Source organism: Schistocerca americana, chromosome 1, assembly GCF_021461395.2.
Source record: "Schistocerca americana isolate TAMUIC-IGC-003095 chromosome 1, iqSchAmer2.1, whole genome shotgun sequence".
NCBI classification, from domain to species: domain Eukaryota; kingdom Metazoa; phylum Arthropoda; class Insecta; order Orthoptera; family Acrididae; genus Schistocerca; species Schistocerca americana.
In genome coordinates this window covers 88,109,335-88,181,423 of record NC_060119.1, presented here as the reverse complement: position 1 = coordinate 88,181,423, position 72,089 = coordinate 88,109,335, and the positions used below count along the sequence as shown (strand labels likewise).

At 40.7% G+C, this 72,089-nt stretch overlaps 1 protein-coding gene across 2 annotated transcripts; it reads right to left on the bottom strand.

The window, feature by feature from the left end:
- Positions 1-34,050: 34,050 nt before the first annotated feature.
- Positions 34,051-71,716, bottom strand: LOC124620434 (cytoplasmic tRNA 2-thiolation protein 1). 2 transcript variants are annotated; one of them, XM_047147068.1, is made up of 6 exons: positions 71,403-71,716; positions 65,279-65,510; positions 63,739-63,857; positions 62,198-62,386; positions 61,893-62,097; positions 34,051-34,782 (listed from the first exon to the last, which is right to left on the bottom strand). In XM_047147068.1, the coding sequence occupies exons 1-6, from the start codon at positions 71,448-71,450 to the stop codon at positions 34,571-34,573; spliced, it is 1,005 nt and encodes a 334-aa protein (XP_047003024.1). In that variant the 5' UTR covers positions 71,451-71,716; the 3' UTR covers positions 34,051-34,570. The 2 variants fall into 2 exon arrangements, with proteins under 2 accessions (XP_047003024.1, XP_047003025.1); XM_047147069.1 differs by lacking the exon at positions 34,051-34,782 and adding an exon at positions 36,557-36,823.
- Between the last annotated feature and the right edge of the window lie 373 nt (positions 71,717-72,089).

Below are 72,089 nucleotides of genomic sequence, written 5' to 3'. Positions count from 1 at the left end.
AAAAGGCTATTTACAATTTGTACAGAAACCAGATGGCAGTTACGAGAGCCGAGGGGCACGATAGGGAAGCAGTGGTTGGGAAGTGAGTGAGACAAGGTTGTAGCCTATCCCTGATGTTATTCAATCTGTATATTGAGAAAGCAGTAACGGAAACAAAAGAAAAATTTGGAGTAGGAATTAAAATCCATGGAGAAGAAATAAAATCTTTGAGGTTTGTCGATGACATTGTAATTCTGTCAAAGACAGCAAAGGACCTGGAAGAGCAGTTGAAATGACTGGACAGTGTCTTGAAAGGAGGATATAAGATGAACATCAACAAAAGCAAAATGAGGATAATGGAATGTAGTCTAATTAAATCAGGTGATGCTGAGGGAATTATATTAGGAAATAAGACACTTAAAGTAGTAGATGAGTTCTGGTATTTGGGGAGCAAAATAACAGATGATTGTTGAAGTAGAGAGGGTAGAAAATGTAGTCTAGCAATGGAAAGAAAAGCGTTTCTGAAGGAGAGAAATTTGTTAACTTCAAGTATAGATTTATTTGTCATGAAGCCTTTTCTAAAAGTATGTGTATGGAGTGTAGGCATGTATGGATGTGAAACATGGATGATAAATAGTTTAGACAAGAAGAGAATAGAAACTTTTGAATTGTGGTGCTACAGAAGAATGCTAAAGATTAGATGGGTAGATCACGTAACTAATGAGGAGGCACTGAATATAATTGGGGAGAAGAGGAATTTGTGGCATAACATGACTAGAAGGAGGGATTGGTGGGTAGGACATGTTCTGAGACATCAAGGGATCACCAGTACAGTGTTGGAGGGAAGAGTGGAGGGTAAAAATTGTAGAGGGAGACCAAGAGATGAATACCTTAAGCAGATTCAGAAGGATGTAGGGTGCAGTAGTTACTTGGAGATGATGAAACTTGCACAGGATACAGTAGCATGGAGATCTGCATCAAACTAGTCTCTGGACTGAAGATCACAACAACAACAGTGAAAAATTGCTGACTAGTGACCAGCATAGTAGCACTCATGCCAGTTTACCATATGCTGCAGATTGAGATGTTATCTCTGTTCTTCTGTTAAAGTTGATTGTCTTTTTTAATCAAGTATTCACTACAGCATTGTTCTATCAATATAGGTAATACCAATGCTATAGCAAGAACAAATGCAATTTATGAACCATAGCACTGTGTAGAGAAACACATAAGATACAATGAAGTACAGGTTGTGTGTAGCACTCAACACATTGACTGGACAACAGTAATATAGGTTACAGAATAGGCCAAGCACTTATTAGCGATCATTTAAATAATACTGTTTCTTTGTTGGCTCACCAGAGCACGCCAGGGGCAGACCAGGTGGCCCCTATAAGCAGGGCCATGAACTGTATGGATACGTGATCACTGAAACTGCGTGCGTCATGAGTTCAGATACATCACTCCTCTCTCCCAGGGGTGGGATAACCACATACATACATAAAAACACTAGGCACAGAAAAGTACATGATACAGAAAAAAAGCACTGATATCCTGAGCAGTGAGATTATGAGTTACAGAAAACATCGATGATTACGTTGATGCCCATGGCAGCGTTGATGCCCATTTCGTTGCGCCATGATGGCAGCTGCTGCAGTGTGTGACGGGCAGACACAGGACCATCTGTTGTTGAACACAGGGAGTGCAAGTGGCGATAAGCCATGTAATGTGCCCATCTATGCCCGGCCAGAACACATGGTGGCGGGCCAAAGCTTTGGTATGAGACATCCTCGAATGACTGACAGCAGAAGTCACAGTACATTACAGCATAAGGAAGCAGGAATCACAACCCAGAGAGCAGCATTCTCGTAGCTAACAAAAGAGTTCTGTCAAACACAGAAAGGCAGTGATGGAGGGAAAAGTAAATACACAAGGGATCTGAGGCACATCTGGGGGCTTTTCCTGTTAACAGTGCTGCACAAAAGAGGACCCAACTAAGTATAGGATCTACAGTGGCGTCTGGTACTTTCATGGGACTAGTGATGGGAAACCCATCAATCGCATTCTGGTTCTCAGTGTGTAAATTGAAACAAAACAACTCTTCTGATTGAACGCCAGGTCCGGCCCGATCGGAAGGCAAGATAAGGCATTGGTGTTGACGTATAGCACCATGGGGCAGTAATGGATCTGGCAGTAGTAATGAGAGAGGAAGAGTGTCCACCACTGCAAACAGTGTGCTGGCTTGTCTGGCATAGAAGCCAAAGGGCTAAAAGGAGCAACCAACAGTTTGTGATCCGCGATTAAATGGAACTTAGAACCATACAAGAAGATGTGAAATTTCTTGAGGGCAAACACAATCGCTAAAGCCTCCTTTTCAATCTGAGAATACCACTGCTGAATGAGTATGCAACTTCACTCAGAAATGGCTGCAGATCCTTAACGGAGGTCAGCCATAGTAAAGCCACAAATGCATCAACATGGTGGTGCAACGGCTTGACCACTGTGTGAGAAACTTCAAAACCTAGGTACTCAATTGAAGGCTGAAAAAAATTGAGATTTGGCGAGATTGTGCTCGTGGCCCACAGACTGCAAGACAGAAAACAGTCGGAGATTTCTAAGGTGGTCTTTGGTGGAAGAACCTGAAACAGTGGTATCGCCAAGGTAATTGATGCAGCTGGGTACAGAGGCTGTCAGCTGTTCTAAATATGCTGGAAAAACTGTGGGTCTGAAAATCTGCAGCACAACTGAACCCCAGGGAAAACAGAAAAACTCAGAGCAGAGGGACTCTAGTTGCTGTTACGGAATTTGATCTGACACTAAGTTTATCTCATGGACAATGGAGAAACTGAAAGGGTTTAACACATCTAACCCGAACAGGTCTGTGATATGGGCATGATCCACAACAAGGCAGGTGAGATGGCGAACAGATGTAAAGGAGACAGCAGTGGAGAACTGACCTAGGATCGGAATCTGCTGTTTATTGTAGCCAACCAACTTCCATGAAACCTGCGTGAGGGGAGGGAAGCCAAGACCACATACATTTGTGCATTTACTTAAGTCACTGCGGCTCATGTGTCTGCTTGCATTTTTAGAGATTTATTAAACACACGCAAGCCAATAAGCAATTTGTTCAGGAGAACCGTCATTTTAGAGATACAGTTTATGTCCATTGGTATTACTGTGCCCACCATGTTCGAAGAGTATGACACACCAATGCAATGTGGCCTTCCTTTCAACACTTGTTACAAGCTGCCCAGCTCTTAGGGCAAGCAGCAAGCTCGTGTTGGACGAAACAGTACAGTCGAGGCGAAAGAGGGGCACACGGCTGCTGCTGTAGCGTGACCTGTTGTTTCTCTGGCTGTAACAGACACTGTCCCATGTGATGCTGAGTCGTAGACTATCCTTCCTCCGCTTCAACATTTGAGGTTCCTCTTTTTCTTCTTCCTCCCTGTGCACTCCCTAAGCTGCCCCTCTTGTCTGACATGTAGAAGGGGACTGGGTAACGCATAATTCCCAGCCATGGGTCGACAGGTAGAGTTCACACGTACCCCTAGTATAAGCCTGGCCTGCTTGAGCTGTTGCAGTCCCAAATTGCCAATTGGTCCTTCTGTCAGGAGTTTGAGAGGTGTGACCTGATGTGTGAACAGTCACCGAAAGTGGGAGGGGGGGAGCATGCCATCGAAGATGCTAGCAATCTTCGCAGCAAGCCAATCCTCACCTACTGAACCTACGTCTACTTAATGGAAACGAAATGAAGCTAATGATTCGAAGACTCTCTCAGCTGCACCTCAGTTCCTTGTGATTTCGCATAATGGAGACAGCCAGTCTGACTGAGGGAGAAGTCCAAGCTTACCTCCCTGATCATATCGTCACTGCAGTCCATCGGGTGATGATAAAGGTTCATACATCCTCAGTGCCTACACATACTCTTTTTTTTCTCATGTTCGATAGGGTAGCGTTTCCATCAAAGATCAAAGCAGGCTACAAAGTCATCACACTTCGACCATACATTCCGAACCTGACACGCTGCTATCAGTAACAACCACACTAAACATCCCATCGAAACTCAGCCAAATGTGTTACTTGTGGTAGGGATGCTTATGAGCGCGACTACCCACCTCCTCCTCCCCTTTGTATTAATTGTAATAGCGACCATGCAGCCTCATCCTGAGAATGTCCCATGTATCTCGATGAGCGGGCTGGCCAGGAGATCCGGGTGAAGGAAAAAGTGCCTTAACTTGTCACTCGCAAGTTGTTGGCTAGTTGAAAGCCCTGTGTTTTACCATGTGGCACTTACAGTACGTTCTTGCTGCACCTCGCTCCACGAAGGACATGGCCATGCAGGTTTGTAGCCTCAAATTCAGCACCGCAGTTATAAAATTGACAAATGCCACAGTAGCATCCCCATGCCTTCTCCTCCAGCTGTGCAACAGGCCACCAAATTTTTGCTTCCCGTCGGACAGGTCAGAAGGAATACTCCCATGAAGACTTCTACGTCCCTCCAGCCAACAAACATCTTAATCTTCATCTGCCAAAGGCAAAGGCTCCAAGAAAGCAAACAAAGGCAAATGGTCTAGTCCTTTGCTGACTCGAAGATCCTCTTCAATGGTGTCTCTGTGTGATACCCCCATCTGCCCAACCTCTTTGTCGCTGGTGAGCACTGCTATCCATTTTTTCTGCCCTGAGTTTCACAGGCGGACTGAGCAAGAATACAGATGTCTCTCTTTGAAGGCTCGTAACTGTCAGCCGCAGAGATGAGGAATTGCAGTATCTACTTGTTCCCTACCTTCTGGTCCTTTTTGCCTAGAGCAACTCTCGCAATCTACTAACCACTGTGCAATGTTGATTACAATGCACTGTTCTGTAGCTGACCACCTTGTCACTTTGTCAACCCATGGCATGAACAGTTTTCTGTGGAAATGTCAGATTGGCTGTGTTTTTTTCAATTTGGAGAAAGCCTACGACACCTTCTGGAGGACTGGTATCCTCCATACACTGCATATGTGGGGCTTGCATGGCTGCCTGCTCCATTTCCTTCAGGTATTTTTAAAAGACAGAGTTTTCAAGGTACATGTGGGTCTGCCTTGTCGGACACCTTTATCCAGGAAAACAGTGTGGCCCAGGATTCCATCCTGAACATCGTCCTCTTTACTGTCATAATTAATCCTCTTATGACCCATCTCCTGCTGCATATCTCTGGCTCCCTTTTCGTTAACGATTTTGCGATCTATTGTAGTTCTCCGTGGACTTCTCTTCTTGAGATGTCTGTCATCTTTACTCGTGGAGCGACGACAATGGCTTTTGCTTTTCCACTGCCGAAACTGTTTTTATTAATATCTTGTGGTGTAATGGGTTTGTTCCACCGTCTTTACATCGTTGGGCCCGTTGTTCTTCCATTCACTGAACCTATGAAATTCCTGGCGCTCATGTTCAATAAGAAACTTTCTTGGTCCTCCTTGTATCTTACATGGCCACCCACTGTACGCAGTCTGTCAGTGTCCTGTGTGTCCTCAGCAGTACTTCCTGGGGAGCGGATCGGAGTACCATCTTCCGTGTATACCATTCGAAAAAAGACTATGGGTGTTTCATCTATGCATCTGCACATCTGTCCGTCTTATGCCATCTAAATACAATCCACCGTGTGGCCGCTGGTGCCTTTTACATTAGCCTGGTTGAGTGTCGCTATGCAGAAGCTGCCGAGCTACTGCTGCCATACTGACAGGCCACCAAATTTTTGCTTCCCGTCAGACAGGTCAGAAGGAATACTCCCATGAAGACTTCTACGTCCCTCCAGCAAACAAACATCTGAATCTTCCTCTGCCAACCAGAAAGGCTCCAAGAAGTCAAACAAAAGCAAACGGTATTTTCCTTCACTGACTCAGAGATCCTCTTCAATGCTGTCGGCACACAATACCCTCACCTGGCTCACCACCTTGATACCACTGCGCACTGTCAACTGTTTTTCTGCCCAGGACTCCGCAAATCGACAGAGGGAGAGTGCCAACACTTCTCTAGATCTCATGGAGCAGGATCCTTTAGCCTCTGCACGCTGTAGCAGAGTGTCTTTGGAGGCTGGCACTTGGCAGCCACCAAGGTGACACCCCTTCATTTTTTCCCTCCTTCTCGTCCCTTATTATGGCTCTCCTTCAATGGAATGTATGTGGCCTTCAATGAAACAAAGAGGACTTACGGCTGCTCTTAGAATCCCAGTGTCTGCTTGTTCTCTGCCTCCAGGAAACAAAATTGTGTCCTTACAACCACTTTCTTCCCAATCCATTTTGACCTTCCCCCAGAGAACAGCATTTCATCTCGTGGGGGAATCTAGCTGCTTATCTGGGATGATGTTCACAGCCAACCGATCTCCCTGACTACCTGGTTTCAAGGTGTTACAGTCCAAATTTTCCTTCCTCACTTGACTTTTACCCTTTGTACCATTTTTATCCCTTCGTCATTCATTGTCACCAGGGCAGACTTCCTCCAGCTTATTGAGCAACTCCCTCACACATTTCTATTGCTCAATGACTTTAATGTTCACCACCCCCTTTGGGGCTTGCTTGGAACCTGTCGGAGAGATGCCCTTGTGACTGACCTTCTCAATCAACTTAACCTCATCTGCCTTAACATGGGAGCACCCACATTCCTTTCAGACTCCACTCACACCTATTCCCATTTGGATCTCTCCTTATGTAATGCCCAGCTTGCCCATCATCTCGAGTTGTACATTCTCTCTGACATGTACTCGAGCAATCATTTCCCATGTGCTATCCGATTGCTAACTCCAGCACCACCTACATGCACATCCAAATGCCAGCTTTCTAAGATTGACTGGAGGCTTTACTCCTCGTTGGCTACCTTCATCAAACAACATTTCCCCAGTAGCAATGACCAGGTAGAATATCTTACAATAGTTATCCTTGTTGCCACAGGATGTTGCATTCCTTGCACTTCCTCTCTACCGTGCTGTGTCCCAGTCCCGTGGTGGATTGAGGTATGCTGTGATGCAATTCATTTGTGGAGATGTGTTCTCTGCATATTTAACTGCCATCCTTCAGTGGTGAACTGCATTCTTTACAGACAGTTGTGTGCACAGTGTAGTCGTATTCTTTGGGATAGCAGAAAAGCTAGCTAGATTTCCTTTACTAGTTCCTTTAACAGTTCCACTTCCTCTTCCGCCGTGTGGGCCAACATCAGAGGGCTGCCTGGGACCAAGGTCCATTCCCCAACCGAGCGAGGTGGCGCAGTGGTTAGCACACTGGACTCGCATTTGGAAGGACGACGGTTCAATCCCGCGTCCGGCCATCCTGATTTAGGTTTTCCGTGATTTCCCTATATCACTTCAGACAAATGCCGGGATGGTTTCTTTGACAGGGCACGGCCGATTTCCTTCCCCATCCTTCCCTAACCCGAGCTTGTGCTCTGTCTCTAATGACCTCGTTGTCGATGGGACGTTAAACACTAATCTCCTCCTCCTCCTCCTCCTCCTCCTCCTCCTCCTCCATTCCCCAATTCCCGGCCTGACAGTAGCAGATGATATCATAGAGGACCCTACTGCTGTCACCAACACCTTGGATCGCTATTTTGTGGAGCTTTTGTGCTCCACCCACTATTACCCTGCCTTCCTCCATTGGAAACGAGTGGAGGTATCACCCTGCTTTCCTCCATTAGAAACGAGTGGAGTTATCACCCTGCTTTCCTCCATTAGAAACGAGTGGAGGAGGCTCAGGTGATACCCCTCTCTTCCCAGAATCGTGAGTGCTACAAAGCCGCCTTTACTATGAGGGAGCTAGATCATGTTCTCACTTCATCCCGATCCTCCAGCCCAGGGCTGGACAACCTTCATATTCAAATGTTGCAGAACCTTTCTCTTGTAGACAAGCACTTTGTCCTTCATACGTACAATCGCATCTGGGCAGAGGGCACATTTCCCAGGCACTGGCATGAAGCCACTGTCATACCCATACCTAAGCCCAGCAAGGACAAACACCTTCTTACTAGTTATTGCCCCATTTCTCTCACAAGCTGTGTTTGCAAGATGATGGAACGTAAGATTCATGCCCAGTTGGTATGGTGGCTCAAGTCTCGCAATTTAGTAACCACTGCACAGTGTGGATTTTGAGCACGGCGTTCTGCACTTGATCATCTCGACACTTTGTCAACCCATTTTGTGAATGGTTTTCTGCAGAAATACCAGACTGTAGTCATGTTTTTTGATTTGTAGAAAGCCTATGAAACCTGCTGGAGGACCGTTATCCTCTGTACCCTCTACACGTGGGGCTTCTGTGGCCACATGCCCTGTTTCCTTCAGGAATTTTTAAAAGACCGAATTTTCAAGGTACGTGTGGGTTCTGCTTTGTCAGACACCTTAATCCAGGAAAATGGTGTGCCTAAGGGTTCTGTCCTGAGTGTCATTCTCTTTGCTGTTGCCATTAACCCTATAATGGCTTGTCTCCCACTGGGCATCTATAGCTCCCTTTTCATTGACGATTTTTTGATCTATTGCAGTTCTCCACAGACTTCTCTCCTTGAGTGGTGTCTTCAGCAATGTTTCAATTGTCTTTACTTGTGTAGCAGTGACATGGCTTTCTTCTTTTCTGCTGAGAAAACCGTTTGTCTGAATTTCTGACAGTGCAATTGGTTTCTTCCACCATCTTCACATCTTCGGCATATTGCTCTTCCATTCACTGAAACTATGGGTGTTTCGTTTATTCATCTGCATGCCCATCCCTCTTACGCTGTCTCACTACTACCCACCATTGTGGCACCTGTTTGGCCACTGGCACTAGCGCATTTGAGGGTCTGTATGCCGAAGCTGCCGAACTACCCTGCCATACCGCCGTGACTTTCTCCTCAGCAGATACGCATACCATTTGTCTGCCATGCCTGCCAATATGGGGCACATTCCTCCTTTCGGCTCTTGCTCCAGCACACAGCGGAATCCACAGCATCATTCAATACTCAATGACTAGGTGATCTTTTATTTTCGCCACCAAGGGCAGCACATACAACTTGGCTATGCCGCGCGTGTCAACACCTGACGCATGAGCTGTAGGATGCCAGTACATTTTGCATGCGCGTTATTCGGCATAAATACCGCGACTGTACCTGGGCTCTTCAGTAGTTGTGTACTCACCTGATGATGGCCGGACGTCTCTGGGCCAAAATATCATGGCAAAATGTCAACAGGATCCGGAAATTATTAGAAGAAGAAATACGCTGGGAAAATTTCAGAAGTCACAACATTAAAATATATTCATACTTGACTTAAACAAGTACTTTATTTTCGTGTATGTTAATCCCTTCCTTTTTGCAAGCTATAACTATAATTATTTAACTCAATAAATAATACATTACTGTTTCAACAACAAAAAATTTCGTAATGATGTAGTGTTGCTCATGCTAATAAGTTCCTGAACTGTAGACTTTCATATGTGAACTACTTTTGGAACCTTGTACTCTTACCCTCACACACATTACTATTAAAATTCTCTGTCTTTGCACAAATTTTGAAAGCTTCAAGAGGTGTAAGATATACGAAAGAAAAACTTTTTACTTATCTTCCTAATCTTGTCATTGTTGTTGGCTTCAAGTCTTGTTGCGTCTAGGGTACATTCTTGAGGCTGTAATTTTTATAACATTGCGTGTTCTTGTTAAACTGAATAACTGTTGAAGATTTGCCTGTTGTTATGAATATCTTTTTATTTCATCCCATTCTTCTAAATCGCGCCGACTTTACAATTTTCACTTTTATCATTCCAAAAATTACATTATTGTTGACAAGTTTAGCAAAGTATGGGCTTTTCCATCAGAGGCATGCCCACCACTACTAACATTCTGTGGTATTCACAATATTCCAGAGCTTACAAAGCAAAAGTGTTTACAAACTTTCTTGACACAAAAAGAGTCTTTACTAATTTATATCATTATTTTATAAATGAGTCCAGAATTAAATTTAATAATTATCATTAGATTGTGCAATTAATAACATTAATTTTAAGTATACCAGAAATTTCATAATTTCAAATATTTTTAAAAGAAGAGTAATTTTAATTGCATGTACAGAGTACTAACAAATTGATTTCTTTTTACATATTTTAGCCTGAAACACAAGACATTGTATACAAAATCATATGAAGTTCATTCAGCTAGACAGCTGATATAATGTTCACCTATACAAGAATCGATAATATATGTGGAATTGGTTATTTCTATATAAAAAAAAAGGCTATGTTAGAAGAGGATGACCCATTATAATAGCCCTCTTACAAAATTTGGGAACAGAATGTTTACAATTTTTTCTAACAGACTACAAGATTTGCCAAATTGTGTACAAAATTACGCCCAGGATAGCAGATGGATGTATAGAATCATCTGATACCTAAAATATTACAGAGAACATAAGAAAAAAATCTATTTTAAAAATCATAATCTATACATATATCAGGATATGGTATTCAGATTTTCAGATCCGTGGAACCTACTGTCACAAGAAAATACCACAAAATCAAAACTACAACATTACACCACTAAACTATAGAAATAATTACAGAGACAATGTAAATTACTGGAATTATAAATTATACAATCAAAACTTCAAAGTCTTCAAAAGATAAGAGAAAAAATTTCAGAGCCGAAGTGTACGATGAGTGAACCGACTCGAAAAACTCACAACAATGGATACAGACCAGCAAAAGTATACTCAATCATGAGTAGGAATCAATCAACCATATAAAACATTGCATTTATGGATAAGTTGACTCAGGAAAGAATAAAATAATGGAAAAATATTGGGGCCTAAGTTTACGATGTGGGGATCGACCCATGACTCCAAACCACACCAGGCAAAAGCCAGCAAAAAATGTTTAGACACTTCAAAATGAATGAAGTTCATAATCATACCAGTAAGTTCAAACATGTGTAAAAAGTAATTGTGAGAAGCGTCTAGCTTCAATCAATGGTTGTACATTCTCCTTGAGTACACACACAGTCGCAATGACCAGGGGTACCCAAAACACAGTTAAGTATGAGTCTGTCCACGACTCAAGATTGTCAGATACAATATTACAATACTCAGGATAAATTCAGGTAAACATAGTCATAAATTAGCTTTGAATGATGATACAATCCAGTAGCTTTAGAACCAAAATCAGAATATGAAAGCAGACATGCGTACATTCTATTATACTGTCCACACTAGTAAATGTTTCCACGCTATTTGTTAACTGTCCACCCAAACTAGCCTGTGTATATAAAAACCTAGAAGATTAACTTACAACTGACTAATCCCTCTACATGCATTTGTGCTGAATGACACTGTCTATAGCAATCTTGGCTAACAATTCACAAATATCAGTCACAATGCAGATCCAGTCGACAGATGCTTGAGTACATTATCCAGCATCCACGATATCTTGCAAGATGACTGGTCTAGCAGGGTACAGCCATACAGCAGTGTGGGGGAGTGGATCTGCCTACATCTTTTAGCTTCCTCCTTAGAGTTCTCATTACATGCTCCAAAGGGTTGGTAACTTCCTGTCTAGCATTCACATCAAATCCTGAAACATTGTTTTGTGTACTAAATATGCTGTTCAATACCTTCTTCACATCACACAAGATATGTCTCCTTAGTAACTTTTAAAGTCAGTTATATGGGATTTATGTCAGGTAAAATTAAAAAGTGGTCACATATGAAACATTAATAAACAGAGTTAAATGCAATAAAAACAATGGACTAATAAGGTAATGCACATCGATATGCTAAGATGCCATTTCAAATCTTTGCAGTGAAAATTATGAATATTGCCTCATTTTAAAATTCTGAAAATATCTACTCATTTAGTCTCATGGCATGTATGTATCAAATTTTAAAGCACATATCAGTTACAGAATACAACTATATAGTGTATCACAGATTTTTTCACTTCAGTCAATAGATAAGATAGAACTTTAAAAATCACATCATCTTACATACTAAATTCCAGGCAAACAAAACACAGTTATCTAGTGTTATGCATATACAGACAGATTTAAACTCAGTCAATGGATAAGATAGAACTCTAGAAACTACATGATCTTACATACTACATTCGTGGCAAACAAAACACAGTTACATAGTCTTAAAAATCTGCAGACATAGTGAATATTTTCTTCTACACTAGGTATCATTATGCATCCATGTTCATATGTCTTGTTCTCTATACTACATGTTAACACTACTTAACATGTTACATAATTGCTTTGCTTACCAGCAGCTCCTCTTACCTTTACATGTGCAATGGACATTTCCACAAAATTCTTACTATACTGGTTCTCATCCCTAAATTGTTCAGATATGTCACAGATTGGGTTACCTGCATCAATCAAACAGTTCCCTTCCCACTGAACAATCTTAATCTTAATGTAAGGACATCCAAAATCTGAATCATCGTCTCTGTTACTATTAGACACTTCATGCAAGAGATCACTTTCAATTTCATCAAATGCTACATCCACACTGTTTTTGCAGGGTTTCACCAACTTTACTGATATTATAGCATTACTTTGGTTACACATGTTGTCAGATAAAGATTGGACACACTGAATGGGTTCCATAGCACAACTAACATCACTTATTACAGAAGGAACACAAAATATATTACTGTCACATTTTCTGCTTAGATCTTCTTTCACTCCATTCCACCAATTTGGATACAAATTTTGACTAACCACAACTAACTTACTCCCGAATGCACGTTTATCTATGTTATCATCTATTTGGTCCCAAACAAATTTCAAAAAGTTTCCACCTTTATTCATTGGGCTTACAGATAACTCACCTTTACTGTTTGGATCATTACTTTGCATGACATTAATGAAAAACTGTTTCAACTGGACAGGTATCCCATGACTCTCACTTACAACACAAAAACATCACTTACCTTATCTGTATTCACAAACAACTCTCAAACTTCATTATTCTTAAAATCCACAAAAACCTGTTACTCATCATCACGATCATTATTATCATCATATTCTCCCAAAATTAATTAATCAATAACATCATTAACAACACAAGTCTCATCACCATCAAAGTCACACTCCTCACCTAAGCTACTAGTCTGAGATTTACCAACCTCAGTCATTTCACAGCTCTCATTCACATCTACATCTACATCCATACTCTGCAAGTCACCTGACGGTGTGTGGTGGAGGGTACCTTGAGTACCTCTATCGGTTCTCCCTTCTATTCCAGTCTCGTATTGTTCGTGGAATGAAGGATTATCGGTATGCTTCTGTGTGGGCTCTAATCTCTCTGATTTTATCCTCATGGTCTCTTCACGAGATATATGTAGGAGGGAGCAATATACTGCTTGACTCTTCAGTGAAGGTATGTTCTCGAAACTTCAACAAAATCCCCGTACCGAGCTACTGAGCGTCTCTCCTGCAGAGTCTTCCACTGCAGTTTATCTATCATCTCCGTAACACTTTCGCGATTACTAAATGATCCTGTAACGAAACGCGCTGCTCTCCGTTGGATCTTCTCTATCTCTTCTATCAACCCTATGTGGTATGGACCCCACACTGCTGAGCAGTATTCAAGCAGTGGGCGAACAAGCGTACTGTAACATACTTCCTTTGTTTTCAGATTGCATTTCCTTAGGATTCTTCCAATGAATCTCAGTCTGGCATCTGCTTTAGGAACTCTTCAATCCAATCACACAATTGGTCTGATAGTCCATGTGCTCTTACTTTGTTCATTAAACGACTGTGGGGAACTGTATCGAACGCCTTGCAGAAGTCAAGGAACATGGCATCTACCTGTGAACCCGTGTCTATGGCCCTCTGAGTCTCGTGGACGAATAGCGGAGCTGGGTTTCACACGACTGTATTTTTCGAAACCCATGTAGATTCCTACAGAGTAGATTTCTAGCCTCCAGAAAAGTCATTATACTCTAACATAATACGTCTTCCAAAATTCTACAACTGACCGACGTTAGAGATATAGGTCTATAGTTCTGCACATCTGTTCGACGTCCCTTCTTGAAAACGGGGATGACCTTTGCCCTTTTCCAATCCTTTGGAACGCTACGCTCTTCTAGAGACCTACAGTACACCGCTGCAAGAAGGGGGGGCAAGTTCCTTCATGTACTCTGTGTAAAATCGAACTGGTATCGCATCATGTCCAGCAGCCTTTCCTCTTTTGAGCGATTTTAATTGTTTCTCTATCCCTCTGTCGTCTATTTCGATATCTACCATTTTGTCATCTGCGCGAAAATCTAGAGAAGGAACTACAGTGCAGTCTTCCTCTGTGAAACAGCTTTAGAAAAAGACATTTAGTATTTCGGCCTTTAGTCTGTCATCCTCTGTTTCAGTACCATTTTGGTCACAGAGTGTCTGGACATTTTGTTTTGATCCACCTACCACTTTGGCATAAGACCAAAATTTCTTAGGATTTTCTGCCAAGTCAGTACATAGAACTTTACTTTCGAATTCATTGAACACCTCTCGCATAGCCCTCTCACACCACATTTCGCTTCACGTAATTTTTGTTTGTCTGCAAGGCTTTGGCTATGTTTATTTTTGCTGTGAAGTTCCCTTTGCTTCCGCAGCAGTTTTCTAACTCGGTTGTTGTACCATGGTGGCTCTTTTCCATCTCTTACGATCTTGCTTGGCACATACTCATCTAACGCATATTGTACGATGGTTCTGAACTGTGTCCACTGATCCTCAACACTATCTGTACTTGAGACAAAACTTTTGTGTTGAGCCGTCAGGTACTCTGTAATCTGCTTTTTGTCACTTTTGCTAAACAGAAAAATCTTCCTACCTTTTTTAATATTTCTATTTATGGCTGAAATCATCGATGCAGTAACTGCTTTATGATCGCTGATTCCCTGTTCTATGTTAACTGTTTCAAATAGTTCGGGTCTGTTTATCACCAGAAGGTCTAATATATTATCGCCACGAGTTGGTTCTCTGTTTAACTGCTGAAGGTAGTTTTCAGATAAAGCACTTTAAAAAATTTCACTGGATTCTTTGTCCCTGCCACCTGTTATGAACGTTTGAGTCTCCCAGTCTATATCCGGCACATTAAAATCTCCACCCAGAACTATAACATGGTGGGGAAATCTACTCGAAATATTTTCCAAATTATCCTTCAGGTGCTCAGCCACAACAGCTGCTGAGCCAGGGGGCCTATAGAGACATCCAATTACCATGTCTGAGCCTGCTTTAACCGTGACTTTCACCCAAATAATTTCACATTTCGGATCTCCGTCAATTTCCTTCAATACTATTGCACTTCTTATCACTACAAACACGCCTCCCCCTTTACTGCGCAGCCTGTCTCTGCGGTATACATTCCAATCTGAGTTTAGGATTTCATTACTGTTTACGTCTCGTTTCAGCCAACTTTCTGTCCCTAGTACTATATGGGCATTGTGACTGTTTATTAATGAGAGCAGTTCTGGGACCTTTCTATAGATGCTACTGCGGTTTACTATTAGCACATTAATATTGTTATTCCCTGTTGCATTTTGCCTACTCCTACCTTGCCGCATCTCAGGAGGCGTCTTGTCGGGCCTAGGGAGGGAATTCTCTAATCTAAAAAACCCACATGGTCACTCCACACGTGCTCTGCTACCCTTGTAGCCGCTTCCGGCGTGTAGTGCACACCTGACCTATTCAGGGGGATCCTACATTTCTCCACCCGATAGCGGAGGTCGAGAAATTTGCAACCCAGATCTCCGCACAATCATCTGAGCCTCTGGTTTAAGCCTTCTACTTGCCTCCAAACCAGAGGACCGCGATTGGTTCTGGGAACGATACTACAAATAGTTAGCTCGGATTCCACCCTGCGAGCGAGGCTTTCCACCTTCACCAATTCCGCCAACCGCCTGTACGAACTGGGATGAACTCTGAACCTAGACGGCAGGAGACATTGGTGCCAACATGAGCAACAATTTGCAGTCGGATGCACCCAGTGCTGTCTATCGCCACCGGCAGGGCCTCCTCCACATCTCGGATGACATCCCCCCGGCAAGCAGACAGAGTGAACACTGGCCTTCTTCCCCGACCTTTCCGCTATTTCCCTAAGGGGCTCCATCACCCGCCTAATGTTGGAGCTCCCAATAACTAATAAACCCCTCTCCCCGTGTGCCTGCTCGGAGCTTGCTGAAGGAGTGGCCACTTGCCCTCTGACAGGCAGAGCGGGCGATGCCGCACTGCCAGCTTCCACACTGACCCTCCGCCTCATGCGGCGCGAACACTGCTGAACCCGCCACTCCCCTTGGGGAGAGGGTGGCCCAAGCGTGCCTGGTAGCTGCGAAGATGTCTCGACAGCAGGGACAGTGGGTGAAGCATGTAACACCTGGGGTGTACCATGCGACGCACCAGGCTCCCCACTGCCGCTACACTCCGAGGCAGCAGCCTGAAGACAGCTGACTGTGGCCATCAACACCTTCAGCTGTTCGCCAACAGCGGCCAGCTCCTCCTGCTTCCGTACACAGCAGTCACACATCCTATCCATCCTAAGAAATCAATTTACTGTAGAGAGTTAATCAACTTTTAACTAGACTGCTAATTCACTAAAGGCGGCTGATAGTTGACTAAACTGTGGTTGCTAGACACTTCTTGCAGAAAACAATGAAAATAGCACTACCTGTCTCTGGACTGTATTGAAAACAAACACTGGCACTATGGTTGACTAAAGGGACTCTCTCTGACTGTATTCAAAACAAACACGAAATCTATGGAATACTATTACTAGCACTCGACAATTCAAGCTTCCTAAAAGCAAAAAGACATGGAAGAAGAAGTGACAAGTAAGAAAAATACAGTTAATTTAAGTATTAACATAGCTCGCTGCACAGCAGACATGAAGCAGATGGCAGTTACGACGACACTGACACTACTGGCACTATGGCTGACTAAAGGAACTCTCTCTGACTGTACTCAAAACAAACATGAAATCTATGGAATTTTTAAATAAATATTGTTGAGAAGCCCCAATTCAGATCCAATACAGTCATCACTTGTTTTGCATACATCAATAACACTGTTTTCTGACAAAGAGAAAAAATCATTAGTACACACTACATCAAAATTCTCATTACTCTCACATTTTGGTTTGTGATTAGTATCTATATCATTATAATTAAACATAGTATTCCAATACTTTTGATCAAATCATAAATGGGAAATCTGATGTTCCTTCTGTTCAACTTCAGATACCTGTGCCACATTATTGATACTGCTGTTATTGTCTAAATGCAAGTGTCAATTGTGTTTCCTCGCCCCAAAACTTTGGACCTTCATTGAGGCAGACTGCCGTTTCCCGAATAGTTATCTCCATGATTGTTTTTCCTATTATATTACCCACAGTTGTCCCAATTCTTCCTATTCTGCTGGTGTTCAAGATTTCTGTCTCTATTACCATTTTGACCCTGATAGAAATTACCATTATCTCTGTTTCTCTAGTTATTATCATTATGATCTCTATCATTTCAATTGTTATGGTGACATGCTTCTTTCTACTGCCCTATCCAGCCTGTGAACATATCATAAAAATTGTTCAAGGCAATCATCAGGTCCATTTACTAAATCCCACTGCAACCTTTCTGGTAATCTCCTTCTCAGTGCATCATTTAATGTCATTTCATCAAATGGCCTGTCAAGGTGTGCTAATTTTGTAAATTGATTCTTACAAAATTCTTTCAGTGTAACATCCCTATTTCTATAATTTCGACTATTCAGAAATTCACTTTTAATTTTCCTTTGTTCAGCTTCTGAACAATATTTATTTAAAAATTTTTTTTGGGAATTTGATGTGTTTCCCATTGACTTAAGTTCAGATTTACCCAAGATAGAGCTTCATCTTCAAGACATCTTTTAACAAATTTAATCTTTTGGTCATCACTATCCCTACAGTGGTGTAAAAAATCGACTGGATGTAAATTGTCTGATAGAAAACTTTTGATTGGAATGTTGGACTACACAAAACCAGTATTTGAATACAGGTTGTTGTGAATACAATTTTTCTTAACTAATGAAATTTTTTGGCTTAAAACATTTACATTAGTTAGCACATTGTTTTCAACATTTAAAATTTTTTGATCTAAACTACTAAAGTTCTGTTCCATTTTTTCTGCTACGGCATTCTGTTGAACTCTGATGTCATAAATATTCTTCGTTTGTTCTGCAGACTGGGCCACAAACTCATTTTCCATAACAATGAATTTGTTTTCTAAAACCTGATTACTAAGTTGGTGTATTTGGTACTGTACCCTCTCTATTTTATCATTGTTTTCACTCAATTTTGCTAGAATCAACTGCATAATGTCAGTTTTAACTGTTTCTTTGCTTTCTACACTTTCACTTGGTTTAAACATGTCTTAGCTGGGTCCTATAGCTTTCACATCTACATCACTGCCCTCGTCTGTATTCATTTTGCTAGCAATCACGAGTCCGCCAAAAATATTAATTTCACAAATAGTTTGCATTGAATCTTTTATGATGTCCTTCATCATAGTTGTCAAGTCCTCTTTCCATTCATCTGATCTGTCATTGTTAATATCATATGAAATTGTCATCACTGTTGATACAACTTTGTTGGGCAGTCCTTGGGTCTTCTTCTGCAACAGTCAAACTTTGTTATCTGTCAATGTATCATGTCTGACACCCACACTTGTTATCTTACCCTTCCACACATCATTATTAAAATTCTCTGTCTTTGCACAAATTTTGAAAGCTTTGAGAGGTGTAAGATATACAGAAGAAAAACTTTTTACTTATCTTCAAAATCTTGTCGTTGTTGTTGTTGGCCCCAAGTCCTGCTGTGTCTGGTGTGTATTCTTGAGGCTTTAATTTTTATAACATTGTGTGTTCTTGATAAAATGAATAACTGATGAAGATTTGCCTGTTGTTATGAATATCTTTTTATTTTATCCCATTCTTCTAAATCACATCAACTTTACAGTTTTCACTTCTATTACATCAAAAATGAAATTGTTGTTGACAAGTTTAGCAAAATATGTGCATTTCCATCAGAGGCATGCCGATCGCTATTAACATTCTGCGGTATTCACAATATTCCAAAGAGTTTACAAAGCAAAAGAGTTTACAATCTTTCTTGACACAAAAGAATCTTTATTAATTTATATCATTGTTTTATAAATGAGTCCAGAATTAAATTTAATAATTAGTGTTAGATTGTGCAATTAATAATATTAATTTTAAGTATACCAGAAATTGCATAATTTCAAATATTTTTAAAAGAAGAGTAATTTTAATTGCACATACAGAGTACTAACAAACATTTCTTTTTACATATTTTAGCCTAAAATCATAAAAAAAGGTTGTATACGTGGAAGAAGCCTGAAGTTACTGACAGGTTTCAAATAGATTATATAATGGTAAGACAGAGATTTAGGAACCAGGTTTTAAATTGTAAGACATTCCCAGGGGCAGATGTGGACCCTGACCACACTCTATTGGTTATGAACTGCAGCTTCCCCATGAACCATGGACCTTGCCGTTGGTGGGGAGGCTTGTGTGCCTCAGCGATACAGATGGCCGTACCGTAGGAGCAACCACAACGGAGGGGTATCTGTTGAGAGGCCAGACAAACGTGTGGTTCCTGAAGAGGGGCAGCAGCCTTTTCAGTAGTTGCAGGGGCAACAGTCTGGATGATTGACTGACCTGGCCTTGCAACATTAACCAAAACGGCCTTGCTGTGCTGGTACTGCAAACGGCTGAAAGTAAGGGGAAACTACGGCCGTAATTTTTCCCGAGGGCATGCAGCCTTACGGTATGGATAAATGATGATGGCGTCCACTTGGGTAAAATATTCCGAAGGTAAAATAGTCCCCCATTCGGATCTCCGGGCGGGGACTACTCAAGAGGATGTCGTTATCAGGAAAAAGAAAACTGGCGTTCTACGAATCGGAGCGTGGAATGTCAGATCCCTTAACCAGGCAGGTAGATTAGAAAATTTAAAAAGGGAAGTGGATAGGTTAAAGTTAGATATAGTGGGAATTAGTGAAGTACGGTGGCAGGAGGAACAAGACTTTTGGTCCGGTGAATACAGGGTTATAAACACAAAATCAAATAGGGGTAATGCAGGAGTAGGTTTAATAATGAATAAAAAAATATGAGTGCGGGTAAGTTACTACAAACAGCATAGTGAACGCATTATTGTGGCCAAGATAGACACGAAGCCCACACCTACTACAGTAGTACAAGTTTATATGCCAACTAGCTCTGCAGATGATGAAGAAATTGAAGAAATGTATGATGAGATAAAAGAAATTATTCAGGTAGTGAAGGGAGACGAAAATTTAATAGTCATGGGTGACTGGAATTCGAGAGTAGGAAAAGGGAGAGAAGGAAACATAGTAGGTGAATATGGATTGGGGCTAAGAAATGAAAGAGGAAGCCGCCTGGTAGAGTTTTGCACAGAGTATAATTTAATCATAGCTAACACTTGGTTGAAGAATCATGAAAAAAGGTTGTATACATGGAAGAATCCTGGAGATACTAGAAGGTATCAGATAGATTATATAATGGTAAGACAGAGATTTAGGAACCAGGTTTTAAATTGTAAGACATTTCCAGGGGCAGACGTGGACTCTGACCACAATCTATTGGTTATGAACTGTAGATTAAAACTGAAGAAACTGCAAAAAGGTGGAAATTTAAGGAGATGGGACCTGGATAAACTGAAAGAACTAGAGGTTGTACAGAGTTTCAGGGAGAGCATAAGGGAACAATTGATAGGAATGGGGGAAAGAAGTACAGTAGAAGAAGAATGAGTAGCTCTGGGGGATGAAGTAGTGAAGGCAGCAGACGATCAAGTAGGTAAAAAGACGAGGGCTAGTAGAAATCCTTGGGTAACAGAAGAAATATTGAATTTAATTGATGAAGGAGAAACTAGAAAAATGTAGCAGGCAAAAAGGAATACAAACGTCTCAAAAATGAGATCAACATGAAGTGCAAAATGGCTAAGCAGGCATGGCTAGAGGACAAATGTAAGGATATAGAGGCTTATCTTACTAGGGGTAACATAGATACTGCCTACAGGAAAATTAAAGAGACCTTTGGAGAAAAGAGAACCACATGTATGAATATCAAGAGCTCAGATGGAAACCCAGTTCTAAGCAAAGAAGGGAAAGCAGAAAGGTGGAAGGAGTATATTGAGGGTCTATACAAGGGTGATGTACTTGAGTACAATATTATGGAAATGGAAGTGGATGTAGATGAAGATGAAATGGGAGATATGATACTGCGTGAAGAGTCTGACAGAACACTGAAAGATCTAAGCCAAAACAAGGCCTCAGGAGTAGACAACATTCCATTAGAGCTACTGACAGTCTTGGGAGAGCCGGTCCTGACAGAACTCTACCATCTGGTGAGCAAGATGTATGAAACACGCGAAATACCCTCAGACTTCAAGAAGAATATAATAATTCCAATCCCAAAGAAAGCAGGTGTTGACAGATGTGAAAATCACCGAACTACCAGTTTAATAAGTCACGGCTGCAAAATACTAACGTGAATTCTTTACAGACGAGTGGAAAAACTAGTAGAAGCTGACCTTGGGGAAGATCAGTTTGGATTCCATAGAAATATTGGAACACGTGAGGCAATACTGATCCTATGACTTATCTTAGAAGCTACATTAAGGAAAGGCAAACCTACGTTTCTAGCATTTGTAGACTTAGAGAAAGCTTTTGACAATGTTGACTGGGATACTTTCTTTCAAATTCTGAAGGTGGCAGGGGTAAAATACATGGAGCGAAAGGCTATTTACAATTTGTACAGAAACCAGATGGCAATTATAAGAGTCGAGGGGCACGAAAGGGAGGCAGTGGTTGGGAAGGGAGTGAGACATGGTTGTAGCCTCTCCCCGATGTTATTCAATCTGTATATTGAGCAAACAGTAAAGGAAACAAAAGAAAAATTCAGGGTAGGTATTAAAATCCATGGTGAAGAAATAAAAACTTTGAGGTTCGTCGATGACATTGTAATTCTGTCAGAGACAGCAAAGGACTTGGAAGAGCAGTTGAACAGAATGGATAGTGTCTTGAAAGAAGGATATAAGATAAACATAAACAAAAGCAAAACGAGGATAATGGAATGTAGTCGGGTTAAATCTGGTGATGCTGAGGGAATTAGATTAGGAAATGAGACACATAAAGTAGTGGAGGAGTTTTGCTATTTGGGGAGCACAATAACTGATGATGGTCAAAGTAGAGAGGATATGAAATGTAGATTGGCAATGGCAAGGAAAGCGTTTCTGAAGAAGAGAAATTTGTTAACATCGAGTATAAATTTAAGTGTCAGGAAGTCATTTCTGAAAGTATTTGTATGGAGCGTAGCCATGTACGGAAATGAAACATGGACAGTAAATAGCTTGGACAAGAAGAGAATAGAAGCTTTCGAAAAGTGATGCTACAGAAGAATGCTGAAGATTAGATGGGTAGATCACATAACTAATGAGGAAGTATTGGATTCGGGAGAAGAGAAGTTCGTGGCACAACTTGACTAGAAGAAGGGATCGGTTGGTTGGACATGTGTCGAGGCATCAAGGGATCACCAATTTAGTATTGGAGGGCAGCGTGGAGGGTAAAAATTGTAGAGGGAGACCAAGAGATGAATACACTAAGCAGATTCAGAAGGATTTAGGTTGCGGTAGGTACTGGGAGATGAAGCTTGCACAGGATAGAGTAGCATGGAGAGCTGCATCAAACCAGTCTCAGGACTGAAGACCGTAAGAGCAACAAATGTAAACAGAGTGACTTTAAGATGGAATGAACAGAATAGAATATTATAGTTAAAAGCACTCCATCTTCAGGCCACGAGTGGCCTACCGGGACCATCCGACCACCGTGTCATCCTCAGTGGAGGATGCGGATAGGAGGGGCGTGGGGGCAGCACACCGCTCTCCCAGTCGTTATGATGGTATTCTTGACTGAAGCCACTACTATTTGGTCGAGTAGCTCCTCAAGGCTGAGTGCACCCCGAAAAATGGCAACAGCGCATGGCGGCCTGGATGGTCACCCATCCAAGTGTCGACGATGCCCGACAGCGCTTAACTTTGGTGATCTCATGGGAACGGGCGTAACCACTGCGGCGAGGCCGTTGCTGAATATTATAGTTAAGAATAATATAATATGAGGTGACTAGTGAAATAAGTATCTTATCATAGTGTATAATTTTCTATTTTTATAGAACATTTATACCTTATATGAGATGTGATGTAGATGGGAGGGTTTATATCAATTTTGAAAGGGGTGGGTAGTGTAGGTACAAACATTACTAACACTACACACGCACACCACATCTTCAAGACAATCCTCGCAGACAAATGTGACTGATTCTTCACCATTTGCTGTTCCATAGGGGTTGCTAAGATTCTTTCTTTGGGGACTTCAAAGGTGAAGGTGAGAATGTCCTTTCTGCAGGAGACATTTAACATCATACCTCCTCCAGCTTCTCACTCAAGTACCGGCAAAGTAGGGATCCTGGGGAAGGGGGGGTGGGGAGGGTTTTCCTGCCTTTGACTATCTTCTTTTTCTCCTTCGATCTTAGCAACCATCTCTGTTTTTTCCTTTCTTTCTTCTCATCTGAGTACCAGTCTATCTTTCCCTCTTTCCATATGCATATACTTCTATCACTGAGGTCCTTCTCATTCTCTGTGGTTTTCTATAACCTTCAACTTATTTCAAATAAGCAGGCCAAAGAATCAGGCTGCAAGAACACACATAGACATACACACAAAATTACGCTTAGACACAAACATGAAAATTATGGGCTAGAAACCTAAAGCAATGTCAGAACCGCCAATGGTTGAAGGGGAATAAAGACATATGTACATCTGGGTAGATGCACATATTGTATGGTTGATTTATGAAAGTTCTGCGTTGTCCCTTTTTTTCTTTCGTCACTGCTTATATATTTACACATAGGTATAAGAACAAAGACAGTTCTATATCACACAAGTAAGTGTGAGAAATGAAGGAGAGTAGAAACTAAGGAAGAACTAATGAGCATAATCCAGGGAGGAACTAATGGTGATAATTGTTTAGGAATATCAGTCAAATATTTGTTCTGATGATTTTTAGGATAGTGGGACAAGTATAGAATAAAGAAGGGTATGATACATTGAATTATATATAAATATGAGGTCTGCTGAAAGTGTAGAAGTTGAAAAGTAGTGGAGGACTCTAGAGAATCAAATAAGGTACCCAGAGGTAAGGGTGAAGTGTGAAGTAGAATTTAATTTTGCTAGGTAATATTTAGCAACAGTATACATAACAATGTGTACTAGGGCAATGAACCTTGGGCCTACTCACAAAGGATAAGGGGGGCACACCCAGCTTTTATTGAATGAAAAAAAGGACAGACAGGCAGACAGAAGAGGGACTGACCTATACTGTGCGGGCAGGGGCACCAAGAAACCAAGAAGAGGATTGACCTGTACCATAGAATATAGGAATAAGAAAGGGGCGTACCTACCAAAATGGAAGGAGGAAGAGCATTCACAGTATCAACCCTTATGTAAGATATAGGTACTGTGCTTAAAATGAAAAAGGCAGTATCGTCACAAAAGTCACACATTTTGTAGAGATTTCCTTGCAAGTTTGAATTCTCTATTCCAATAGCATTGTCAGGTTTTATATTTATAAGTGTCGGAAAGAACCTTTTCATTTGCCCAGAGTTCCTCCAGACTACGGGAAATAGTAGTTAATGAAATTAATACGTACTAAAGAAAAAACAGTATGGAGGAGAAGAGTAAAGAACAACATAATTAAGTGCCTATGACACCTGGAGTCTGTGATTGGAGGTTAAGAATATTGTCTGCACAATTCATATATAATGTCCTAACTTCAATATTAAGTGCAATGCTCAGATAATTAGTATTGAAACAAAAAGAAAAAGAAGAGCTATGTATTAGGCACACAATTGCTAAAAAAATGTTATATAAACTGATTGAAATGTAAATTAGCATTGTGTGAATATGATCTTAATGTACATAACAAACATGTATAAAATATCTAAATGATTAATGGAAAATCTCATATAAAGATGTACTGGCCAGCCCCTCTATCTCTTTGTTAGTATTTGTTTCACATGTATAAAATATCGCGTGTTCAAGCTAAGGGGAGGAATATGTAGTGCCTCGAGAATTTCGGGCTAAATTCTAGAGACACTCATATTTCACCATTTCGAACACATGATATTTTAAGGATGAGTGTGTGGGAGTGGAAATGAGTCTACTGTGCCACGGTTTATGTGTGAGCAGGACAGGCTTGTGTTACGAGAAGATTAAAGTTGTGGTGGTCTATCGGCGCTGACAAGTGGTGGCCACGCAAGCCTTGGAAGCTGTGCGTCCAGTACAAGGAGTAATCAAGGGCTACTCTTCGGCAGTAAAATAGTAGCGACTGTTGGGAGCAAACGAAATATGTTTTATTTAGAGACTCTTATACTCTGTTGTTTGACTTGCTAGGAGCAAGAACTGTTTTGCCAAGGATTATTAAAACCAAAAGAGACTATAATGATGTATGTTAAATACTAAGGTTTTCCAGACGGGGTTGATTTGTGAGACTTGAAAGCACATGTGAAACTTGTGTAGCTGTTTTATTGTGAAGAAGAAAATATAATGAAGTTGATATGAAAGTATTCTGAGAGTAATAAATTATTTCAAAAGTAGAGTAGTAGTTCAGTATTATTTCCCTCACCAGCACGAAATCTTTGAAGAAGAAGCGTTGTGAAGATCGACGCATCCATCTGTCCAGATAAGAAAATTGGCTGCACACAATTCGTAAATCACCCTTGGGATATGTGTGTGTCTTGCACCCCAGTACCACACAGTCTCCGGTCGTCAGGAAAACTTTAGACACTGACAAACTGTGGCCAAGAAACAAATGGACCACCCTGTTGCTGAACACACCACCCAACATGACATCCTACATTTCAATGACTGCTTCACAGCCTGTGCCATATGGATCCTTCCCACCAACACCAGCTTTTCTGAACTGCACAGGTGGGAACTTTCCCTGCAATACATCCTACGTTCCTGTAACCCTCCTGGCCTCAACCTTCATTAGTCACTGTCCTCAGACATCCAGCCCCTTCCCTATTTCCTTTCCAGCACTACACAGCTGTCATTCCACCATCACACTCAGTCTTTTTACTTCTCTCCTTTTCAACAATTCCCACCCCTCTCCCCACCCCCTCCTCACCACATCTCCCCTGCCCTCCATCTAACCTGCAGCACTTCACTGTATGCCACCTCTACCATACTATCCCTCCCTCTCTGCCCCAGCCTCCTCTTTAACCCCACCCAGTCGCCACTCCCATCAGGCACTGGTGCTGCTGCTCACAGTGTAGTTTCAGTTGCCTGAGACTGCAGTTGTGTGTGTGTGTCTATATCTATTGTTGACAAAGGCCTTAATGGCTGAAAGCTGTATTTATGACAGTCTTTTTGTTGTGCCTATCTGCAACTCAGAATCTCTGCTATATGGTGAGTAGCAACTTTCCTTTCCATAATATTGGTAATATCACTATTTGATAGATTTATAGGTGTTTGTGCTCTTATTGTCCAAAAAATCATACCACAGTACTGCCTCAGATAAGAAGTTTGCAATTTTATAATATTTTTGACCTGTTTTAGCTTAAGAAAAAGTTAGCTTTGCCAAGCTGTAAATTATCGAGAACATATGTCGTAGCATACTAAATTTCTTGTGAATAGTTTCGATAAGACAAGCACTAGTAACCACCACATGGCGGGTGATAGTCGGTGATATCCCACCACTGTCTGGAGTGTCTCAATACATGCCTTCACAGGTCACTGGGGCTCAGCTTGCGCCGATTGGACAGAATATGGCACCCTGTCCCTCAGGAGGATGTCCAACAATTTATCAATCAATGCCAAGCTGAATAACTGTTTGCATAAGGGCCAGAGGTGGGCCAATGTGCTATTGACTTGCTCAATTTGTGAAGCTCTTTCTTTTGAATAAATCATCCAGTTTTTCTGAAATTGTAATCTTTTTTTGCCTGTACATTTATATCATATCTACTGATTTCTGTCCCATTTGGATAATTTGTTCATTGCCATTATTATTTTTTTGTCTTTGAGTGTATACAGCCTTCATCACTCGAAACTAAATTGAAAATATCAGAAGATGTGTGTCAGGAGTGGATTATTTGCAAAAGAAAAAGGGCCTCTGGAGAACTTTCAAACGCATGTAAAGCTGAAAGCTGTGTCACCTTCCCAAGATTGAGTTATACATCCTTATCCTCAAAATCTGCATTACTTAGAAATGTGTTTAGCTGATGACTTGTGACAAACTGTTCACTATTTAAAACTTCAATCGCTGACCCTATCCAGGCTGTGCCAGCCCTGAAAAATCTGAATGACCGTTGTTTCCAGCTTTAGCATATTGGAGTCCATGGGATTAGCCTCATTTCAAGTCTGAATGTCTGAAAATGGTGTAAGCGTTGCCTTGTTGTTAAATGAATAAAATACACTAAACTAAATCAACAAGATCATACAATGTAAGCTTTCACGGCCAGTACTGTCCTCACTTAAAACTTCCGGGCTGATAGGCCGTGGTCGAAGTATAAAACTGTCTCCTGACGTTTCGTCTCCGACTGTGGGAGACATCCTCGGAGGTAAAGCACCGCTTTACCTCTGAAGATGTCTCCTGCAGTCGGATACGAAACGTCAGGAGACAGTTTTATACTTCGACCACGGCCTATCAGCCCGGAAGTTTTAAGTAAATCAACAAGCTTCCTTATGTAGGTTACACTTCTTTCCAGCATTATGAAATGGTGTAATGCACTCTCGGTTGTCTTCTCATGATGAAAACGACAAAGTTGTTGTGAAAGCAATTGCTAAGGCATAGTGCAGAGGCAATGGTGTTCTGTGAAACCAAACAATAGTCCAGAAAGCACTGCATTTAGGTAATATTCATTATGTTAGGAAGACTATGATGGGGAATTCGAGTCTGATACAGTTGCAATACACCTTATAGCTAACTTCACAACAATACTTCAAAGAAAGCAATAAAGGATGTTGGCAAGGCACACAAGAACAGATTTTTTTCCATCTCCATTTGATCTGTGGTACAGGAACTGGCTCATTATTATGGAAGGGAGGACAACCCACAAACAAATGAAGCCTGCACCCCATAATCAAATGTCTGGTGTTACACTTTCTAAAGAGGAGACACTAACTGCTATAGTATTGTCTCAGTATCATCAGCCACATAATATTATAATGGGCTATGTGAGAGTTTTTGCAGAATCACAGGAAAACTCTTCTAGAAGGGAGAAAGAATTCTGTAACAAATAAATACTGTGTGTTCCTCTCACCCCCCTCCCCTTGTGAACACCTAAGCACTTGTTCCTTCTGTCACACTGACACAATATGTTCTTCATATGCTGTATAGCTTTGTCTGTCTTCTTCTTCTTCAGTTTGCCCACTTAAAAAGGGTGTTTAAACCTGGTTGTTTCCTTGATGGTTTCTACCTTCTTACCCTCCCAAAAATCTCTCTCTCTCTCTCTCTTTTTTAAATTATTTCCCCCTCTGCTGTTCTGACCCTTTGTTGCCATTCTTCCAGTGTTCTATATATTACTCACCTGTCCCTTGAAATTAAATATACCTCACTTTCTTCGAGTCTCATGCTTTGTGAACTGTAGCACTAATTTCATTTTTTTTTTAATATTTCCTTCCTGACATGTTATTTGTTGATATGATGGGCAGCAATATAAAACATAGTTTTAACTATTGCAACATATATCTACAGTGCTAAAATGCCGCACTACCATATATCTTTCTGCCATCTCCATGTGGTATTGTTTGTTTATACTTGTCCTGCATTGTCGCAGTATAGGTCTGACGATGGAATTTTTATAATACCAAAAAGAACAGACAATTGCACTGTGGTGAAACCACTGCACCCAGTGTACTTGGTAACACATTTAGTGCACATTGTTTACGCGTCATTCTTCTTAATTTTTACTATTTACAAAGATACTTCTTTTTTTGGACAGCACTGCTGTAGACTAGTATCTACTACAAACTTTAAATGTGTTCTTGATTCTGTACCATACATATTTTTTTTAGTGCACTGTCTATCACCCTAACTACAGACCTATCTGATGTGGCAATGCCTGACTGAGGGTTTGAGACTCCTTGGTTTCCAAGTGATTTACTTTCCCTTTGTGTTGTTGTGCATTCTTATTACAACTGTTCCATAATGGTAAATCCTACTCCATTTAAAGCAAGTGAGTGGCTTTTCCTTTGTACATACTCCAGTGTGCTTATGGTAGTTACATTGGAAACATCTCACTACTGTAACCGGTTGGTTTTCCATTTCAGCCTAAAAATATTGGGGCCTATATCAGCCACTCTCACTGTCATTCTTTTTACACTCTATATGCTCCTTTTCATCACACTATTTTTTATTGGCATTTGGTCATCTCCATAGATCCATACAGCATTAAGCCAACACACCAATAACAGAATTTGATGACTCCTTTGTTGTCGTTATGGAGGCCCAATTTCATTGCACTTACAGTTAATTTCTGTATAGCCACGCATGCCACTTGTGAAACAGCTTAATTTTCTAGTGAGTCTGGGGGTTTTTCACACACATTCTCAGTGTCTCATCGAGACTAAGGCACTTTCTTCCTATAGTGATATGAGAGTGGTTTGAAAAGTTCTCAGTACGGAATAGAGAAAAAGTACTTACTTCACTGGAACTTTTTTTTATTTTTCAATGTAGTCTCCTTGTAGATTAATGCACTCGGTCCAACAATGTTCCAGTTCCTTGATCCCATCTTGAAAATGAGTTTCCTCGAGGCCCGCAAAATAGTTGTCAGCTCTGGCTATCAGTTCTTCATTTGAAGTGAATCTTCATCCACCAAGAAAAATTTTCAGTTTTGGGAAGAGATGGAAGTCTGATGGAGCTATATCAGGTGAATCGGGTGGGTGTGGCAACAATTCATACCCTAGTTCAAGTAATTTTGCGATGACGGCACATGTGTGCGGGCAAGTATTGTCTTGATGGAAGATGACTTTCTTCCTTGCTAAACCTGGCCTTCTTTCGCGTATCTTTTGTTGAAATTTGTCCAGGAGGTTAGCATAGTATTCTCCAGTAACTGTTTGCCCAGTGGGGAGATAATCTACAAACAGAATCCCCTTCGCATCCCAGAACACTGATGCCATGACCTGTCCCTCCGAAATAATTGTCTTTGCTTTCTTTGGTGGCAGAAAGTCAGCATGTTTCCATTGCTTTGACTGTTGCTTTGTCTCTAGGTTATAGTAGTGCACCCAAGTTTCATCTGTGGTCACAAACTGGTGCAAAAAATCTTGTTCATTTCTCCTAAAACAGGCCAAACATTGTTCCGATATGTCCATTCTCATGCGTTTTTGATCCAGCATCAAGAGTCGAGGCACCCATCTTGCAGATAATTTTTCATTTCTAATTCTTCAGTGGTATACCATTTCAGATGACATCTGGCAAGCATGAGCAATTTCAGTCACTTTCAATTGGCAATCCTCCATGATCAATGTGTGCACTTTTGCAATGATTTCTGGAGTAATGACACATCTTGGCTGCTGGGGCCGAGCGGTTCTGGGTGCTTCAGTCCGGAACCACTGCTGCTACAGTCACAGGTTTGAATCCTGCCTCGGATGTGGATGTGTGTGATGTCCTTAGGTTAGTTAGGTTTAAGTAGTTCTAAGTCTAGGGGACTGATGACCTCAGACGTGAAGACCTATAGCGCTTACAGCCATTTGAACATCTTGGCCAACCACTGCATGGATCATCATCAAAGCCCTCCTGACCAAATTTAAATTCATTTGTCCACTTGGCAACAGTTGATTATGAAGGAGCAGAGTCCCCCAGTATATTCAGGATATCAGCATGAATGTCCTTTGCTTTCATACCTTTCTTTACGAAGTACTTAATCACTGCTCAAATCTCGATTTTTTCCATCTTTGCAAATCACTACGTGGGAACAGCAACAGAGCCACGTCACCACCACAGCTCTCTTCCAAGAGCCCTGACATGGCACGTGTTTACAGGCAACAGTCCAATGTATATCACGTGAACAACTCATTGTGCTAGTCCTGACCACTCGTGGTGATTCTGAGAACTTTTCAAACCACCCTCATAATGCTACTGCTACTGACAACATGATCTGCTCTCCTCCACTTCTTACAATAGTTCGAATCCTGTCATTTGGCCCCCAGGTAAAACAAGGAAGTCAACTAATTTTGTCATTACCTTTCGGTTTGACCGACATGTCACTCCATTCACTAATTTGTTTTTTAAGAACCATTTGTACCTCATCTATTTTATTCCCCCACATTGCTGTTAGTTCCTCTTGCTTGACTGGGAACATTCAAAGTGCATAATAATGAATGGTTCTTCTGCTGGAACTATTATCCTCAAGCAATTTTTAGACATCTTTCTATTTGCCCAGCTGCTCACTTAGAGCTGCACCCTCACTTCTCCAGTTTTTTGCCTTGATAATTTGAACAAAATTTTGTGCTTCTCTGGCTTGATTAAATCAAAAGCAAAATCATTTTTTTGACAAATTCTCCAAGGTCTTTTTTATTACCAACACTTGAGAGTTATAATAAACACAATTCCTTCATGCTAATCCTACTTCACAATGAACTCATTTCCATGCCAAGAACCATATGAACCAATTTTACTCTGCTGAGTTACAATATTTTCTATTTTTGCTGCCGCTACATGTACGCCGCTGTCCCTTCAGACTGCACCAACCCCATCACTTGCCATAGCTGCTGTAGAGTTTGTGACCCGGCCTCGAACCCTTGGACATCTGCATACCTCCTGCTGCTGATTGTTATCAGTATACTGCTCATCTCAGTCAGGAAACTTGGCTGCCTCCTAGACTGGTGTACCTCTGAAACTACATTACTGGTACTGCTATTCTAGCCTCCTTTCTGCCAGAAAATTGCAAGTTGCCACAACTTTTGCATGTGTGATAGTTGTAACCAACTTATATATTATACCCCACAACTGCCACAAGATTTATATTTATAGTGAATCTCAAGCCTTATTTGAGTGTTGTCTACAACTGAAGAATGCAGTTTTGTGTTATGGAATTCAGCTGGGTAACCAAAGTGAGAGATGGATGGAAATTCATGAGGTATCTATTGTGGACTACATGAAAACAGGAAGAATAATTTACTCAAAGTTACATCCAACTTCTGGGTTTGTTTGATGGTTTCATTTGCAGGAAACGGGTCCATTAACTGAGGTGTCTCCACAAGAGTGGCCAAGCCTGCCTACTGAAACTCGTATATACGATACCTGCAGGTACTGTAATCAAGTTTTGTGCTCACAGAATGGTGACAAGAAGTCAGTTTCTCTTTTGTAAGGACTTGTCCATTATTGTACAGACACCTCAGTTAGTGCTGACATTTCCTGTAACAATCTTTAGAACCAACATAAAAGCCAATTGTGTCTTCTTAGTCAATGTTTCTCCCAGTTATCCCCCGACCATCATGGCATCTCTCAGGAATTTCCATCCAGTCAAGTCAAATGGTGGACACTCTTTTAACATGAACCAGTGTTGCTCAATCCCAGGCAATATCAACTGTTGATATGTAACATTATGTGACAAAATATTACAAGAGCAGCATAAAAAAGACAAAAAACCAAACTGTTTCTTTTTAGGGTTCTGTACGTCAGTAGGTAAAAATGGAACTCTTATAGGATCAATTCATTGTCTGTCCATCCATCCAACTGTTATAAAATCTTTTCATCAGGAATGGGCAGATGATGTATAAGCTGAAATTCATGTCGCATACTAAGGTCTATGGCTCCTTGGTGGCGCAAAAAATTTAAGAGTCGAAGTCAATGCAATCTAAAGATTAATACTTGCAAATTCTCTCATCAAAACCTGTCGGGTATTTCCCATTGAACTAGAATCACGAAATTGGGCAAGAAGCAAGGTTTTACAGTTCAAGCAAGGAGAAAAAATCCAAAAATTGTTAATATGTAATTATATCAAATGAAAAACTATTTTTTGTTATAAGTTATCTATTGCCAAGACTCCTTTTTCTCAGGAACAGTTCCACATATCAGGTTGAAATTTATGTCACATACTGGGTCTATGGTTCCTTAGCAATGTAAAACATTGAAGTGTCTACATCACAATGCAATCAAAAGCTGTGGCCATTTACACCACATAATTTGATATCCTGCCAGTATCAATATCAATAACAGGCATAAATAGTTAAAATTCTCAATTCCTGGGATGGATGAACTACTTATATATATGATTATATTAGTAGTCAGAGTCCTACTTGCACTTATCCAATTTTTTTCTTTATGTATGTGACAGTAACTGACCACTTACGAGTACAGAAAAAGTAATATGGAAAGTACGATATAGAGGGGATAGGTGGGAGAAAATGAACACTCACAGTTGATACTACTCATTAAAGAGTTTTAGTTTTTCTTTCTAAACACATGTTTACAGATTTAAATATAATAGAAGGAAACATTCCACGTGGGAAAAAATATATCTAAAAACAAAGATGATGTGACTCACCAAACGAAAGCACCGGCACATCGATAGACACACAAACAAACACAAACATACACACAAAATTCTAGCTTTCGCAACCAACGGTTGCCTCATCAGCAAAGAGGGAAGGAGAGGGAAAGACGAAAGGATTTGGGTTTTAAGGGAGAGGGTAAGGAGTCTTGCCTCTATATATGTCTGCTTGTGTCTGTATATGTGTGGATGGATATGTGTGTGTGTGCGAGTGTATACCCGTCCTTTTTTCCGCTCCCGGAACTGGAATTACTCCTTACCCTCTCCCTTAAAACCCAAATCCTTTCGTCTTTCCCTCTCCTTCCCTCTTTGCTGATGAGGCAACCGTTGGTTGCGAAAGCTAGAATTTTGTGTGTATGTTTGTGTTTGTTTGTGTGTCTATCGACGTGCCAGCACTTTCGTTTGGTAAGTCACATCATCTTTGTTTTTAGATATGTTTACAGATTTATATTTTTACCAGTAAAGAATTGGAACAATAACTAAATAAAATGAAATTCTGCTGCTCTATTATTTCCTCCTTGTCAGGTACAATATACTGAAATGGTCAACAAAATGTTTAAAATTTATAAATATTTCTGTACATAACTCCTCAGTTTACACATTCTAATTACAAAAATGAACACAAGCTCCTTATAAATTAGTTAGCATTAATGTTCATGAATTTAATAGTGACACATGGCACTGAAATTTTCTTCCCTCCTTTTGTTTACGGCTAGCCTTCTTGCATACCACATGATTTTTGGTTTCTATCTGTTGGAAATAAAATCAGCACTGACTTGAAATGCGAACAATTTTTATTTTGTTGCTTTTTCACAGAAAAGCATTTTTCTGCATTATATTACATGACATAATGGACAGAGGCCGTTACACCAGAACAGCAGCATCTCACAGCAGAAGTTGAGACTTGTCTTCAGACATATACTTTCCAGCAAAGACTATTCTTTAGCTATTTGGGATTATGATTGTTCTGCTGAAATTCTCTGAAATATCTCCATGTCAGTATTGATCAAAAATCATCTGCTGCTACCTTGTTCTTTTCTCGCTCAAGAGCTTCTTTAACTTTACTACTTTTTCCGATACCCAATCGTGGCAGCCCACGATTGAGTCCATCCAGCAAGACACAGGCTTTGCACAGTTCCTGACTTGAAACATATCCACAGCGAGAACACTTGCCAACCTCAGGCATTCGTATGCCTTCACGGACAGAGAGACTTTCACCTGGAAATAATTAAGTTAACACACATTAGTACCCTGAATGGAAAATGTAAAAGAAACTATGAATTCAATTTCAGGATAAAAGTCAAATAATTTTCAAAACAACAAATCAATATTTTACAATTAGCAATATCACTCAGTCGTATTACATTAACACAAATTAAATGCTTCAAACGTAGATAGCTCAGTTATATATGATAATAGAGAAAGCAGAATCTTCTTTTCAAAGTAGCAACTTTTTTGAATATTTTGTCTTTTGTTAACATGCACCTATACTCATTCCACATCCCTGGAAGGTTCTACCTCTTGATGGGATCTATGGACCACAATGAATCAATTGATGGATCTGACTGCTGTGTATACGAGGTAAACAGTACACGTATAGTGAAAGTACTTTCTCCTGCTGTCCACATTTCTTTTCTTAGTGTTCTGAAAAATTATAGATACGTAAATAATATAACTTATAATGGCATGCTGGAGTTCATTTTCTGTGACTAAGAAGGGGAGACGATAGATAAAGTAACAATAATTTGAAGGTGAGTGCAGTGAGTATGATATCTAAGGAGTGTTCATTACTGCAGTTCACTGAGAAAATTGAGTCTTTTATAAAAAGCATTTGTTTCCTCTCATTCTGATGCCATTTTACTTTATTTTATACCACCATACAATTGTCATACCAACACATAAAATTTCAATGTATTCAATGTACATTAATTCATGAAAATGATCAATAATTGTGGTAATAATTGTACCTAATTTCAAGTTGTGATGAGAGGTATTTGCTAAATTCTGTTCATTACAATAATAATCATATGAGGCACAGATATTTTAGATATTCACACAGAGAATAGAATGAATAGAAGAGGCTTGACAATAAGTGACATCCCTCAGTTCTTCCCGTCAATGGGACAGGGTTTTTAGAAATGTACAGTTCAAACAACCAGAGAATTGAAGAACCTTTTATCGCACACATTTCAGCAATGAAGAGTGAACTAGGAAATTGAGATCTGTTTTAGGACTGCACAATGAAAATTGTTTCCATCACACAATGACAGGAGCTGGGATGAGCAGCCAGAATAAACATTACTGCAACAGAATATGTGAATATTGTCTATCTGTAATTTACATTACCAGCTGTTGGCTCGAGGCCCCTTTTAAGATATGAGAAGTTGTTCAGACTTGGTAAGAGTTTACATGTCTTGCTTGTAGTGACTAACAATTATTTTGGTGTCTATTACAAAAGGAACAAATGGTCTGTGCAGAATTCATTTTTCAGCTGGTAAAATTGTAACTGATACTACTGTTGTGCTTCAGTAACATTAAAGAAATGGTTTTGAATAAACTAAGTTTTCATGATTCATAAATGAGACTAAATGAACAGATACCTTATCATGACCTAACCATTCTCAAATTGAAAGGCAAATCTTCAGCAGGCAATCAATCAAAACTATCATAAGAGCACTCATAAAATTCCTGAAGAAATAAATCTGTTGTGCAGTGCCCACTGGCAATTTTTATCAGACGATGACACAATGAAGCACCTGCACAGGAAATCTATCATATTTATCTGATTATAACATGACCCTGAATATAAGACAATCCCCTGCCTCTTTTTAAGAGGCTCCTTGAGAAAGCTTTATTTTTAACATAATCTGACTAATCAAAATTCGCGTTTTATTGATATAAAGTATCTCCCTAAAACAATTAACATTTCATCTAGTCTAAACTTATGTCATTTCTTGACATAATAAAAGGAGAAATGAAATAAACAAAAAAATGATTTATCTTAATTTTTATTTCCACTTCTTTGTTTGCTTACAGTACTATCTCTGTGGTACCAATATTTGTAATCATCATCACGGGCATCACTATCTTCACTTGTAAGCTTCCTCTCATAATATGTTATCTTCTGGGCCATCCATAGCATCCAATATGCAGCAGTTTTGAATCCTTTCATAATATATTCACTCGAGATTCTTCCCTGGGCAGTAAGGATCCACTGGCCGAGTGTGGATGCTAAGGGTTTCCTTGAAGAAGCCACTCACTGTAAAGTTGTCAGAGATGAATCTTTAAAGGTCTATTCACAACAATACTTGAAGTTGTTAGGTGATGCCACCGAGAATTATTACCAGGTCTGTGTTGTTCATTGCTATAGGATCCTTAACTTCCTGGGTAAGGTGTCCCCTGAAAGAACACAGCATCAACATTTTCCTAATGTTAAGCAAAGAGCTTGGTATACCGTTCCAAACAACTTCCAACCAGTCAGGCCATTTGTGATCCATCCCTTTCCTCTGCATTTAAAGATATGCTCTGCAGGCAGTTTTTTTAATATACAGGGTGTTACAAAAAGGTACGGCCAAACTTTCAGGAAACATTCCTCACACACAAATAAAGAAAAGATGTTACGTGGACATGTGTCCGGAAACGCTTAATTTCCATGTTAGAGCTCATTTTAGTTTCGTCAGTATGTACTGTACTTCCTCGATTCATCACCAGTTGGCCCAATTGAAGGAAGGTAATGTTGACTTCAGTGCTTGTGTTGACATGTGACTCATTGCTCTACAGTACTAGCATCAAGCACATCAGTACGTAGCATCAACAGGTTAGTGTTCATCACGAACGTGGTTTTGCAGTCAGTGCAATGTTAACAAATGCGGAGTTGGCAGATGCCCATTTGATGTATGGATTACCAGGGGCAATAGCCATGGTGCGGTACGTTTGTATCGAGATAGATTTCCAGAACGAAGGTGTCCCGACAGGAAGACGTTCGAAGCAATTGATCGGCGTCTTAGGGAGCACGGAACATTCCAGCCTATGACTCATGACTGGGGAAGACCTAGAACAACGAGGACACCTGCAATGGATGACGCAATTCTTCGTGCAGTTGACGATAACCCTAATGTCAGCGTCAGAGAAGTTGCTGCTGTACAAGGTAACGTTGACCACGTCACTGTATGGAGAGTGCTACGGGAGAACCAGTTGATTCCGTACCGTGTACAGCGTGTGCAGGTACTATCAGCAGTTGATTGGCCTCCACGGGTACACTTCTGCGAATGGTTCGTCCAACAATGTGTCAATCCTCATTTCAGTGCAAATGTTCTCTTTACAGATGAGGCTTCATTCCAACGTGATCAAATTGTAAATTTGCACAATCGACATGTGTGGGCTGACGAGAATCCGCACGCAATTGTGCAATCACGTCATCAACACAGATTTTCTGTGAACGTTTGGGCAGGCATTGTTGGTGATGTCTTGATTGGGCCCCATGTTCTTCCACCTACACTCAATGAAGCACGTTATCATGATTTCATACGGGATACTCTCCCAGTGCTGCTAGAACATGTGCCTTTACAAGTACGACACAACATGTGGTTCATGCACGATGGAGCTCCTGCACATTTCAGTTGAAGTGTTCGTACGCTTCTCAACAACAGATTCGGTGACCGATGGATTGGTAGAGGCGGACCAATTCCATGGCCTCCACGCTCTCCTGACCTCAACCCTCTTGACTTTCATTTATGGGGGCATTTGAAAGCTCTTGTCTATGCAACCCCGGTACCAAATGTAGAGACTCTATGTGCTCCTATTGTGGATGGCTGTGATACAATACGCCATTCTCCAGGGCTGCATCAGCGCATCAGGGATTCCATGCGACGGAGGGTGGATGCATGTATCCTCGCTAATGAAGGACATTTTGAACATTTCCTGTAACAACGTGTTTGAAGTCACGCTGGTACATTCTGTTGCTGTGTGTTTCCATTCCATGATTAATGTGACTTGAAGAGAAGTAAATGAGCTCTAACATGGAAAGTAATGGTTTCTGGACACATGTTCACATAACATATTTTCTTTCTTTGTGTGTGAGGAATATTTCCTGAAAGTTTGGCCGTACCTTTTTGTACCTCACATTAGACTCGGGGCCAGGAGCACGTGCAGAGATGGCTTACGAAGCAGAGACCTCTAGCGGTCATAGAGTTCCATGCCATCTGGTGTGGATTCAAAACCGGCGGCGCTCGGTACCAGATTTGGTGCACTAGCAGATGAAGGAAGTTCACCCTATTTGCGATTCTTTGCCAGAAAACTGTTTTCTGGCAAAGAATCGCAAATAGGGTGAACTTCCTTCATCTGCTAGTGCACCAAATCTGGTACCGAGCGCCGCCGGTTTTGAATCCACACCAGATGGCATGGAACTCTATGACCGCTAGAGGTCTCTGCTTCGTAAGCCATGGCTGCACGTGCTCCTGGCCCCGAGTCTAATGTGAGGGCACCACTGTGAAGCACGTGGTCCCAGCGGCCAATAGTAACATACCCTGTCATGTATTTAGGCGGCTGCCTCTCACTCAGCGAGACAGTCTGGTGTTCGCATTGAGTTGGTCGATATCTCGCTTACAGACATCGTGCTTACGTTGTGTGTGCTTACTTCCTATTTACGAGTGGACGTTGTTTTGATTTTGTGAGGTTATCTCTTGTGAACCCATTGCTTAATACTTTGTTGTTGATCTTGGTGTCTTGCTCAGTTGTCTGTCTGTCGTGCTTGTCCTTCCATTTCTGTTCGTCTGCCTTGTTTGTTCATGGGCCGCTCCCATTCGGTCCTGTCGTGTTTTCGTTAGTGGCCACCCCACGATTATTTCTGTCACGGTTACAACATTTTGGCGGCGAGGTAAACAGTAGTAGTTGTTAGCATGGAGACTAAGTTGGTCTGTCTTCTGGAACAACATCAGCAGCTCATGCAGCAGCAGCAGCTCCAGTTAGACATCTTACAAAAGTCGATGCAGTTGCTAAAGGACAAAGTCGATGCCCGGGATGCATTACAACAGCGGCTTCCAAGTCCTCAGGTGTCTGATGCTTTCCCACATCCGCCGTCGTTCCCACCATTTAATGACACTAAAGAAGACTGGGAAACATACATACATCGGCTGAAACAACATTTCACGGCTTTTCAAGTCACATATGACCCCTTGCAGTGGACGTTGTTTATGTCTTGGGCCTCCCCACACACATTCTTTCTTCTCCGCAGGTTCGCACCATTGTCCGATCCTGTGGCTCTCTCTTTCCAGGAGATATGCCTTTTGCTGACAAACTATTATTCACAGCACTTCAATGTAGTCGCCTCTTGGTTGGAGTTCCACCAGTGCCATAAACAGCCTGGTCAATCATATCATTCCTGGGTCACGGACTTGCAGGGTCTCAGCCGTTGATGTGATTTTACATGTACCAATCAGCAGTGTAAGGCTTTGTATGCGGACTTCCTGATCTGGGATGTGGTGGTGCTGCTGGCTCCCGATCCTGAGGTCCACACTGCGGTGTTGAAACTCTATTAACCCTCGTTGGAAGAGATTCTCCATATTGCCCACTCGTTTGAAATAGCTCAGGTGGCTAACGAGCGTCTCAGTGCGGCCGCAAGTGGTGGCGATCGATGCATCTCTGCGGGTTCCACCCTCATGATGTAGACGTGGCCTGGCCTACAGAAGCCAGCGCCATTGGAACTCCTCTTTGTTCGATGTCTCTATGGCTTCTGGGCCTCTGGTCGCCCCTTGTCACTGGTCGCGCAGCCCGCTTCCATCTTGCCCACAGTACTTTACCGCACACTCTTGAGCTGATTGCCCCCACCACTGGAAAACGTGCACACTGTGTGAGAAGGAGGGCCACATCCAATCTGTTTGTCTTAGTCACTTGACTCGCTCCTGTCCTGCCCCTAAGGATGCAGTACATGCTCTGCAATCGGGTCTTCCCACTGAAGGGCAATCAGTTGTCCTGCTGGAGGATCCATCAGCACAGAAGCTATTCTACACACTCCGCCTTTTTACTGAAGATGTCAGTTTTCAGGTCAACACTGGGGCCACCGTCTCCATGATTAATACTGCGACATAGCCTTGGCTCCCCTGCTTTGTCACGTCCCTCTCGGTGTTTGGTCGCCTATGGCAATGGTTCCATTCCCCTTCGTGGGCAGTTTGCTGCACCGGCAATGTACAAACGTGTTCCCCGGCTCCTTACCCTGTTTGTTGTCAACCAACTGTTGGCTTAGAATATTTTTGGCCTAGGCGCATTGCAACTGTTTGGCTTTTCAATTTCCAATGAAGTTAAGGCCGTTTCCATGGCTGTTCTTTTTCAGGACTTGGACGATCTGTGCTTGGCTTTTGCATCATTGTTTGTAACGGATCTCGGGTATGCTTCACATTTTCAGGCGCACATCACACTTCGGCCGGATGCACAGCCTCGCTTTTTCTGGGCCAGACCCATTACAGTGGCCTTATGGCCAGCAGTCAAGAGCGAACTTGATCGGCTCCAAGCTGCTGGTGTCCTACAACCTGTGAAATACAGTGCTTGGGTGACATCACTGGTGGTCGTACGGAAACCCAATGTGGGTCCCTTCGGCTGTGTGGGGACTTCGGTGCTACTGTCAATGCTCAATTTCCCGACAGGAAGACCTTCTCGCCAAGCTTGCGGGGGGCGAGTACTTTTCTAAGATTGACCACCAGTTACTCTTGGATGCCGATTCCCAGAACATCATGGTTATCAACACGCCTTTCGGATTATACAAGTACAAGCACCTTCAATTTGCTGTCTCTTCGGCACCGGCAATTTTCCAGCAGTTCCTGGAGCAGCTTACGCAGCCTGTCCTAGCCTGCGTGAATTATCTGGATGACATCTTGGTCACCAGGTGTTCCTGCCAGGAACATTTGCACAACCTCAGCACCTTATTTCATTTTCTGCAATCTGCACATTTACGCTATCAGCTGGACAATTGTTGTTCCTTTTTTTTTTTTTTTTTTTTTTTTTTTTTTTTTTTCAACCGGAAGTGGAATACTTAGGCCTTAGCAAAGATGGCATTCGCCCTTTGGATTGCAATGTCGTGGCCATTGAGGCACTTCCTTGTCCCAAGGACTCATCTGAACTCCAGGTGTTTTTGGGCAAGGTTACCTATTACTTGAAGCTCTTACCCCATGCTGCCTCCATTCCTCAACCCCTCAATCACTTGCATTGCAAAGGGATGGCTTTTGATTGGACTTCTGCCTGTGACCAGGCTATTCTCTATTTAAAGACGATGCTGAAGTCCGCCCCTTGCCTTACTCCCTTCTTTCCGGATCACCACCTGGTTGTGGCAGCTGATGCGTCAGCATATTGCATGGGAGCAGTCCTCGCACATCGGAATACTCAAAACAGCCCAGTGCTTATGCATCTAAAACATTAACCCCAGCACAACGGAACTACTCCCAGATTGAAAAGGAGGCCCTGGTGATAGTGCTCGCCATCCAAAAATTTCACATCTGTCTCTTTGGGGCCAAGTTCACCCTCCTGGCGGACCATAAACCCTTAGTTACACTTTTTGGGCCCCACTCTCAACTTCCAGAATGGACGGCTCAACGTCTCCAGCACTGTGCATTATTTTTACGGAATTACACTTACACCATCCTGTATAAGCCCACTGCCCACCATGCTAATGCGTACACTTTGTCATGTCTCCCAGCAGGCTCCCATCGTGCATTTGACCAACAGGAGGTCCTCTGCTTTCACACTGATTCCGCCCGCCAGGATTCAATGGACGGTCTGCCTCTTATGGCTGCTCCCATTGCCACAGCTACACACCGAGACCCTGTCTTGTGGCAGGTTCTCCGGTACATGGTCCACGGTTGGCCCTCCTATATTACTTGTAGGATGCGGACCGACTTCAGCCCCTGGCGCCACCTGTCCTACAGGCTCTCCGTGCTCCATGATGTCCTTCTGTTGGCCACGGAGTTGGATGCCCATAGGGTGGTCATCCCTCTGGATTGTTGACATCACATGCTCAGTTTGTAACACCGCGGGCATTGGGGTATGTCTTGCACGAAAGTTTTGGCTCACCGGCACATGCATTGGCGATATTGACCACCTAGTCTGCAGGTGCACTGTATGTGCCTGTCACCAGGCAAAGCCCCCCCCCCCCCCTCAGTCATTCGCAACCTGGCCTGTACTTCGCCAGTCCTAGGATCGCATCCATCTTGATTCTGCGGGCTCGTTTTTTGGGTCCATGTGATTACTTATTGTTGATGCCTACTCCAAATACCCATATGTCATCTGCATGCCATCCACCACCACAGAGGCCCTGGCCCAGGTTCTTGCTATTGAGCGCCTGCCTCACACACCGGTCTCTGATAATGGCCCCCAATTCACGGCATCCTCCTTCCACGACTTCTGTCAGGCCATTGGTATCAAACATAGCCGTAGCCTGCCTTTCCACCCTTCCTCCAATGGCACAGTGGACAGGCTTGTCCACACACTTAAACAACAGTTGACAAAGGCAGTCAAAACATCTCCAATCATGTCGGCCCTCAGCCTGTTCTTGAGCACATATCGCACCACGCCAATTGACGGACATAGTCCGGCGGAGATCCTCCATGGGCGACAGCCGCAGACCCTGCTCAATTTTCAGATGCCGTCACCTTCCCAGCCCTGCTCCCTGCCCTCTCAGCGCTACGCCCCCAATGCAGCCGTGTGGGCCCATGTGTACGGCAGCAAGGCGGGTTGGATGCCTGCCACAGTTCTCGCGGCCCATGGGCAGCGTGTGACGTCAGTGCAGATGTCGAAAGGGTTGGAGCACCGCCATCATAACCAGCACCACCCACGTACCCCCGCGGGACTCCTGCCACCACCTCCTCCTCCACTACCTTCTTCGGGTACTGACGTGGTCCTCGAGTCGCCACCACTGCCCCCGGTTGCTGCCTCCCTGTGAGCATGCCGCCGGCCTTCCTTGCCCCAGGTGGATCGGAGGCTATCTCTGACATTCTGCCCTCTGGGTCAGCCATCATAGACACATCGGACGTCCCTTCCTCCCCGACAACGGCAGTTGCCGAGCCTGGGTCTTCTCCCATCTGCCAACCACTGTGGCACTGTCTGGGGCGTTTTTGCCCCTACACACAAGTTTCAAGGAGGGAGGGATCTGGTACTGAGTTCCACGGGTTTCGAATCCGCGCCAGACAGCATGGAACTTGATGACCACTAGAGGTCTCTGCGCTGTAAGTCGTGGCTGTGCACGCTCCTGGCCCCAAGTCTAATGTGGGGGTGCCACTGTGGAGCACGTGGTCCCAGCGGCCAATAGCGACATACCCTGTTGTGTATTTAGGAGGCTGCCTCTCACTCAGCGAGGCAGTCTGGTATTTGCGTTGAGTCAGTTGATATTTTGCTTAAGACATTGTGTTTACGTTGCGTGTGCTTACTTCCCGTTTGCGAGTGGACGTTGTTTTGATTTCATGAGGTTATCTCTTGTGACCCCATTGCTTAATACTTTGTTGTTAATCTTGGTGTCTTGCTCGGTTGTCCGTTGTCATGCTCGTATTTCAATTCCTGTTCATCGGTCTTGTTTGGTTGTAGGCTGCTCCTGTTTGGTCACACCGCGTTTTCGTTAGTGGACACCCCGTGACCGTTCCTGTCGTGGTTACAACACCAAGCATTACTGTTATTCTGGCCTGTTCGTCACCATATGTGTTTATAGGAATACTTTTAATGCCCTTCACATCGACAATAACATTTGACGGCATATCAAAATAAATAGGTGCCTGATCGATGTTGTCCATATGACCTAGCCAACAGTCATGCCTTTCCTTGAGATTGATTACATGGCACTGGTAAGCAAGTGGTTTTTCATCATACACCATCGGAAGTTGCTGAGCTAGTGTAGTCCTGTGCGTAACTTAATCCCTGCCCTCTTTGTCATCCTTGCACACCAGCCAGTACTTGATTAGAATTCGATGATGCAGTTAAAAAACTCTTCATCTCCAGTGCTTCCATTACGATAATTTATTGAGTAATCAGGAAGCCTTCACTGCATTTCTCCTGCACATACTGAACAACATGCTGCTCCAAATCATGAAACCTTCCCTGTCTTGGTTCCCTGAAAGTTTGGCACATCGTGCTGCACTGTTATGTGTTACATCAAAGAATGCTTACTTCTGCAAAGTAATGTGGGGTTAGGCTGGAATCAACAGTGCAAAACAAAGGAATACCTTGAAAAATGCAAGCAGATGGTCTTTTCTGACATGAGCAAAAATTGGACATGAAATACTGTAAGTAAATTCAGCGTCTTTTGTAATGAGCTGTTTTTCAATCTGGAAAACAAGCCACATTGTAATCTTCCATTATAGACCACTGATGATGTTTTACTTCAATAAAGCAAAACAAATTTGGTGATGAAATACACTTTTTTTTTTTTTTAAGAATAAATTTATGTATTTCCACTTATGAGCACAAATTTGTCAGGTCCTCAGACCGCCAGTTTCAGTCAGCAATGACCATCTTCACATCTGTTTAAAAACACATCCTAGTATAATGGAGCCATAGTGGCATTGTCAAAGGATAAACACAAAATCAGCTTAGCATCATTGCATATATATAAAATATGGTACGTACTTCAGTCATCTTGTTAACAGCGCTACTGTTTGTAACGAACATGCTGCTATTAACAGTAGCACTGTTAACAAGATGACTAATATATATCATATTTTAGATTTGTGCGATGATGCTCAGCTATTTTTGTGTTATTTTTTGACGATGCCACCATGGCTCCATTATACATGGTGCTGCAGATAAGAGCAGTCCATGTTAAGTATAAAGGAAATGCAGTGATATTACAGAAATCAAGAGCTGAGATGGACTTACCATTTATTTAGAATGAAAATACAGTGAAAAATACATTTGTACAAGATGTTTAAAGTGACTCCATGCAACATCAATACACAGCTGTGCACTTCTAAGCATAGTCAGATACAGCCATTGTAAAGTTTGGATATCAATGGCAGCAAATTCATGGTTAATATTGTTTTCAGTTCCTGTACTGTGTGTGGATTTGTTTCACAGACCTTGTCCTTCAAGCACCCGCACAACAAAAAAATGACATGAAAGTCTCTTCGGGTTTGCTGCCGGATCCTAAAATCAACTTGACTCGATATTTCGGCGATCCAACTGGTCGCCATCTTCAGGAAAATGCTGCTTCTGCTGATGAGTCCTGCTGAGAACTGACACCAGGTTGCAAATCGACGTCCATATATAGGCACCGTTCACTACACAGCGCATGCGCCGCCCATCACGGTTTCTTCCTTCCAAGACAGCTTAACCCAAGAACTTGAGCATTTGATGGCTGTTTTTAAGGAAAATGGATACACCGAGAAGCAGATTCGTCGGGCTATGGAGTTTGGACCATCTCTGGAGGTGTATGAAGAGGAACATAGATCTGTGGCCTTTCTTCCTTATGCTGGAGGCTTATCGTTTAAGATTGGATGAATTTTAAGGAATTTTAACATTAAGAGTGTGTTCCGTCCACCTTCTAAGATTAGGGCTCTGATTGGCTCCGTGAAAGATGATTTGGGGCTTAGGAAACCTGGTGTGTACAAAATTCTGTGTCAATGTGGGAAAGCTTATATTGGCCGTTCGATTCGCACAGTGCATGACAGGTGTGTGGAACATCGCCGTCATATGAGGCTACAACAGCCGGAAAAATCAGCAGTAGCAGAACACTGCCTAAATGAGGGACACAGTATGAAATTTGATGAAACTGTGGTAGTTGCCAGCATTTCCGTTTCTTGGAACAGTGCCTATAAAGAGGTAATTGAAATTAGGTTGACTGATAATTTAATCAACAGAGACAATGTGATTCCTCTTAGCATACGTGGAATCCTGTATTATCTCGCATCAAAACTGAATGTTCTTCGGTGCGGCCTTGATTGTGATATATCGTTGCCAGCAGTGTTTCACTAAGGGCGGCGCCACCTCCCTGTCTTGGAAGGCAGAAACCGTGATGGACGGCGCATGCGCTGTGTACTGAACGGCGCCTATATATGGACGTCAATTTGCAACCTGGCGTCAGTCCTTAGCGGGATTCATCAGCAGAAGAAGCATTTTCCTGAAGATGGCGACTAGTTGGATCGCTGAAATATCGAGTCAAGTTGATTTTAGAATCCGGCAGCAAACGCGAAGAGACTTTCAAGACTTATTACGCCAGGAAAGCCTACGTAATCACAAAAAAATGACATGTTGTTAGATTCGGCGAACATGGTGGCCATAAATATTTGCTGACAGTCCATTCCTCAGTGAAGAAATCATAAACGCATTCTAGGGATGACTTGGACGTGTGGCATGTTGCCCCATCTTGCTGGAAGAAGCAACATTGTCTTTCACATTCAGTGGGTTGAACACAAAAGTATCAAAGATTTCCATATATGCAACTGTGTGAGGGTAGTGTAAAAAATATTGGTTCAACAACATGCATTCCTGTACACCATATCAACCATTATGGAGCGGTTGCTGATACATAGTGTTAGGGTTCTCCATTGCCCAGTACCTCGTGTTCTGTGAATTCACAGGATTTGAAAGATGAAAACATGCTTCATCACTCGCGATGTAATGGAAAGGATCTAACAAACCATTGCTGATATTACTCAAAAGCCATGTGTGGTAACCTACTCATCTCTAACTGTCATTCTCCCATAATTGCTGCACACCCATCACACGATATGGCTTAAAATTAAGACTTTTCAATATCCACTTGCAACTCCTCCTACTTACATGTAAACTTCTTTAGGCTCTGAATAATTCTTCAGTGAATGTCTGCAATAACTTCTGGCGTGAGAATTGGAGGAATTTGTTGTTGTTTTACATTTTGCACAGATCCATAAATACACTAGCTTTTATACAGACTCTGTATTGCTCTCTTTACTGATAGTCTTCTATCTGGATACTCGACCGCAAAAATTTTCAAGTTTCCGTAAGTGGACCTGTTTCACATATGCTTTCACAGTTTCAATTCTTTCTTCTATCGAGAAAGTCATTTTGCAGACTGCAAAGAGAAATGTCTAACTTCACTGATGAAATAAACTGAAATACTGACAGAAGAACGCTTAAGAATCGATTATTGCATAAAACTGTCCATTGTTGTAGCTGTTTACTCTATTTCAGAGTTGAATATCGCATTCACAATTCAAAGAGGAGGTGGGCTACTTTTAACTGTGTCTCCTTATATTAGGACTTGTTTTTAAAATCTGAAGATGGCCACTGCCCACCAAAACTAGTAGTCTGAAGGCCTAACAAGTTCGTGATCACAGACGGAAATTAATAAATTTATTATACACTGTATGGATCACTGTTCTATTTGCGACCTGATTGCAGTTTGTGAAATGTTTTCTTATAGTTGCAGAGACAGATTTAGAATACCTTCAATATGAAACATCAACCCTCCTTATCTTATTAATTTTACTTGCATAATGTTATTTTATTAATTTTACTTGCATAATGTTCTATGATATGACTGGCTGATGAGATCACATGTCCTGTTCTGTGACTGGTTAACAGAAGCAAATCAGGCACTCACAATCTTTATTTCATTGCGTATGATGCTAACATAATGCCATACTTGTAGGTTTTTGTATTTATACTTGCATTTATGAAAGTGCGCAGTTTCAATGATAGAGCACATTAAAGACCTCTCCAAAACACATTGCTTTTAGTATGGTTTGTTGTACTAAACTGACAGAAAGTGTTACTTTGGTATATAAAACTTACTTTGGTATGTGAAACCTTCAACTTAATCTATGAATGTAAGATGACCATGTATTCTTTTAATTATGAATTTGAGAAAAAACTTCACCTTATAATCGGGTAAATACAGCATGCCTCATATATTCATATAGGCTCAAAACTGAAACAAATGAACTAATGTGTTAGTTCGAAGCGGCAACAGATTTATGTTTCTAACTTAACTGTGATTAAACAATGGACACTCCAGGTTGGAATATCAACAACATAAGGAAAAGGACAGATTGCTACACACTGTGAAGATGACATGTTGAATTGCAGCCAGGTACAGTGAAAAGACTGTTACACATTATGCTTTTTGGCCAAAGCCTTCTTCAGAAAAGGAAATGCAAACACACATTTATTCGCACAAGGAAACACACCTCACACTCCAACCGGAATGTGTGCTGCTGAAGGTGGCGGTCATGTATGCATGAGGTGCGTGTGCTTATGTGAATGAATGTGTGTGTGTGTGTGTTTCCTTTTCTGAGAAGGTTTGGCCAAAAGCTAAATATGTAGCAGTCTTTTTTCACTGTGACTGTCTGCAACTACATATGTAACCTTCACGATGATCAGCAATCTATCCTTTTTCCCTATATTGTTCATTATGATTATCACTCCTGGGATGAGTCGTTTCACTATCACTATGACGTAGAAAACAAACAAATATTCAAAACCATCCTTACTCAAGGATGTTGAGATTAATGAGGCACATTCAAGGTAACATTGGCTTGTTTCTCTTGTGTGAACAGTGCCTTACAAAATGCATGTTTTCCTTTGGGATAAGGAGTGAACAGATGTTACATACTTCTTGATTGTTCTTGCTCCCCGTGGCCAACTTTTTCATAGTCCTAAAGATTATGTTTCATCTCAGAGACAATATCCAGAGATATGGATCAGAAAACAAAAAATATAGTTGGTTCTGAGAAAAAAAATCCAGAATTGTAGTCTGAAGTGGGTAACACATTTGGAAAAGCGAATTACTGCTATCTGAAGATGTAAGAATGTAATGCGGAAATTCTCAAATGGAAACAACAAACAAAAGTGAGGACAGGCAACCATTCATCTGCAGGCACATAGTCTTACAAGATCAGGCAACACACACACACACACACACACACACACACACACACACACACAGAGAGAGAGAGAGAGAGAGAGAGAGAGAGAGAGAGAGAGAGAGAGAGAGAGAGAGAGAGGTGTTTATAAATACAGAAAACATGGAGTTCTTGTAAGTTATTGACATTTACCAGTCTCTCAAGTGTGCCTAGTTGCTGCCTACAAATCATCTGCAAGTGACTGGTTTTTCATTTTCTTTAAATGTTTGATAGATCCACTGTAAATGAATATTATTCAACATAACTGCACATGACCTATCATGTAACTGGCATTTTTGGTTGCAATGCTGAGCGAAGTTGGAATGAATTAATAAATTTGTAAATGTCTATGACTTTTATGAAAATAGCAGCAGCATAGAGAAATCACCAAAAAGCAATGAATGTAGTCCAAATATGACCTGCAACCAAACAATGCACTGATAAACTGTTCGCCGGCTGCTGTGGCTGAGCGGTTCTAGGCGCTTCAGTCCAGAACCGCGCTGCTGCTACTGTCGCAGGTTCGAATCCTGCCTCGGGTGTGGATGTGTGTGATGTCCTTAGGTTAGTTAGGTTTAAGTAGTTTTAAGTCTAGGGGACTGATGACCTCAGCTGTTAAGTCCCACGGTGCTTAGAACCATTTGATAAACTGTTCAGAGCAACAAAACTACACTGAGTACCCATAACTAATATTTGTTGAAGGATTACACTGCAGCACAAGGCCATACTCACTGTGGCATTGAATCAAACAGGCTTTGAATGTGTCCCTCAAGACTACAGTCCAGACAGCTTCTATCTATGTACAAAGCTCAACTGTACTGGTTATTATATATGTCAGAAGCAAACTGAAATGTATCAACTCAAAGGGCTTTATACTGGCATTTATCTTGTTTCTCTAGTCTATTTTGCACTACTGAGCCACAACAGATGTATCTGTAATCCATGTAAGGTCTTATTAGTGCACAATATGTGTTCATGCAGATTCTCGAGTCCATTCTCCAGCAAACACCTGTCACAGGGCAAAAGATATTTACAGCACCTTCACATTTTTGAATTATAAGATCAACGTGATGTGATCATGTTAGCTTACTGTCGATGTAAAGCCCTATGTACTTGACTACTCTTTTGACTGGGAATATAAAGGATCCTATTCTTACATTTCTTATTTTGTTAAGCCTATGTCTCGTATATGTGCACACAGCTGATTTATGAGATGATATGTCAAATCAGTTCTCATTCAGCCATTCACTGAACACTATGACAGCATTATCCTTCTGCTGCTGACACTCAATAAAACTTTCGCTACCAGTATAAATACATAAATCCCCTGCAGTACTTGCGCACTTGGTGAAATACTAATTGTAGATTTGATGTAACTAGATTGAATAGTAATGCTGACAACGCAGAGCCTTGTGACACACAGTCTGTACTGGAGCAGCCAAATCGACACCAACTAATGCTTTGCTGGTGGAAGTAAACGAAGTGTCATTAGAACTACGCAGGAAACAAATCACCATCAAATTTCTGTTGAAATGTTTTCACTTCTTAAATGACAATTTATTAACAAAGATTAGACATATGAAGTGCTATGAGGCAGGTATTGGATTAAGAAGAATTTTACTTCAACACTTTGTCTTTCCACAAATACATCACCACTTCCCAAAATATAAGCTACTTCATCACACCCTATGCTAACACTTTAGTGGTGCAGAATATCAAGACCATTCATCCATAGTTCACTGAATCAGAAAATTTTAGCTGACAATCTAGCAGCATATGGCCATGGTCAAGACAGATCTACACAGATGGGTCTAAAAAAAGAAAAGGGCAGGAAGTGCATTCATAGATGGCACGACGAATCAAGGAGGCAAATTCAAGCTCCCTGAAGCTGTGTCCATACTCACTGCAGAACTACTAGTGATTTTAAACGGACTTCAATACACAAAAGAATTGCAAGAAGAAAATCATAATTTTATCACACTCACTCTCAGCACTGATGCTGTTAACATGCTACAACATCAACAACACCAAAAACTATCTAGTATATTGTATTACAGAAGCAGTGCACGAGCTTTCCTGCATACATAAGATGACCATCATGTTATGGGGGGAAAACACACAGCAGAGTAAAGGGAAATGAAAAAGTACATACTCTAGCCAAGGAAGCTGTACACACTGGTTCAGTGAAATACGATGAAGTGCCACCTGACTATATTCTTCATAGCAACAGGACCCAATTGAATGAAAATCTGCACCAGTCTTAAGATATTAAAGGTACACAATGGACTGCAGTGGCACCTAATCTCCTATGACATCCTTAGCACCAATATTGCAGATACAGCAGAGACTTTACAGTAACAATGGCACAAGTTTGGTTCAATCACAAGAGATTCTGGCAACATCTCCACCACCTCAACAGGGACACATCTTTTTCATCTGAATGCAGCAGTGAGGAAGATGTTAATCACGTTTTCTTCTGCTGCCGCAGAAAGTCTCAGGAAACTACACTACTGGCCATTAAAATTGCTACACCACGAAGATGACATGCTACAGATGCAAAATTTAACCTACAGGAAGAAGATGCTGTGATATGCAATTGATTAGCTTTTCAGAGCATTCACACAAGGTTGGCACCAGTGGTGACACGTACAACGTGCTGACATGAGGAAAATTTCCAACCAATTTCTCATACACAAACAGCAGTTGACTGGCATTGCCTGGTGAAATGTCATCGCGATGCCTCGTGTAAGGAGGAGAAATGCGTACCATCACATTTCCGACTTTGATAAAGGTCCGATTGTAGCCTATCGCGATTGCGGTTTATCATATCGTGACATTGCTCCTCGCGTTGGTCGATATCCAATGACTGTTAGCAGAACATGGAATCAGTGGGTCAGGAGGGTAATACGGAACGCCGCGCTGGATCCCAACAGCCTCATATCACTAGCAGTCGAGATGACAGGCATCTTATCCGCATTGCTGTAACGGATCGTGCAGCCACGTCTCGATCCCTTAGTCAACAGATGGGGACGTTTGCAAGAAAACAACCATCTGCATGAACAGTTCGACGACGTTTGCAGCAGCATGGACTATCAGCTCGGAGACCATGGCTGCGGTTACGCTGCATCACAGACAGGAGTGCCTGTGATGGTGTACTCACCGACGAACCTGGGTGCACGAATGGCAAAACGTCATTTTTTCGGATGAATCCAGGTTCTGTTTACAGCATCATGATCGTCGCATCCGTGTTTGGCGACATCGCGGTGCACGCACATGGGAAGCGTGTATTCGTCATCGCCGTACTGGCGTATCACCCGGCACGATGGTATGGAGTGCCATTGGTTACACATCTCTGTCACCTCTTGTTCGCATTAGCAGCACTTTGAACATTTCAGATGTGTTAAGACCCATGGCTCTACCCTCTATTCGATCCCTACAAAACCCTACATTTCAGCAGGATAATGCACGACCGAATGTTGCAGGTCCTGTAAGGACCTTTCTGGATACAGAAAATGTTCAACTGCTGCCCTAGCCAGCACATTCTCCAGATCTCTCACCAATTGAAAACGTCTGATCAATGGTGGCCGAGCAACTGGCTCGTCAGCCACTACCCTTGATGAACTGTGGTACCATGTTGAAGCCGCATGGGCAGCTGTACCTGTACATGCCATCCAAGCTCTGTTTGACTCAATGCCCAGGCTTATCAAGGCCGTTATTATGGCCAGAGGTGGTTGTTCTGGGTACTGATTTCTTAGGATCTGTGCACCCAAATTACCTGAAAAAGTAATCACATGTCAGTTCTAGTATAATATATGTGTCCAATGAATACCCGTTTATCATCTGCATTTCTTCTTGGTGTAGCAATTTTGATGGCCAGTAGTGTACGAAACTATTACAGCAGCCGATGACCTCTCGAAAAGCTTTCTTTACAAACATTAAAACTCTTAACAAGATGAGATACAAAAGTGTTTAACCTCCTACACAATTTTATAACAAAGGGTCAAATAAGAATACAAGAAAAGATAATTTATTACATGACAGATACTACTGATCACCTTGCTGTGCAGCCCTCTGAACATGGCCTACGTATTTGGAAGGATAAGGGGTGTTACAAAGTCTGTAATGTTCTTCAACATGTGTGGATGATTATTGGAAAACAAATTCAACAGTGTTCGATGAATAGTACAACTTTAGCTTACACAACAGGAATGTTGTCAAAGATACCTGGAGTTCCTGATAGTCATTTTGTTGCATGATATCCTAGGGCATGAACGCTCCATGAGGACTTTACTGAATGCCTTCTGGAAGTCAAGGAACATGTCATCAAAAAAGCCGCCGTTCTTTGTGGTACCTCTGGGTATCACGAGCAAACAGAGAGAGGTGAGTTTCACAAGATCTCAGTTGTAGTATTCTTGTTGATTCCAGAAAGGTCATAATAAGTGTGCATAAAATGTGGTCAGACTGATATCAGCAATATAGGCTTACAATTAGGGCCTAAGTCCAGCAATCTTTCCTGTAAACTTACTACTTTTTCCAATCACTTGGTATGATAAAACTGGTGCTAGAAGAGGAGGATGTTTTTGTAGCCTGTTCAATGTCAAGAAAATCTCTCATTGGCTCCATATACCTTTTGTATTGAACAATTTTAATTAATTTTCTATTCCACAATTACTTACTCAATATCTTCCATTTATGCATCATATTATGATCTTTCACAGTGAAAAAATGTCTGAAAACCAAATTCAGTAAATCTGGATTTCTGTCTGTCATTTTCAATTCCAAACTTAGTATAATCACTGACTGATTGGATAAATAATTTTGATCCATTTTTTTATGTCAAGTAAGACCAAAACTTTTTAAGATTCTTCCTCAGAAGGCTGGTAAATTTTACTTTAAAATTCACTGAATGATTCTCTTTCTGTTCTCCTTATACTAAATTTCATTTTGTTCTTCTATTGTTTGGCAATAAGATCAAACACTCTAAAATCTGTGACAAAGCTCTCTTTGCCTCTCTAGTAACTTCCCATCCCTTACAACACTGCTCAGCACCAGCGATGAGTATTACTTGAATAAATTTCTACGTATACAGATAATCTTTCAAATAAATAAATAATTAAAAATATGTTGCTCACAAATAAATTATTCACTGATAACAGGATTATTGCTCCCTGTCAATACAAATACTTGTTTGTTATTTGTTGTCTTCAGTCCAGAAACTGGTTTGATGCAACTCTCCATGCTACTCTATCCTGTGCAAGCTTCTTCATCCCCCAGTACCTACTGCAACTTACATCCTTCTGAATCTGTTTAGTGTATTCATCTCTTGGTCTTTCTCGACGATTTTCACCCTCCACGCTACCCTCCAATACTAAATTGGTGATCCCTTGATGCCTCAGAATATGTCCTACCAAGCGATCCCTTCCCCTAGTCAAGATTTGCCACAAATATCTCTTCTCCCCAACTCTATTCAGTACCTCCTCATTAGTTATGTGATCTATCCATCTAATCTTCAGTATTCTTCTGTAGCACCACATTTTGAAAGTTTCTATTCTCTTCTTGTCTAAACTATTTATTGTCCACGTTTACTTCCATACATGGCTACACTCCACACAAATACTTTCAGAAACGACTTCCTGACACTTAAATCTAAACTCGATGTAAACAAATTTCTCTTCTTCAGAAACGCTTTCCTTGCCATTGCCAGTCTACATTTTATATCCTCTCTACTTCGACTATCATCAGTTATTTTGCTCCCCAAATAGCAAAACTCATTTACTACTTTAAGCGTCTCATTTGTTAATCTAATTCCCTCAGCATCACCCGATTTAATTCGACTACATTCCATTATCCTCGTTTTGATTTTGTTGATGTTCATCTTATATCCTCTTTTCAAGACACTGCCCATTCCATTCAGCTGCTCTTCCACGTCTTTTGCTTTCTCTGACAGAATTACAATGTCATCAGTGAACCTCGAAGTGTTTATTCCTGTGACTCAGTGCAGTTTCTGTTTGATAAATAATTTATTACTGTGTTCTACAGTGTAACAAATATAACATATAAATGCTTTCTTGGCAAACACCATAGCTGTTACACTACCGATGCACCTCAAACTGACACCACTTGCCAGTGCCTTTTTACAACTTGCTTCTGTAACCATGTCACTAACATCTGTGTCATGTTGCCCCACCTGCAGGTATCTGGTTCAAATCATACCAGTGGAATAATGTTTCATCACTAGTATTAGGCCAGTGAGGGGATAACCAAACTTTGCTTCAGTACCTTAAGTTAAGTACAGTGGCACTGTTGGTATTCTTCTTGAGGAGTAAGCTAAGTGACAGCACAGGGTTTCACCCTTTCCCTTCTCTCTCATCTAATCAAAAACACAAATATAACACTATAACACACACACACACACACACACACACACACACTGAATATCTGCAACCGAGACAAAACATTCACATTCAATGAAGGAAAGATGGCGATGTGCACGAAGAAAGGAAACCTTTCCCATTTGGTGGATTAAAGTCTCTCTGGGGGAGCAGGGTTCTCAGTCAGTAACACTTAGTTACTTTACTTAGTGTGTGTACAGTCATCCAAAAAACCAGAAAGTGTTTTACGACAAACTTTGAGTAAGTGTGATATTACACTATGGAATGATTTGCGCAATGCAATGACACATATTTATTTCATGTGAGATATGTCTATGCAGTTATACAGAGCATTAGCTTTAGAAAGAATATAGTAACAGATACTAAGTTTGAGCAAATTACAGAGTTTATAAAATATTCTGGCTCTATTTTATAAGTTCTGGATATAATGCATGGTGAAAAAAATATGGTGTGTATTACGGACTTTCTAAAGCTTGGAGGTTCTGTGTAAAAGGTTTCTACATCACTGAGAGAACATGGAGCCATTGCAGCAATACCTTACCACAATATAAAAACAGATTGTTAAGCTGTATCACTATCCACAGTCAAGGCAGGCTTGCAACATACTCAGACATATAGTGGTCAAATAAATACCAAAGAAACTGCATTACAAGTTGGAAATTTAAGTTCTGATGGGAAAATAAAATTTGTTTTCCAGTTTAGGCAAATGTTGGAAGGTCAAAGTTACTTTAGGTCTCCATCAACTTATTCTACAAAAACTAGAGCAGGACTGTGATGATTACCGTAATGTAACAGCCCCAGATTTTCAAGTATAGGAGTAGGTGATATATGTGTCTAGTGAAGTACATGATACATTATAATTTTTATTGTGATGATGTATATTTTATGATTACTTTTATGTCTGTTACATATATTAATTCTATTCCATCTCATAGTTTTAAATCTGGGAAGATGAAAATTTGTATTCGTGTAATGAGATATTTGTATCAAATATATAGAACGTTTTAGTGGAAATTTCTGGAAAACATCATGAAATAACATATCTGAATTTTCAAAATATAAACTTTTAGTCAAATGTTCAAACTGTAAACATTTAGCATATTAACAGCCTTCAGTACAATTTTAAAGACAGTTATTTGTGCAAACTAATAAAACTTTAGTGTGGAAAGTTCTGTAATTGAAGCCAATTACAAAAATTTTAATTTATCTTACTAAAATTTGTATCTTTTGATACCAGTTGTTGAAGTTAAACATTGAACAAAATACAGTAAAGGAAAATTTTATACTTAACAAATACATTGATAGAAAAAAACCGAGACACAAAGAAGCAGTTGTGTGACAAAGGTAAGTTTTTACATCTGATAGAGGATACCTATCTACATCTGAAAGATGATGTCTATGCAAATTGTGTGCCAGTCGCATAAGAGTGGCACTAGTGGCACCACTATGCGGATGCAAATCAGGTTTGCTTTAAATAAATGCTATAACGGCGGTGAGTGTGCTACTTTTGATATTGGGCATGATGAGTTGATGTTAGTCATGAATACCAAGATGCCATTATCAACACCTCACTAAATTTGAACGAGGTCATGTAACAGTTACGAGAAGCTGGATGTGTCTTCTGTGGTACTGCAGAAAGACTTGGCAGGAATGTACCAATTTTACATGCTTGCTGGCAGTGGTGGTAATGAGAATGCACGGTCACCAGGAGATCGGGTTCCACATGGACATGTGGCAAGAAGGAAGACCATCGTGTTCAGCAAATGGCTCTGGCACATGGTACTGCATCAGCAGCAGCAATCTGAGCAGCAGTTGGCACACTGACCCAACAAACTGTTACAAAAAGTTTGAGTTATGGTCTTGGGTATGACACCAGGAGCACTCTCATGGTTATCCCACACACCCAGACTGCAAATCTGTACACAAATCTACTGCCACCATTCATGAACAGCATTCCTGGGGATGTTTTCCAACAGGATAATATGCCCCCACAATATGCTCTACAGAGTGCCAACATGTTGTCTTGGTTTGCTTGATCACCAAATCTGTCTTCAATCAATAACTCCAGTATCATCCACAAACAGCATTAACCATCCTTGTACTGACCGATGAAGTGCAACAGGCATGGAACTCCACCCACAAATTGACATCCTACACCTGTACAACACAATGCATGCACATTTGCATGCTTGCATTCAACATTCTAGTAGTACTTTAGTTATTAATGTACCAGTATTTCACATTTGCAATGGCTTACCTCGCATTTACATTAACCTATGATCTTGCACTGCTAATTACTTAAATATGTCACTCAGACAAAGTATTCATAAAATTTCATTATAGTACATTGATTATTTTTTGGTGTTGTGATTTTTTACATCAGTATATATGTATTTCAAATTTTTTATTTGTTTATGCTGAATACTTAGTCACACTTACAAGTTTGTAAATGTTTGATTCTTTATTGTAAATCAAGATAACTTGAAATTATAACAATACAAAAATAATTCATATCTGTTATTTGTCTATAAGAGAGCCAGTGCAAGGCAAATTAGTTAATTGTTTGAGGTCACTGATTGGCCAGGATAGCAAGGCAGTGAAAAAGTTGTAGTTGAGCAAATAGAATGATAAGATGTAAGCACCTGAAGATGCATCTTTACTGATATATACTGGTAGTAAAAAAATCAAGCACTTTTATATGGCTCTGCAGCATTCAGAAGCACTTCATCACTCTTGACTTTTTAATTGTTGTAATTTTTATGATAATGTGAATGGTTATTGAGCACTGAGTGTTTTTATTGTTATTCACAAATAAATTTTGGCAATTTCACTCCGCATATACATGTCTAAAGTGTACTGCACAGTACTTTTAAATTTTATCCACTGATGTTCCATACCTCCATCTCTAGAAATCCATGTTTGATGCTGACTGCTCAGAAAATCTGTTTCCTGTTATATTTCCTAAGCAATATTTTGCTATCTTTGTTAATATTTCTTTTTTACACCTATAGTGACTGAGGATGGTCAAATATAAACAACTGCTCTATTCAATCACCTTGTAGTGATTATGGAACACTTTGGCACTAATGAAGCATACTGATCCCTCACACATCTACTAATGTACACTATCAGATCAAAAGTATATGGAAACCCCCATATAATGCAGAACTTATAACTATATGTCACAAGAGGTGAACCCGCCAGTGCAAACAGAAGCTGGGAGTATTGTTTTGCCAGTAGAAAAGCAGTAACAGCAGAATGGGTCAGTCAGGAGAGGTCAGTGTTTTCGATTGTGAACTAATCAGTGGATGTCACCTGAGTAATAAATCCATCAGGGACACATCAACTCTTCTAAAGGTAACCAATTTGACTGTTGATGGTTTTATTGTGAAGTGGAAACACAAAGGAACAACCAAAGCTAAACCAAAAGCAAGCAGACCTCATGTACTGATGAACAGAGACCATCACACATTGCACAGGATGGTTGCAACAAAATTACATAAAATTGGTACTAGGAATCACCTGTGAGTTCCAAAGTGCTACAAGCAATCCAGCTAGCACGATGAATGTGCATAGGGAGTTTAAAAAGAATGAGATACATTGGTTGAGCAGTTCCTCATAAGCCAGACATTGTTTTACTCGCGGCTAAGCAACGCTTGAGGTGGTATAAAGAGGTATGCCACTGGACGGTGGATGACTGGAAATGAGTGATTTAGAGTGATGAATCACACTATTCCCTGGCAATTTGGTGAGAAAGTTCAGGTTCAGCAAATGCCTGGAGAGCACTTAGCACTACCTGCCATCATGTGTAGTGCTAACAGAAGAAATGGGGGAGGTGGTGTACAGTATGGGGGTATTTTCCATTGCTCGAATGTGGTCCCCCAATTGCGATTAAGAAAATGCTAAATGCAGAAGGATAGGAACATTTTACACTGTTGTGTACTGTGTACAGTAGAGTAACAGTTCAGAGAACATAACAATGCACCCGTCACAAAGGGGAATCTGTGTGGCAATACTTTGTGGAAACAGACAGGCTAAGCCAGAGTCCCAATTTGAATCCAATGAAACACCACTGGGATGAGTTGGAAGACAGAATTTGCTCCAGATCATGGATTCCAACATCACTATCTTCTCTGGTATTGGCTCTTCAGGAAGAATAGGTTGCCACTCTGCCACAGACATTCCGACACCTCGCTGAAAGTGTCGCCAGCAGGGTTCAAGCTGCAAAAGATGGACACACCCATACTAATGTCCACTAATAGGTGGCTGGATACTTTTGATCAGATAGTGCACAACATTTATCATTTGTGTACAGTTGTTTATGCATAAAATTAAAATGGCCATTCAGAGGACACTCCCTAATACAGGCACCCAACACATAGCTCTATAATTCAAATAATTTGTAAGTTATATAAAGCTCTGAATAAGTGTCACATAATATTCACACACTCTCTTCATGGTGCTGCAATGTTCAAGAAATTTTTTTTTACTAACCTTTCAATGTTTCTCTGAATTGTTGATGATGTCACTCAATCTAGTGTGTTAGGCTGGTATTCCACTATCATATTTCTTTGTCAAAGATATGATCAAATATCTGTCAAATTTATTTGACAAAGATCTTTGATGTGGCGCTAAAAAGGGGTATTAAACTGCCATCATATTTTTCATCAAAGTTCAAGATGGTTGACAACAACAACCTGTTATTAACCACAGCAGTTGCATGTAGCACAATTGCACAGTGTGCACATGTGGAAGAGAAGCAGGGGAAAAAAAGGAAACATACCTGGGTGAAGCTGTGTGTTTTATGATGAGACAATAAAAGCATTCAACAAACCTTGTTACGTGAGCTTGTAGTGGAGGATGTCCAGTCGTACATAAATTACTTAAGAATGGATGAGCATACATTGCAGTATTTGCTCAGTGAAGTGTATCCTACCACAAAGTACAATACTCACTTAAGAACTGCTATATGTGCAGAAGACAGGCTCACTGTAACACTCCGATTCCTTGCTATGGGAGAGAGTTAGGTTGGGTTAGATTAGGTTAGGTTAGGTCTCCAATTTTCTTAATCTATTTTTTTATTCAGGGTGCCTCACATTGTAAAGCGCCTCATCAGCTTCATACATCTCTATTAATTTTGTACTTGTCGGTACACACCAATTGTATTTAGTGGCCATGTTCATAAACACACTACAGATGACATAACGCTGCAGCGATGCTTGCGCTCCACGTGGTAACATGTCACATTGCAGTGAACAGAAGACAAGCGACTTTCAGGATCAATTCTATAGCGAGGCCCTAGATCTGATCAAATTTATTTGACAACAGACAAGATTTGACAAAGTGCCCTATTACACCATCAAACTTCTTTGACATAAATATTTAACGTATCAACTTTGACAAAGAAACTTGAAACTTTTTGACAAAGACATTTGATAGTGTAATACCGGGCTTAGGAGCATTGCAAAATAAGAAATTATAGCCAAAAGAAGTGTGTTGGAGTGACTTTTGTTTATTTACAACTGTGATCAATGGTACATATTTCACAACCAACTATCAGAGCTAACTGTGGATGCCTGAAACTGAGAAAACATTACCAGTGGGTCGGTAACGGGACTTGTACTATTAATATTTTTGCTGTGGCATTCATTTCTCCACCTTAGCACCTACCAGCTTTCTGTATATCAGTGCACACTTAACTGCTCAGACAGCAGTTGGCTGTTCATGTGCCTGCGTAACAACTATCAATCCCTGCTGGTGTTGTTAGTACTGGCGATGATGATGATGATGATGATGATGATGATGATGACGAACAGCATCTCTCACAAAGGTAGTGTATACTCAATACTTTGTTCCCTGTAGTCACATAGCTGTGAGGTGGAAGAAATGTTCAAGATTTTTGTGAATGACAGCAATAGTGTTACTCATGCAAGTCCCACAGTATCTCATAAGACTGTTAGGAGTCAAGAGAGTAGCAGTGTTTGAAAATATTGATTCAACTGACTGGTCTGTTAATACCTGGAAAAAGCACATAGAGCTCTCATTCCAAAAAATGAATGTATCATTGTTTTAATGGAAACTTTCTCACCTGAGTGTATTATATCCATTATTACAGATGGTCTAACCTTCTCCAGATCTTTCAAGAAAGTTCTGGCATAGCCACGATATGCATTTGGTGAATACACACATTCAGTGGAGAAATAATGTAATCGTTTGAAATACGCATACATCACAATTTCTTTTTCATATGCGTATTTCAAAGGTTTGCAGCGAGGAATTGCGTCTTCGTTTGCCTGTAACATGTGAAACGTATATATCATACATGTTATTTAATTACAGGACACTATGTTTGAACAACTGCTGAGAAGAACTATACAGTTAAAAGAAGCTTACCGTAATGATTGCAGTGCATCTCTGGAGCCGTGCAATGTCTCCTCGTAGAATATTCATAAGTACTGTTTCTGCAATGTCATCCGCATTATGCCCCGTAGCAACACAGTCGACGCCAAGCATTGCTGCTCCTCTGTCTAGTGCCTGGCGCCTGAAGACACCACAGAACGTGCAATTATTTTTCTTTCCTATCTGTAAAACGTCAGCAAAAAAACAAAGAAATACAGGTTATTGAGCCGTTACACTATTTAAACACATTTTACAATTATGGTTTTCCACTGGTTTGTTATCCATGTAATCAGCCTTAATCACTTGCAGATATGAATCATTTAGATACTATTTATCAATGATGGGTTAGATTTATTTGTTTCACATTTTCATGAACATTTGATAATACTTCTGACAGATTAAAAACAGATATGAACAAACTACGAAAAATGAAACTTTCTCTATGCTGTGGGGGATGTGCTTCAGTGGTTCTTTCAGTTTCCTGAAAGTGTGCATCACACACACACTTGAATCCCTATCTTTGCTTTTTGTAGGTAAATCCTTGCACAACTGACAGCCCATCTCAGTATTTGAGCGTATCACATCCAGCTTCCGAATTCTCTTGTGGACACCATCTAGGATGAAAGCACAATAGTATTCTTGAGAAAAGTGTGATGTTCCCATTTGTCTCTCAAGCTTATAAACTGAACAGTGGAAAGTTATTGCAGTTTCAGAGCTGTGGGCACCAATGTGCATGTACATAAAATATTTAGTGTAGGGCAACTTCATCTAGCACTTCTGTTGCTTTACAATCCTTTCTCCTAGGAGTTTAGTTTCCTGTATCTTACTGAAGTCTTTCACAGAGCTTAGAACAGCATGAGAAAGGTGCTGGCAAATTACAGCTCTGAGTCAGGCTGCTAGATATGTAGCGATGGCTCAATTGGTAACATTTTACAAGTGAAAGAAGCATCTGGATCCATCACATTGCTTTAATCTGTTACATACACATCTCATCTCAAATCGTTGTATCATCATCAGGCTTGGATGAACTGTCTGGTCACTTGCTACATAAATTATATTGGTTTGTGACAAATTTACCTTCTGTACAATAAAGGATTACCTATGCGGAATGGACATTTTTGGACTGGTTAGTACACTGGTGTCGGTGGTGGGATATGAAATGTAGCAAAGTGAAATAAATCCAATTGCTACAATTTAACTACATAGACAACTATTTTTTTCTCATGATATACTTGTAGTAACAACAACATATTTACCCCAAATACTCAAATTTCCTATTTAGCAGCTTCTTAGCACAATGTTGATTTTGATAGTATACTGATTCACCATAAAACAATTTTTTTAAGATAAATCTGTAATTTACTAGATCCCTGTTACTCATTTGATAGCAGGCTGAATGAACCTGGGGCTGACCTGGAGGGGCTGCAATACGGGCTGGAGCCTGGTGCTCTACCTAGTAGACCACCACAGTCACCACAAAGTAAATGAATCAATTTATCAAGTAATGAATACCAAAAATCTAAACCTAAACCAACCTGTTTCACTATGGCATCCATGCTCCAACCATACAATTCTTCATACGACAAAATTTTCAGAGGCATCTCATATTCATCTCTGTTCTTCTTCACTGTTTCCAAACTATCATCACGATAGCCTAAGGCAACAAATTAATTGTTAATTAAAAATTTATTAAATGCAACACAGCCCAAACTTATCATATATTTTTTTGTAGTACATCATCATTTCCACCCAGTTCTTAATTTAAATGAATATTTTATCAAGTATTACTCGCCAGTTTTGATTATTTTTAAGTGTGCAAACGGATATGAACACATCTCTCTCATAAATGTATAACCAAATCAAAAACATGCATAGGTCTGCCTGTATTGCAGGTTGAGTAATGTAACTAACTGATGAGAGAGATTTGGGATTTTGTTCCTAGCCCAAACACTGACTTTTAAAAAAATGAGAATGTGAAAACACTCAGATGTGAAAATAGGCACAAAAATCTGAAGAGGAAGGACATGTATTAGGTTTTGAGCCACACTATATCTATCTATTTACCAAAGCTTCCTTTGCATGGTTTCTGTTCTACAGCGAGTAAATTCAGTGATTTCTTTAACATGATTATGAAAGTGGGAGAAGACTGATAACAGCTGAAATTCTAGTGTCTCACCTGTTAAGTAAATAAAATAAGCAGTTTTAAGCTGAAAGTCTGGCACCAGAAGACAAAATGTGACTACTTAAACATTCAAGTGGTCAGATTTTGGAGATTTATTGGTAGACACTGGAGCTCAACAACACTTTGTATATTCCAAAGTGAGCCAAAGAAGTAAAATGAATGAATTACACTAAGAGCACAAACGTACACACTTTCCTGAAATGTAATAAATCAGAATGAGGTGGAAGTACCATCAGAAAATTACAGGTTAAAAACCTGAACATTAAAATGTGGGTACTCACTTCATAAAACAAAGATAAAAGAAATATTTTATTATGTATTAGATTCTTCACATCACTGCGTAGGCTATTAAATGTTTATGGCTGAATACCCAACTCCTTTCTGTGTAATACCAACTCGTAAGATGGACAGTATTATTGTTACTGTGGTAGGTATTATGGAATATGAGTGATGATTGTCATATAGCACCAATATTTTCAACTCTTGCTACATTCAAAATGCATGACTCTTGCCTTTGGTTTCTGAACTGCTTTGCTTACACTCTATAACATTGCTGTTTTCAGCTAGGTTTTCTTTATTCATTCTTGTTAGTCAATCTTTTCCTCTTGGTTATCACCTCCTGGGCAGTCCCCTCCTGGAGAACTGAAGGGACACTAATCTGGAATCTTTTGCCAATGGAGATATCTCACAGTATCTTTTGAATAACAGGCCATACGTCTTATGGATACACATTAAGTGTCTTTAATGCAGTGGTTCCATTGCTTCCCGGATCCTAATGTTGTTGATCATATTAACTCACAATGAACACAACAGTTTCTGTGCTGGAGCATAGAGTTTTTACTGAACTGTTAACAATAACAAGTTAGCAAATATCCAAACAAATCATCACTTACCTGTGATTCCTTCATCTACTGATAGCAAGACCAAATTCAACCCATAGTTATGTCGTTCATTAAGGATCTTGAGAATATACGCAAGTACTGTAGAGTCTTTGCCACCTGAGGCTGCCACCGCTACTAACTGCCCAGGTTTGAAGAGGTGGCCATTGATAATAGTGTTGTGAACTTCTGTCTCAAACGCCCAAAAGAAACAATCTTTGCAGAGGGCATCACCTGTTTTTGGCCTCTACAAAAAGAAAACAAATTATTGATATTTCTGGCGATAAAGGCTGAGAAGTGAGGAAGAGCCTTCTGACCATAAAAAAGGAAACATATGCATAATATGACAAATTCATTATAAACAGATATCAACAAGTTACTAATCAGTTATATGGTCCACTCATCATTGCCATCATCTAAACCATCAACACTGATATTGCTGTTGGGACCATTTTCCCAAAATAGATGTAAAACTAATGTATATACCATGAAGTAAACTTGCTAAATATTCACTGTGGACACAATCAGTAAGTTAAGGTATTAACTTATCCTTATATTAACTCATTGACATCTTACTGTATAATTCATTAGACCCAGTTGGACTCTGTCTCCAGTGGCCCGAAGATTCAGTGCTACACTAAGCTCAGCCAGTGAACTGTCATTAAATGAAGTGAAAATTTGGGAAGATTAAGGCTAATTTCCTATCCCATTCTTTACAAATGAGGTTGTGCTTCATTACACGTGAACACACAGTCGTTATTTATTTATTTAGTGTACAGCAAAATGACAGAAAATTGTGATGTGTAAAACAGAAAAATAAGATATAAAACAAGCATAAAAACTATTAACAAACTCATAAAATTATAGCAAGTGAACTTTTAGAAATAACATTAATTTCATGGTGGCATCATAGCCCTATGTCCACGGTTCTTAACGACACAATAATCTTTGGAGGAGTCTTTATGAAGTTGTTCCAGTCTCCTCAAAATCTTCTTACAGGGCATTCACAAATAATGTGACCTATGTTTGCTCCCCTATGCCACTCCCTATGCCACTATCACATTCAGGGTTGTGTACAATCTCCCACTTATAAAGAAACGGATTTTCATTCTGCACACCTGGTTCTTCTGTGGTTAAAGCAATTCCAGATTTTTCTTGGCAGCTACATGCCTGTAGGTGGTATTGTTGGGCCAATCTGACTTGCTGCACTTTGTCCAAAAAACTGTGTCCAATTAGATCTCCAGCACTCTTCTAACTGCCAAAGAGCAGGGCTGGTGGAAATGGTTGAGATTCCATGCAGGCTTTCTAAATTTAAGACTGGTGTGTGTAATGTGGAAAAGAATTTACTTGAAGAAAGGAAGATTAGGGTTTAACATCCCATCAACAACAAGATCATTAGAGTTGGCTCACAAGCTTTGGACTGTTGATAACTGGCAACATGTTGGCTGGGCAGACGAGTCTCATTTCAAACTGTTTTTGTTGTTGTTGTGGTCTTCAGTCCTGAGACTGGTTTGATGCAGCTCTCCAGGCTAATCTATCCTGTGCAAGCTTCTTCATCTCCCAGTACCTACTGCAGCCTACATCCTTCTGAATCTGCTTGGTGTATTCATCTCTTGGTCTCGCTCGACGATTTTTACCCTCCACGCTGCCCTCCAATACTAAATTGGTGATCCCTCTTCTGTAGAACCACATTTCGAAAGTTTCTATTCTCTTTTTGTCTAAACTATTTACAGTCCACGTTTCACTTCCATACATGGCTACACTCCATACAAATACTTTCAGAAGCGACTTCCTGACATTTAAATCTATACTCGATGTTAACAAATTTTTCTTCTTCAGAAACGCATTCCTTGCCATTGCCAGTGTACATTTTATATCGTCTCTACTGCGACCATCATCAGTTCTTTTGCCCCCCAAATAGCAAAACTCCTTTACTACTTTAAGTGTCTCATTTCCTAATCTAATTCCCTCAGCATCACCCGATTTAATTCGACTACATTCCATTATCCTCGTTTTGCTTTTGTTGATGTTCATCTTATACCCTCCTTTCAAGACACTGCCCATTCCGTTCAACTGCTCTTCCAAGTCCTTTGCTGTCTCTGACAGAATTACAATGTCATCGGTGAACCTCAAAGTTTTTATTTCTTCTCCATGGATTTTAATACCTACTCCGAACTTTTCTTTTGTTTCCTTTACTGCTTGCTAAGATTGAATAACATTGGGGATAGGCTACAACCCTGTCTCACTCCCTTCCCAACCACTGCTTCCCTTTCATACTCCTCGACTCTTATAACTGCCATCTGGTTTCTGTACAAATTGTAAATAGCCTTTCGCTCCCTGTATTTTACCCCTGCCACCTTCAGAATTTGAAAGAGAGTATTGCAATCAACATTGTCAAAAGCTTTCTCTAAGTCTCATTTCAAATTGTATTGAGCAAATGGAAATGTACAGGTACAGAGACAACCTCATGAATTGATGGACCATGCATGTCAGCAGGGGACTGTTCAAGCCAGTGGAGGCTCTATAATGGTGTAGGGCATGTGCAGTTTGGAGTGATATGGGACACCTGATACATCTAGATATGACTCTGACATGTGACATGTACATAAGCATCCTGTCTGATCACCTGGATCCATTCACGTCCATTCCGACAGACTTGGGCAATTCCAGCAGGACAATGTGACGCCCCACACTTCCAGAATTGCTACAGAGTGTCTCCAGGAACAATCTTCTGAGTTTAAACACTTCTGCCATTCAGCAAACTCTCCAGACATTAACATTATAGAGCATATCTGGGTTGCCCTGCAACGTGCTGTTTAGAGGAGATCTCCACTCTTTCATACTCCTACGGATTTATGGACAGCCCTGGAGGATTCATGGTGTCAGTTCCCTTCAGCACAACATCAGACATTAGTCGAGTCTGTGCCACATCATGTTGTGGCACTTCTGTGTGCTCATGGGGGCCCTACACGATATCAGGCAGGTGTACCAGATTCTTTGGCTCTTCATTGTATAATGAAGTGCTGACTGAAAGAAGCCTCATAAATATTCAGTCATATCTTGATAAGATTTCAAAATGGTGCAAAGACTGGCAACTTACTTTAAATGCTCACATATGTAAAATTGTCAACTTCACAAATCAAAGAAACACAGAATCCTACGAGTATAACACCAATGAGCCACAGCTGAAATCACCCAATTCATACAAATACCTGGATGTAACATTTTATAGGGATGTGAAATGGAATGATCACATAGGCTCAATAACCGGTAAAGCAGGTGGTAGACAGGTTTATTAGTAGAATATGGGGAAATGCAATCTGTCTACAAAGGAGATTGCTTGCAAATCCCTTGTGTGGCCCATCCTAGAATGTTGCACAACTATGTGGGACCCATACCAAATAGGACTAATAGGGGATACTGAAGATATACAGAGAAGGGCAGCATGAATGATCACAAGTTTGTTTGACCTGTGGGAGAGTGCAACAGGGATACTGAAGAAACTGGATTGGCAGACTCTTGAAGATAGCCACAAAGAATTCCAAGAAAATGTACTACAATACCTATGTACTGCTCACATAGGGATCATGAGGACAAGATTAGATTAATTACAGCATGCATAAGGGCATTTAAACAAAGATCTTTGGCAAAAACATTTGACAGTCGGCAACAGAAACCAAAACATTGCATTAAAAAAAAGCGTTCAGTGCATAGTGCTGTGGAATGCAGAAAAAGCAGCAAATTGGCGCTCATAGGAAGACGAGCAAGACCAAAAATGCAACAGGAGCGTAATATGTAAGAAACTGTCTACGCAACCTGCCACTGATGATGCCTTGCAGAAAATAAAGGCGAAACGCGTATGGCACTAAAATTGTGTTTTATTCAGTTGCTGTCAGACGGTCCATAAGTGAAAATCATCAACATACCGTAGTATTACGCGCAACTGAGGAGGACAGGACCAAAAAATTGAAGATGTCAGGATCTAGATCTTCGCTAGAAGAGGCAAGGCTACTAATAGAAGACGCCATACCTTTGCAGTTTGAAACAACTGTAATTCCACCAACCTCTCCCTCTGAAATCAGTAAAATAATAAAATCACTGAAAAGTAAAAGCTCTTACGGAATTGGTGACATTTCCAGCAAGGTACTTAAAGCTTGTTCCCCACAGATAAGTCGGATTCTCAGCCACGTATGTAATAGCTCTTTGGAGCAGGGTGTTTTCCCCGACAGACTGAAATATGCCATTGTAAAACCATTGCATAAAAAGGGGGATACTTCGGATGTCAACAACTACCGCCCAATCTTTCTTCTGACAGCTCTATCAAAAATTTTTGAGAAAGTAATGTATTCAAGAGTAGCCTCCCATATTTGTAAAAATAAAGTACTAACAAAATGTCAGCTTGGTTTTCAGAAAGGCTTTTCAACAGAAAATGCTATATACGCTTTCACTGATCAAATATTAAATGCTCTGAATAACTGGACATCACCCATTGGTATTTTTTGTGATCTTTCAGACCTTAGATTGTGTAAATAATGGAATTCTTTTAGATAAGCTAAATCATTATGGTTTGAGGGGGGCAGTGCACAAATGGTTTAATTCATACTTAACTGGAAGAATGCAGAAAGTTGAAATGAGTGGTTCATGTAATGTTAAAACAGCTGATTCCTCAAACTGGGGGGGACTATCAAGTACGGGGTCCCACAGGGTTCGGTCATAGGTCCTTTACTGTTCTTGATATACATTAATGACTTACCATTCCACATTGATGAAGATGCAAAGTTAGTTCTTATTGCTGATGATACAATTATAGTAATAACATCCAAAAACCAAGAACTAAGTGATGTAATTGTAAATGTTTTTCACAAAATTATTAAGTGGTTCTCAGCAACAGACTCTCTTTAAATTTTGATAAAAGACAATATATACAGTTCTGTACAGTAAATGGCACAACTCCAGTAATAAATATAGACTATGAACAGAAGTCTGTAGCTAAGGAAGAATTTTAAAATTTTTTAGGTGTGTCCATTGATGAGAGGCCAAACTGGAAGCAACACATTGATGGTCTGTTGAAACGTCTGAGTTCAGCTACGTATGCTATTAGGATTATTGCAAATTTTGGTGATAAGAATCTCAGTAAATTAGCTTACTATGCCGACTTTCATTCACTGCTTTCGTATGGCATCATATTCTGGGGTAATTCATCATTGAGTAGAAAAGTATTCATTGCTCAAAAACGTGTAATCAGAATAATTGCTGGAGCCCACCCATCATCATCCTGCAGGCATCTATTTAAGGATCTAGGGATCCTCACAGTATATATATTTACTTATGAAATTTGTTGTTAATAATCCAACCCAGTTCAAAAGTAATAGCAGTGTGCATAGCTATAACACCAGGAGAAAGGATGGTCTTCACTATGCAGGGTTAAATCTAACTTTGGCACAGAAAGGGGTAAATTATGCTTTGGTCACCTACCAAACAGCATCAAAAGCTTGACAGATAGCCAACTAACATTTAAAAATAAATTAAAACAATTTCTAGATGACAACTCCTTCTACTCATTGGCTGAATTTTTAGATATAAATTAAGGGGAGAAAAAAAAACCATCAACAACTTAAACATTAGTGTCATGCAATATTTCGTGTAATGTAATATCTTGTACAGACATCTTTTATTAACCTGACACGTTCCACATCATTAAGAAGTGTCGTGTTCATGATCTATGGAACAAGTACTAATCTAATCTACTCAGAAATCATCTCACAAAGATTTTTCATCACAATACAATGAAAATAAATAACTTCAAATATAAACGCACAATAATACATAAATATATATGGATAGGACGTGTGGTCCGCAGTGGCCTTGAGGGAACCATCGCCGAATTTGCCTGAAACGATTTCGTTAAACCTTAATCAGGATGATCCGACATAGCAAACTATTTCCTCCTGAATATGAGGCAAACGACCTAACAACTGCACTAGCTCATTCGGCTGGTCCCTAAAGTACAACGCTTTTTTCATTTACGAACAGTTAGTTCTACTCAAGTCTTCTGTTCTACGAGGCATTAACGGTACGGTAGATCTACAAAACCGAAAGATTCAAGCATTCATTCTAAGCATCGTGTCATCTCACTTACCTTTAAAATTGCTCTTTTGCCGCATCCAGAAGAACAAGTAACAGGCATGCCGACGGTCTTCTGTTATTCTTGTTGGTGGCCAATTAATGAACCATGTGTTTACGTAAAACTTAGAAGCACTGCTATTCAATCACGTCCAAAGCGATAGCATCGTACTGTAACCACCGCTCCACCACCCAATCATGAAAACCACCTCAATCAACGGTTAGGCTACGTAAAATGACTCTATACGGAATTTCAGACTTTGCATCACAAAAATATAAACACACCAATTGACAGCAGACAAAAACGCACGTAATAAATAAGGCAAAGATCTACTACAACGAAGGAGCGGAGCAAAATCTACCTCCATGGCAAAAATAGTGAGATCATCTTTGGTTGGCAACGATGCGCACTGGCCGTCACGTCACGTCAAAGTATTCTACACTGAATTTCAAATAGCGGCTTTCACAAGGGCCATCAACGGAGCGTAAGCCAAGTCAGAGTTTCTCGGGAAGCAAGTTATGACGACGTCGTCGTCTGCAAACAACGGAAGTTAACCTATTTTCGCCGCGCGCTCAGTTATAATAGTGGATAATGTGTTGATGCGTGTTCTTAAGGATACAGGGTACTGATAAATGGTGAAAAGTAGTTTTTTATGACTTCATTAAATTCTATACTCTTTTTTGATTACAGTGATATCCACAT

What these genes read in the sequence shown, in the direction of transcription:
- LOC124620434 (XM_047147068.1), bottom strand. Translation starts at nt 71,450, where the DNA reads ATGCCTGTTACTTGTTCTTCTGGATGCGGCAAAAGAGCAATTTTAAAG. An exon ending in GCAAAAGAGCAATTTTAAAG is followed by an intron (nt 65,511 to 71,402) that starts GTAAGTGAGATG and finishes TTCTTTTTGTAG; the next exon opens with AGGCCAAAAACAGGTGATGC. An exon ending in AATGGATATAATACACTCAG is followed by an intron (nt 34,783 to 61,892) that starts GTGAGAAAGTTT and finishes AATTATTTCCAG; the next exon opens with GTGAAAGTCTCTCTGTCCGT.